General features: G+C 33.0%; 3 protein-coding genes across 3 annotated transcripts; 2 read left to right on the plus strand and 1 right to left on the minus strand.

The window, feature by feature from the left end:
* Window positions 1-1,714: 1,714 nt before the first annotated feature.
* On the minus strand, window positions 1,715-2,960 carry LOC134256982 (serpin B8-like). Its single transcript, XM_062739648.1, has one exon. The coding sequence runs from the start codon at window positions 2,942-2,944 to the stop codon at window positions 1,715-1,717; it is 1,230 nt and encodes a 409-aa protein (XP_062595632.1). The 5' UTR covers window positions 2,945-2,960.
* An 18,146-nt stretch (window positions 2,961-21,106) lies between these two features.
* On the plus strand, window positions 21,107-22,786 carry LOC134256979 (uncharacterized). The gene has a single exon (XM_062739647.1). The coding sequence runs from the start codon at window positions 21,107-21,109 to the stop codon at window positions 22,784-22,786; it is 1,680 nt and encodes a 559-aa protein (XP_062595631.1).
* An 8,337-nt stretch (window positions 22,787-31,123) lies between these two features.
* Window positions 31,124-48,823, plus strand: LOC134256983 (deleted in malignant brain tumors 1 protein-like). Its single transcript, XM_062739649.1, has 4 exons — window positions 31,124-31,704; window positions 35,563-35,701; window positions 36,398-36,564; window positions 48,731-48,823. The coding sequence occupies exons 1-4, from the start codon at window positions 31,218-31,220 to the stop codon at window positions 48,733-48,735; spliced, it is 798 nt and encodes a 265-aa protein (XP_062595633.1). The 5' UTR covers window positions 31,124-31,217; the 3' UTR covers window positions 48,736-48,823.
* Window positions 48,824-72,089: the final 23,266 nt, after the last annotated feature.

Below are 72,089 nucleotides of genomic sequence, written 5' to 3' on the forward strand. Positions count from 1 at the left end.
TATAAATAGCAAATATATATATATATAAATCCTTCATTATCAAATCTTCAGTCTTGAATACCTATATTGCACATTAGTTCAAATGGTGTAGAAACGTTTCAGTTTTCGATATGTACTCCCAAACTTTTTAATGTTTGTTTTGTTTTGATTTTCTAAAAGTCAATATAACAAAGAATCATTCAGTCATGTCTTTATCTGTTCACCTGAATAGTGCAGACGTATTAGAAAATACCTCTCTATGACACCACTTTAGACATTGTGCATAATTTGGATACTGAGAAAGATACCGAACACCCTCTTACCACTGATCATCGCTCTTGGTTTGAATTAAGTCAACTAGCATTTCTAATTGACTATCGCTCCAGTTTGCTCTTCTCAAAATTAATGTAAATAAATTGTCTGCGAAAATATAAAATCTCTGAGCACTGACGAGGTCCAAAATAGTGATCGTAACTCGCTTTTTTACAGTTATGAGATGGTAAAATTTTGTTTTATTTTTTTAATATTATTGACAATTTAGTATTTACATGTATCACCATGATGGGTCAGATACAGAGATAATAAGTATTGAAAATAATTGGTTCCGTACCTTAAAGAAAGATATACACAGATACTGAAAAATCTTTGAAGGAAGTGGCTAATTCTTAACGCTTCCTGTTGCCATGCAGGTAACAATAAATAATAAAGCAGGTTACTCCCCTTCATTACCGGCATTTGTACATGTTGCATGTTAACATACATGTAGATTATTTCAGGCACGTAGGAAGCGATTGATTTTTTATTTCTCTTCTTTTTTTCGGGGGGGGGGGGTTAATAAGAAAGCAAAACAAAACGATTTGTTTTCATTGGTTATAGTATAAACCGGCCAAATTGTACCGAGGACCTCGTTTTCCAGATTCAATTATATACTGATTAATTTTATTTCTGTACCCGCCTCCCCGTTCCTTCAAGCTTGTTTTTGATTTTTGGTACATTATGTTGTTTAGTTTGCAATAAACTTACACATCTTTCTATGATATCCAACGCCTTGGCTTTACACTTTGCTAAGATTTTCTATGCTTTTTATCATAAATATAGAAATATCAATAAAACGTGACAAAAAATTATCTTGATTAAGAGTAGATATATGTTTTTTGTTGCTGCCCTGTTCTCAAGAAAATATGCGATTTCTCCCCCATATTTGTGTAAAATGTAAAGGCGAAGATTGTGGCATTCACTTCTTCAAAGGATTTTCACCTGCAGTTTGCTGCAAATCATTAATTTTTTTGTTCCTTCTAAACAGTGGGCTTTAATACTTACGTCGTAAACTACTCATAATATTATTTAGTTTAGGCATTTACTATATGGAGAAATATTATAATTAATGATGCGTCCTAACAGTGAATGTATTTGCAAAATGTGGCAAACATTCATGACGTCAACTAATTAAGCGCTCGTTTTCTCGATAAGGTCATATCAATATATGGGGGGGGGTCGATTGACGGTCATTATTTTTACAGTCTTATGAATGCAGTCTTCTGTGAAACAATTAGGAAGATCTGCAGGTTTTATAGGAAACAAATCATAACTTTCTTGCATGATGTATTTCTTAGAAATCGTGGGAAAAATAGAATACCATCTGGATCCAATGGTTTCATACACTTTATCAGGAAAAATTAATGCAATAAAGGATTAAATAATTACTAAATAAATTAACTTAATAACAGAAACCATATTAATTGGAGTTACCTTTAACTCTGACTGGACAGTAAAATCTTCCTGTAAATAGTATGACGTCATTCACAGTATCACAAATGAAAAAGAGAAACGGGCGGTCTGCTTGAAACTTTGGAGTGTTTTGGACGGATATCAAAGTAGCGACTACTCCTGTGATTGATGCAGCTTCAGTGCCTTCCTCATCCACATTGACAAAGGCTCTATGCAAACTAACACCCATTTTTACATTTGTATTTTTGAACATGTTTGAAAAATCAGCTTTGTTTTGGAATGCTGATACCATACCCAATGACGATAAAATAGATTTCAACCAAAAGGCAGACTCAATTCTAAATTTTGGAAGGTATACTTCAACTTTTTGTTTACGTAGGTTGTAAATCGCGTTTTTAAGAATATTTTCTGTTAATTCCTTTTCCACTGCCTCTAAATTATGCTTAGCTGTGGGTAGAAGAATTAACATGCTAAAGAATTCGCCCTCAAAGGGAAGTTCAAGAAGATCAAAATTCAAGTTTGAAACATGACAAAATTTGAAATAATCCTTCTGGTACATTATTTCTGTCATGAAATTTGCTGTGCCATTCCAGAAATTCATTTTTCTTGTTTGTCTAGTTTTAAATTTTTTGTTCCAGTTTCCTTTAAAGTAGATTGCATTAATTAGAACCAGTGTCCTGTCATTTATTGGATGTAAATGAAGATTGTCTTCAGTTTGCTGACTGACCCAGGAATCGATACTTTTGGTTGATGTTTCAGGCTTAGAGAAATCCATTGATTCTAGAGTTGCATTGAAATGTTTGATACAGTTTTGTAGGAAGGATTCTTCTGCTGAAGATGTCATACTTAGAAAAATTCTATTTGATGTTTTCAGTGTGTTGTTTTCAATATCCTTCGACAGAAACTCTAAATACATATTGAATGCAGCGTAAACATCTTTATCCATTTCGTTGAAATGAAGAGCTTTCTTCATCTCTGTTAAAGTTTGTGATCCTGAGCCTAAATGAATCATTGCGAGGGCAGTTGAAATACTGAAGGGCGAGTAAAAAATGTTGGATTCCGATGGAAACTTCTTTAAAAGACTCAACATGAACCCCTTGTTAGCTCTGGAAAATGCTTCAGCCATTTCTTTATTTCGAATAGCAGGATCATCTGTCATAACTTTATGTAAGGCACAGTAAAACAGAGATAACTGTAAACAACACAAAGCTTGATGACGATGAATTTTTCCTAACATGGTTTTTGCGTGTTCTTTATTAATTCCCTCCTAAAATCAAATGATCAAATTATTTCAGCAAGAAGTCAAAAGTCTACAAGACATGTACCTTAAAAATGAATAAAAATAATAAACTTTGACAGAAAAATTATTTAGATTTTTTTTTACTTAGAAAGATATTTATATATAAACTCTCAAAATTACACACACACACACACACAAATCAATTACGTATACATATACCTAAGGTCAATGGTGCAGTCTGGCAAGGATCTAAATACAGATAAAGAAATGAATAAAAAATAATAAATTTTGGAAAAAAAATAATTTTAATTTTTTTAATTAAAAAGACATTTATATAAAACCTCAAAATTATACAAAAATCAATTACGTATACATATACCTACGAACAATGGTGCAGTCTAGCAAGGGTGTAATTGTGAGAACTAAAACACCTAAAGCAACGCTATTATGGCTCTCTAATTTAATACTTCAATCTTGATGTCAGTGCTACACCACTGGTCTATGGGTTATTCTGAAGCTATGTCTGTGGATTACTTGCCTTTTGTGACGGCAATCAGATTTTGGAACACAGATGGACGTTCAAAGTTTTAATTTCAATTTCAATTGTATTCTATTCCAAAATTCAATATATCATATATATGCATGTTACAATTTGGAGGTCATATATGAAAGCATTAATAAACACTGGTACTAGTCTCCCGAAGAAATGTTCCTAGCGGGGTACATGTACTTGTAGTTAACAACAACTAATGTGAAGCATGTTGGTACCATTTATGACTTTTAAGATATGTGCCTCATTTCTATTCATCATAACGTTTACAATACGGTAAACAGTCGCCTTGCATAATCAATTTTTATCATTTACACCCCAGCTGGACTTCACACGTGAAGGTACAAAGACAAATAGATGTTTTACGAACTTTCAAGTAGCCATATGATTGCTAGTTGTTCTTTTATTTTAAGGCCCCTTCCATTTTATCAATGTTGGTAAAGAGAAGCATAAATTCTATTGTTTGGTGAAACCCAATTTCAATGAAGAAAAGCTTCTGAACTGTTAGAATGTTACATTTAAAGCTTGATAAATAAAAAATTAAGAAATCGTGTTCAAACAATGTTGATTTAAAGGGACGTCATTTGGAACATGTTGTAAAATGACATATGTTATTCTAAAGAAAAAAGGTAGATGATTGATAAAGAAAATGTGACAAATGTATGCTCTACAAAAAAATAATAACGATTTCATTATGTATTTTAATTTTCATTACTGTAACTTTAGGCATAAAAAATTTGTAAGGGTTTAAAAGTGTAACATATGTTTTGGGACACCCTGTATACTACATAGAACCTACAGAAGAAAGCATTATGTTTTGTCAAATCTGTTCGTAATATTTGTATAACATGTTTCCTATCATTTCTGTACACTGTTGGCACCTAAAGTTAGACTATACATTCCTCAATAGTAAATAATTTCCCCAAGAATTTGAAGTATTGCTACTTTAATAAGAATCGAGGTACTCTACCAGGTATTCGTGCAAGATCCCAGAGGACTGTGCTTCTTATATAATCCTTTTGGTAATCTTTTCAATCTCCAACAGTATAATTGTTGTTGTACTTATTATTTTATACATTATTTAATACATTGTGAAAGCATTAACGAAAACACAAGAGAAAGACGATGATAAATTATTTTTGATATATTATAAAGAGATATAAAACATATATTTGAAGAGTGTGTCGTCAGAATCTTTCATGTCTTTTAGTTGCAATTGCAATTCACAGGATGAAGAAACAACACTTGGAAGAATAAGTTCGATATCTCTGGGTCAGTATGCAAACAGCTCGTGACCGTTATCAAACAGCTAATGTATAGAAAACTGTAAACGAAATAGCTTAACTTGATATCAAAGATAAATATATGTTTCAAACATGTTACAATTTATATTCATGTGCATGCATATATTTCAAAGACTTTTTACGAATCTTACAAATTGAATTTTCACTATTTATGTATTTACTTTGATAGCATACTTAGTGTGATAGCACTGGATAAGTATATTCGAATAGGATACAACGGCATAAATATTGACACAAATGAATATGTAGTGTATATTTGTTCTTTGAAATATTAGATGGGTCATTGTTGGCAAATTTGTTTCTCCCTAGGTCAAATTTGAACACTTTAAAAGTAATTATTTCTGTACACTGTTTCAACATTATGAAAAACGAAATTTGAGTGAACATTTTAATACGATGTTTTAAGATTATAATACCTTTCTCTCTCATCATCACTTTCATCTTCATTTCCTATTGCTAATACTTTTCTACTTGTTCGTAAGTTATATAAGTTTAATAAACTGTCGTTAGTATGCTACTTTATACAAGTAAGTGTGTGTGTCAGCTTGCATTAAATAAACAAGAAAAATAATCTGATTTTAACTGTAATTTTTTTTTTAAATTTAATAACCATGGAATTACAGGTGGAAGTGCTTCAGCTATAGAGATGTTATCATGAAAACCAATTTTCCAGATATTAATATAGAAGTATTTGGAAGGAAATAGGAGACCCCTACAAAATTTTATGGCTCCACTATGAATAATTTTTTTAGAAAGTCGTATCCCGTCCAAGTTACAATTTTTATTTAGTCTGCTTGTTTACAAAATTTTACCAACGGTAATCATTAATTTTGTGTTTGAAAAAGCATAAATTCGAATTTTTACATTAATTCTTGAATTTGAATTCAAGAACAATATCATATTTAAAAAAAAAGGATAATTCATTTCCATTTGATTTATTTTATCAACTGTAATGATTTCACGTCTGAGTGGTCCTTAGTGCTGCACTAGCTGAAATACTATATCCAGTAATTGTAGATAGCGCAATTTAATCGGACATTTCTAAATATAGGTGAGAAAATAACAGTAACAATCAAGGAAAAGCAGATGATTTAGATAATAAAGACGCAATTAAGTATTGAATTTTAATTTTCAAAAAATATGTATTCCTTTTGCTAATAAAACCAAAAACTAAAATTTCTTGCAGGGAGTAGAAGGCGAAGTTTTCTGGTCAGCTATATCTAAAATCACAACAATGAAAATACAACAAACCGAACACTTATTGTGCCATCAAAAACTGATTTCAATGTAACAATTTCACTACTAGAGAGTCAAAGTTATTAACAATAACATTCATAGATTCCAGTCAAATGTACGCATTGCTTCTGTATTGAAAACTGATATTAAATATAATTCCATGGAAACCTCTACGGAGACTTTTCTTTTGAAAATTCGGTTTGCTGAATTCCTTGTTCGCGAACACGAAATAGGTGTTATATTTCCTACAAAACCTGTATCAGTGAACAGCATTGCAGTGTCTTCTACCGAGGCTAAAATATATGGCGATACTTACAAGGTCACAATTCCAGTATTTAATCAGTATCTCAGTTCATACACCAATTTCGTTCCTGAAGGATATAATTTTAGTTTCGCTACTTTTATGATAAAAACTTATTCTCTCAGAAATTTTCAAATCAAGAGAACAAATATCAACGTAGCTAGAAAACTGTCTTTTTAACTCCTCTGTTTCAGCTGGAATGAATCTTTACAGTGTGTGTAAAGTGAGTGTTCCATATGATGTTATTAATGTACAGACCTCCGATGGATCTCTGGTTTTTCTCGTTACTAGTCAACGCAAGCAAAATTTTTAAATAAGAATTTAAAAGTCGAAACAGTACAAATCTTATGTTTTGAAATATCCAGCTTATTGTTGTTCTGTAGCATTCATTTTGTCAGGAATAACACAGGAAAGGCCGACCGGGCCTGTCTGTTAATTGATTGTTGACTGTTGACTGTCTAGCTGATTGTCTTCAAAAGAGAATATAATCGATGAAAATAAATAAACATACTTATTTATTAAATGAACACCATATGAATTTCTCTTAATATTCACGGTATTTGCTTTTAAACTCCATTTTACTTATCTTTGTAAATGCCGTACTTAGCAAAATTTTCTTTACACGACATGATCAATTCCCAAGTTACTTGATGTACACATATGGCGTCATCAGTGGTAGACTTTAATCAAAATGACATATACAGCATAACAAAATAAAAACATTTTATTTTTGTAAATGTTTAGACATTTCTATTCATTTTCTAAATACCAATATTAGGAAAACTTGTGCTGTAAAATTGACGTAATCTCGCCTACTAAGGCGTAATAATGTATCACTGACTTAGTCAAGGTAGTATATTCTATATACTTCCTTATTACCCCTGCGAAGGAAAAAAATCGACATACTTTTGTTAAGTGTTTGGCTTTGAGATATCTGGTATGGACAATAGAATTCCGAAGAAACGTTTTTTTTTTATGCTACCAAAAAGAGGACAACCTCGTACGCGTTAATTTTCCTTTGATACATCGATCAAAGGGAAATTTTTTTTTATAAATTCCATTTCTTGAGTCAGCTTAAGTATACAGTTACCTGACTTCATATTCTATTATGACGTCATATCTAGTTTGTTCAGAGAAGTAACTACAGTTTGAACGGTTTGATATTTTACTGGAGCTTTATCCTAGCTGCGTATGTCTTTGATGATTGACTTTTTAGAATCGATGCTTTTTTTTATAATATACAATTTAAGCACAGTCATGTATATTTTTTTCATAAAGATAATTAGATATTTAGGATTATGTTTTTCTACTTAACATGAATGTTTCCTTCATAAATGTCTCCTTCGTCTTTGTTATGTAATGAATAAATATTTTCTTGAAAATAATGTAAGTAAAAAAGGATTAAATCGTTAATGTATGGATCTAGAGGACGAAGTACTATTTTTCAAATTGGAAAGAATAGTATTTAGAGAACAATTCACCTCAACATAGAGTGAAACTCCAAATAAATGAAAAAAAGTAAGAGTTAGACAACTATAATGTTTTCTTAATGAAAATATCTACAATTTAAAATATTTAATAATTGACTCATTTAAAGTCAGTGTTTTAAAATTCTGTGGTAGTTACATGTATAATGACCTTTTAGCAATAAAAAACCTATCATTGTGTCGTATTTTCGCTCACTTGTTTCATATCGATGTGATTTTATATATACTGCAATAATATGACGTTTTCTTTTCCATAATCGTTAACTTCTTTTTTGCAAAAATCAGGTTACATTTATGTCATAAAACTTAACATAATCGATTTTCAGTGAGACAGCAAAGACCTTATAATTATGTATCAAATATCTCCTCTCAAAGGTACATGTCCAATTTAAAAACATTAATTACAAAGTCGATGTTTTAAATTTTTTTCAATAAATGGTATGATGTAACATAGCATAGATATTTTACATGTACGATTTGAATTAATCGAGCATTCTGTGAAAATAATTAGATGCAGTTTTCAAAATATATATTTTATATTATATATTAATATTGTTAATTGATGATCAGAATGAATCAACAATAATTCATTAACAATGATTTTTTTTCATATATTTGGTTTTCTTGAAACTTTGGTTTTACTCGATTTAATGAGATAATTGTGTTGCTTTTCTCACACATGCCCTATTTTTAGACAAAAAAACCTACAATTGAAAAAATGGAGATAGAATTAATGATACTAATTACTTACACAGTTAATTACCACTTGATTAATTTTTCTTTTTTTTTACAAAATCTTATTGTAGTTATTATATTAAAATTCATATTTTCCCCCTGTAAATCTCAATAACGTCTCATTCGCTTCAAGTTTTTGTGCAAATTGACAACAACCAAAATATTTTGAAATATACAGCTGTCCAAGCGGCAGATTCTACATCATGGTTTATAAATCGAGTGACCTGTACAAAATCGAGAATAAGTACAAAGACCAGGAAGTAAATTTTCTACAAACAGTTGTCAGACAGGCAGCCATGTTGGATTTCGGGTTATTTCATATCTATTTATATCAATTTGCTATTTCGTTCAAACGTGTTTAAGACATTTATTCAAATAAAGAAAATTCTCATCACAAAGGAATTTTTTTCATGAAATATATGGAGATAACTAAAAGCATTCAAGATCAAAAGTGCATTTAAAAAAAAAAACAACAACAAAAAAAAAAAACAGGAAATAGGAAGGGATTTGTTACCATAAAAATATTGTTTTACAAGTAAGAGCCACGCTTCTTTGAGTCCTAACGTGCGTCAAGTTACATGTAAAATAAAGTGTCTGACAGTAAACCTCCAGCAGGCTTGAGAACATGCATCTGTTGCATCTATTGCTATCCTTCATAATTAAGTGTCAAAAATATTGGGCTGTCTATATATTTTGGGTAGTATGCTGGATTATCTATCAGAAATTACGCTTTTGTATTTTAAGATTTCTGAAAATGTACAGTGAAATACTAGCAAACAACAGGACAGGAATTGATTCCGTGAAATATACATGTTAATAATTTTTTATTTTAGGTATTTAAAAAATCTATGTTTAACATTCAAATTAAATTCTTTTAAAATAAAGCTGGTCCGATATTATCCTGAAAAAATAATAAAGGATATACTGCAGTTCACTAAATTTGCGCGACATCTTATTTTCGCGAGATAGTCATTGCTTCTTTATGAGCGGGACAAAATTTTCACGAATTGTGGTGATTGCTTCGAATCATCCATAGGAATACTAATATACGCAAGAATTATGTTTTCGCGAGATCGCAAATAAAAGGTGATTTACAGTAGATTAAACGTCTAGTTTTTAATAATTTACTAAAGGAATATTATTGCACATTTTCTACAGTACATGTGCACCTTTTCAAATGCTAAACTGGAAATTCAAACTTTTTGACACCCTATTTCAAAATGCTACGTCAGACATTCAGTTTATGGAATAGTTAGTGTCTTTGTTTGTACATTTAAATTTCATATAAAATGCAATAGTTTATTACCAATTGATGTCTAGAATACATACAACTGTCCCAAAGAAAGCATTTCTACATCGGGGAATTTAAATCACATGACCCAGTAGTAGATCAAGACCAGGACGTAAATTGTCAGTTTACAACAGTTGTGGAGCAGCCATGTTAGATTACTTTGAAATACTTTTTCATTTCATTTTGCAATTTCATTTGTATAAATTGTTTAAAACAATCTAAACTTTCCAAAACAAAGTATTCGTCTTAAAGTGTATAAGTCGATCAGTACAGAGATATAATGTAGTAATTATAGAAGCTTCAGTTGTCAAATAATATATTTTGGTAAGTAGGTTGATCAGACATGATCCTTTAGTTTTTCGTTACTTCTGGCAATGGACCCTGATATAATATTAAAGAACAGGACAGGAAATGATTCTGTGAAGTACATGTTAATAATGTACTTTTATGCATTAATTTTTTAAAAAAATCTATGTTTAAGATTCAAAATATGATCTTTTAAATTTAAAACTGATTCTATATCATTCTTTAAAAATTTTATAGAAGTAATGAAAAATAGTGCAGTGAATGTTTAGTTTTGATACTTTATTGCAAAAAAATATTCATTCACATTGTCTTCAGTACTTCTTTGCGAATGCTAAACTGGAAATGCATACTTCTTGACACCCTTTTTCATAATGCAACATGTATGTCTTACTTTCAGTAATTTGAAAAGTTAATGTCTTTGGTTGAACATGCAGCCTTGATATAAAATATAATAACTCTTTGAAGCCTAGAAAACATATTGTAAGCATTAAAATACAGCTGCCCCAGAGAAAGCATTTCTACGTCAGGGAATTTAAATCACATGACCTAGTAGAAGATCAAGACTAGGACGTAAATTGTCAGTTTACAACAGTTGTCAGGCAGCCATGTTAGACTACAGGTAAATATTTATCATACCATTTTTTATTTCGTTTATATAACATTTTAAAACCATTTACAAATTTTCAAAACAAAGTATTCAAAATTGCCTTATTTAAAGTATATTAATGGATAACTATTGAAATATAATGTTGTTAACTATAATAGTAGTTTGTGAAAATGTAACCTATCTTTTATTTGAAAAAAGGTCTGGACCTCAGAGAATTACAGTTATGTTTTTACCCATTTATTTAATTATCTTAATTTGTGGTAATATGATAGGACCTATCGCACTTATATAAATCAAATTTAGAAAATATAAAATTCTCAACGCAAACGAATTTTCTTTATGCAATAAATGGAGATGACGAAAAGTATTAAGTTAAAGCACACACGTCAAAGAAAACAAAATAGGAGCGTATAACTTACCATAAAAATGTTATTTTATTTTACAAGAGCTACGCGTCTTTCGCATTTGGCGTCAATCTCGCCCTGAATCTATTGCATGTTAGAGCACATGCACCTATTGCTGACCTTTTCCTTAATTACTGTATCTTAACTTAGCAGTCATGAAATCAGAAGACGTTTTCAAATCAAAGTACATTGAGAGTTTAAGGTAGAGTAGATGAAATATTCAATGTATATTTGCTTATACATGTAATTGTATGTCATATATTTAGATGAAAGCGATTTAAAAGACATATTTTTCTATCCTTATCACAATTGTACATTTTAAAATAGAAATGGTAAATTGTGTTCGAAAACAAGCAGGGACCATATTTTTTGCGGAATGGTGGAGTGTGAAAATATTTTCTTTCCCGCTTTTCAAAATTATTATAAAACTACAAATTTAGTTATCATTTTTACACGATCAAAGACTAAACGGAATTTTTCAAATGTTAGCTAAATTAATAACAAGGAACTTAAGTTTTGAAATATTTCAAATAAATATGAATTTCCAAACAATCTAAAATTTTGTTAGCTTTTAAAAGCTTCAATTCTAAGTACAGATATGAGCCCAAAATCCATAGAAACTGTTTTACTCTCTTACTAAACGGACAAAACATTTTATTTTTGCATCATTTCGTATCCCTATATGACTGCTCTACCACATGTGAAAATAAGAAAAAATTAGATATAGGGTGCACATAAAAATAACTTAAATATCCTAAAAAATAAGAAAATCAGAGAAAATTTTGATTAGCCAAAATCCATTTTTGTTAAGCAATTTGTGTCAATTTGGTATTATAATCTTATAGATCCTATATGGTAATAACTTTTTATGCAAAAAGAAATGCATTTAATCTTTTTAAATAGAAGACTATTTCAAGATTGGATGCATTATTTTTATTTTTAATGACCAGGGAAAAGGTAATGACCTTGACTCTAATATAAAACGGTCAAAACTAATCTTACTAATACCATCTCTTAGTAATATTGTCTTCTTGATTCTGAGAAAATTTCATTAATTTTCAAATACAAAAAATACAGTTTTGTGTGAGAAGAATCCCATCTTAATGTAGCGTTTTAAATACAGTAATTTTGACCTGGAAGCAGAAAGGTAAAAGTAAAATGTGAAGAATGCATGTCATATCAGGTAATGATTGTTGAGCAAAGTATTGGGAATTTCGAGGATTTCCATTGCGACAAAACTTCTTATAGTGCTAAAAGTAGTTATAAGAAATTTTCTAGCAAAATTCGCAATTAATATGCCAACTCAAGATCTGCGAGAAAAAAAGTGTCAAAAATAGATGTCTTTCGCCTGTCTATATGTTCTGGAAAGTAGGCTGGAAAAGTATTAAAATTGACCCTTTAGCATTTCGATATTTTCTGACAATGGTCCCTGTAATAATATAAATCAACAGAACAGGAAATGATTCTATGTAATGTATATGTTATAATGTATTCTTAAGCATTGAAAAATCATGGGCACGAGATTCAAATTGAAATCTTAAAATTAAAACTGGTGTTATATCATTCTTAAAGAATTTTTTTCATTGTAGTAATGAAAAATAGTGCATTAAACGTCTAGTTTAGATAACTTATTTTAAAAATGCTATACTGGAAATACATACTTTTTGACACCCTATATTATAATGCTATGTCAAACGTTTAAGTGTATTGAATGGTTAATGTCTGGTTGTACATGCAGCCTTGACACAAAGTGTAATATATTAAAAGACATTCATTTGATACTTAAAAACTTACTGTAAACATTGAAATACAGTGTCCCAGAGAAAGCATTTCTGTTTAAATCACCTGTCTTGGTAGTGGATCAAGACAAGGAAGTAAATTGTCAGTTTACAACAGTTGTCGGGCAACCATGTTAGACTACGGGGAAATAGTGATTCTTATCATTTTGTAATTTTCCTTTATGTTTTAAACGTTTAAAAATTTGCAATACAAAGTATTCAAAAATGTCTTTAAAGTATATTATGTATTTAAATGGATTAAAAAATGTGATATAGATATAGTGTTGATTGCATTGAAAAAAACACATGCATACCCTATCCTCTATTTAAAAGCGAAGATCTTAGAGATATGCATTCATGTAATTCTTTAATTATCTTTACCTGCGGTAATATGATAGGATCTAACAAACTTAAAAAACAAGCTACGACAATACAAGATTCTTACTGAAAATGAATTTTCTTTATGGATCTGTTATTTTGCAAGTCAAAAGTCAATCTATTTTCCGTTCTTACGTTGTGCAAAGTCAAAATAAAGTATCTCGCCGTGAACCTCTAGCAGGCTACAGCACACATAATTGTTGCTATCCTTTCCATTAAGCTGAGCAGTCATAAGATTAGCCGACGTTTTAAAACAAAAGTTTATAGAGAGGATAAGGTAGTATTTTATACAATGTAAAAGTACTTTTGACCTGGAAGCAGAGGCGAAATAATGAAATGTTATAAAAAAGCATGGCATATAAGATTCTGCTTACAAAGGATTTTCTTTGGGACAACACTTCTGACAGTGCTAAATGAGTTTATAAGATATTTTCTAGCGAAAAAAAATTGAATTTGCCAACCCAAGATATCCGGGGGAAAAGTATCAAAAACTGTCTACGTGTAATTATGTTCCCCAAACGAAGTTGGGGAACATATTGTTTTTACTCTATTTCTTATTATTAAGGTCTTCCGTGTCCAACGGAAGACATTCTACTGATTCTGTTGTTTCTTTTCCACTATTATTATCAATTTTTTTTCTTACCGATTTTGTGCAGACGATTTCTCGAGAACGCCTGGACAGATTTTTATGAAACTTTCAGCAATGATGAGAAACTATTTGAACTTCATGCGTTTTGTTTTTGTTTTTGCCGTCGTCACTTCCGGTCGCGAGATATAGCCATTTTTCTGTTTTTAAAGTGTCATTTTGTCCGAGAGTGTTCTCAAAAACGGTTAGAGATTGAGTTCTGAAACTGTCAAGGATGATAGATTATGGCTCGTAAATCTGAGAAGGGTATAAAGTTTATGTTGCATTCACGTCCGTTGTCCATCGGAAGTAGTTTAAAAATATGCAAAATTTTATTTTTTTCTTTTTGAAATGTTTCTTATGAAGGCAAATAGAGTGTCTCGTGTAGTATTATGTCCACCGGAAGTTTTTTTTCCAGACCGGAAGTAGTCCAAAAAATGAGCATTTTTCCACGAAATTATCAGGAATGATTTCTTCACACTCAGAAAGGAGTTATAGGTCATTTAAGGTACTTCCGGTCACACGGGAGTGATTTATAAAAACCGGAAGTTGTTTGAAAATTATAGATTTCACTCTGAAATGTGTTCTCACGTATTTTGAATAATTGATATGAACATTTTTTTCATTTAAAGTCGTTTTATAACCTTATCAAAAATCGAACGGAAGACCTACTCGTTGCTCGCAACGAGATCTCATCTAGTTAAGGTCTTCCGTCTTCACGGAAGACCTTATAGTTATTGTACTGTTTCTTATTATTATTAAGGTCTTCCGTCTTCACGGAAGACCTTATAGTGATTCTATTGTTTCTTATTATTATTATTATTCTTATTTTTTTGACTTTCTAATTTTGTGCACGCGATTTCTCAAAAACTACTCGATGAAATTACATGAAATTTTCAGGACAGATGTGTTGTAACATAAATTTAGTTTATCTGAGAGAAAAATTTGGAAACTCACTTCCGGTGCCACGTTACGGACAGTTTTCTGACATTAAAATGACATTTTGTCCACGATTAAGCTCGAAAACGATAAAAGATATATTAATATGAAACTTTCAGGGATTATAGATCGTGATATATACCATCCAGGACGCGACGTTTTGTTCGTCGTCGGTACTTCCTGTCGTTAGGTGAAGCGAATTGAAAAAATTGCATTTTCTAACTTTTTTGTTTTTCAATATTTTTTATTTATTTTTGGAATGATATTAGAGACCCTTTGATTGATGCTTACTATATAAGTTGTTTGGATATTGGTTAATCAGAACTCTAGATATTAATATTTGAAAATCTGAAGCGGGACCAAGATGGCGGCTGTCTCTGTCAACTCCGCCATTTCGCGAGTAGGGGTTTATGGAGGCAGCTGAGCGTTTGATTAAATCATTCTGACGTAAGGATACATGAAATGTAAAAAACTACTTGGACTTTCACGTAGTATTACGCTGCAATTCAGTGTCAATCTTAAAACTTAATTTCCGTTTCACTGCTTTAGTGTAACTGGGCTAGATACGTGTGTACTATGTGTTAATTATACTTTCTTAATGTCGAAATAAAATAAAGGCGATAAGAAGTTGTTTTATTTAATATTTAATTTCATTGAAGCTATCACACCTATTTGATAGATCAGTCCAAAGGAAAGGCACGAATATTTACTCGTGGTGTTTGGCGCCAGATTATGAATAGTGGCCCGCCTTTTATGATTCTTAGACAGGTGTACTGTTGCAGGTGTACTGTATACACAACTTTATTTAGAGCAGTATTCAAAATTTATTAGTTTTTCAAGAAACGTAACCACTGTGTTTCCCATGCACACTTGTGTCATATTAAACTAATACAAAAGACAGAAATAAGAAAACTTTTTAAATAAGATCGTCTAATGGAGTTTATATTAACATTCTTTTCTCAATAATCTGATTCAAGTTATTGAATATAAATGGTACCTGATACCTTGACGTAAGGTGAATCATGTTTTTCGTCGAACCATTTCAACCTTTTCATGAAAGTGTAACTAATCGGCATAGTTCACTTTGGGGATAAACGAGAAATAAAAAAAAATTAAAATTATAGTCACTTCACTGCTTTTGTGTAACTTACCTATACATGTGTACAATGTGTTAAATATATTTTTTAAACCTCGAAATTAAGGCTAGAAGAACATTCTTTATTCTTAATTTCATTGAAGCTATCACACCTATTTAATAGATCAGTCCAAAGAAAAGGCGCGAAGATTTAGTCTTTGCGTTTGGTGCATTCTATAATGTTTAGACAGGTGTACTGTTGCAAAAGTATAGACAAGTTCATTTAGAGCAGTACTCCCAATAGCGAAAGAAAAAAGGCCCCACGATTTACTCGTGACGTTATGCGGGAAATTGTGAATGGCCTGCACATGGGCGTCGGAAGCAAATTGAAAAGGGGGGGGGGCTAATCGAAAGTGAGTGGGCTAAACCAATAAAAAAAAAGTAAATCCCAATTTCAATACCTATATAATATCTTTTTTTCCGACGCCAATGGAGATTGACGAGTGCAGAAGTAGATAGAAGTGCAGAAGAAGATTATATCAACATGCCTTAATATGAAATAGCATGGGAAAGAGTTAAATTCATATAAATAAAATGTAAAAGACTACTTGGATTGTCACGTAGTAATAACGTTACAATTCTGTGTAAAACTAAAGATTTATTCCAGGGTCTTCAAACATTTTCTTTTATTGGTTTTGGCTGGTTCTCAAAGTAGAAAAAGAAAAGACTAAATGTACAAATGAGAGATACCTACTATCATTTGTTTTTGCAAGACGGAAAAACAGATCTTAAATCATGGTTGTAAGTAATAGTTTTTTAAGAAACAATATCGATGTATATAGTAAGTATAAAACGTAACCACTGTTTTCCCATACACACTTGTGTCATATTAAACAAACAGAAGAGACAAAAATAAGAAAATCATTTTTTAAAAGATCCTTTAATAGAGTTTATATTAACATTCTTTTCTCAAAGATATTTAAAGTTGAACATTGAACATTGAACATAAATGATATCTGATTCCTTGACCGTCGAAGGGCGAGACATGTCTTTCAGCGAACCATTTCTACCTTTTCATGAAGGTGTAACGAATCGGGTTAGTTCACTTTTGGGATAAACGGGAAATTAAAAAAAAGTTAAAAATGATTACCATTTCACTTCTTTTTTTACTTACCTATATAAGATGTAGAATATGTTCAATCTGTTAAATATACTTTCTAAACCTCGAAATTTAGGCTTAAAGAACGTTCCTTTATCTCAATTTTATTGAAGCTATCACGCCTATTTAATGGAACATTCCAAAGAAAGGGCGCGAAGATTTACTTGTGGCGTTTGGCGCGAAATTATAAATAGTGGCGCGCCTTTCGTAAGTCTTAGACAGGTGTATTGTTGAAGAAGTATATACAAGTACATTTAGAGCAGTGGACTCGATAGCGTAATTTAAGCGCGTTGGAAATAAAGAGGAAAAAAAGCGCGTTGGATTTTCACGCTGGCGACCTGGGTTCAATCCTCTTTGTGACCAAATTTTTTTTATCACTTTTTCAGCTCGATTTCGCGGGTTTTCTTTTTTCCAGAATCGGACGGAAGACCTCTCGTTGCTCGCAACGAGATCGTTTCTAGTTATTATTATTATTTTTCTGACACGATTTCTCGACAACTACTGGATAGAATTACATGAAATTTTCAGGAAAGATGTGTTGTAAGATACTCTTGAAAGTTCCAAAAAATTCTTTGGAAATTCCTTTCTGGTGCGCCAAGTTTCGGACCATTTTCCTGATTTTAAAACGACATTTTGTCCATGGTTAATCTCAAGAACGGTACAAGATATCAATGTGAAACTTTCAGAGAATATAGATGGTGATCAATACTATCCAGGACGCCACGTTTCATTCGTCGTCAGTACTTCCGGTCGCTACCGGAAGCCAATTTAAAAACTCCAATTTTTCAACTTTTTTGTTTTTCAATATTTTTTCTTGATATTGGTGTGGTTATTATAGACTCTTTCAATAATACTTAATATTAATTTGTTCTTGAATCGATATAGCCAGTCTCGAGATATTTGTATTTAAAAATTTGAAGCAGCGGTTCCCAATGGCATAATGGTTAGCGCGTCGGATTTTCACGCGGGCGACCCGGGTTCGATCCCCCGTGTGTGCGAATTTTTTTATAACTTTTTTTGCTGGATTTTTCGTGTTTTATTTCAGAATCGGACGGAAGACCTCTCGTTGCTCGCAACGAGATCGTTTCTAGTTATTATTATTTTTTCTTCTTCCTAGGAAAATCTTTTCCGCGAGTGATCTTGTAAACTATACATCCTACTAAGGTGAAACCTTTTTAGGGTCAGTAGGTATGTTATGTAGATTTACGGAACGAAGGTCATTTTGCGCGCCCGTGCTTGCAAGAGCGCGCACGTGCAACACGTGAATGACCAATAAAATGGATATTACCATAACTTTTCTATTTTTTGACGAAATGTTTTGAAACTCATAATGTAAGGATATATAAGTAGTATAGACAAGATGGCATGGTCAAAATAGCAATATCTCACGCGTATGCACGTATCGCTCTGATTGGCTGAAACTCAATATCTTTCTTGCTTTAGGTCATAATTCTTTGAAATTTTTAACTTAATCAAACATTATGAAGATCTACAGCACGATTTATAAGAATTTTAATGAAAGCACGTACATGCATGTGTGCTGGCAAGAGTGCGCACGTGCAACATGTGAAATTACCAATATAATGGATATTGCCGTAACTTTTCTATTTCTTGATGAAATTTTTTGAAACCCATAATGTATGGATATATAAGTAGTATAGATAAGATGACATGGTCAAAATAGCAAGATCTCACGCGTATGCATGTGTGCTTCGCTTTGATTGGCTGAAACTAAAGTCTCAATATCTCTCTTGTTTTACGTCATAATCTTTTGACATTTTGAACTTAGTCACCCATTATTATGATCTACAGCATGATTTAACAGAATTATCTTGAAAGCACGTGAATCTAAGTGTGCTGTAAGACAGATTGGCTGATTTTTAAATGCCTATAACTTCCTTGTTTCTCAACAAAACAGGATGAAATTTGGAATACAAATAGGCATAATAGACTTCTACATGATACTACTATCAGTATTGAATGCAAGGACGTGCTTGCATGCACTTGCGCACGCAAAATGTGCAAAATAAACAATATATTTGAAAAACGGTAACATTTATATTTTCATGATTTTTTATTGATTCTTGGAATATAAAGATATGTAAATCGTTCAGAAAACGTGCTTTCGCGTGCAATGCATTAAATCACAAAAAGCTGATATCATTGTAGGTTTTAAAATATTCTTTTATGAAATCCTGCGATACTGAGCATATTAAATCATTTTTTTTAGGAAATTGGCACAAAAAGGGAGTTGGGGAGAGTTTGGGGAACATCTGTAACGGTCCCAGTTAAAACGTTTGTTTTGGAAAATGCTGAATTATCTATTAGAGATGACTCTTGAGTATTTCGAGATTTTCTGACAATGGACCCTAAAATTATGTTAAGCAACAGGTCAGAAAATGATGTAGTGTATATTTCACATTCCAAATGTTTTAAGCTCTATGTTTTAAATTCAAAATGAAATCTTTAAAACTGATCCAATATAATTGAAAAAATAAACGAATGTTTGCATTAGTACGAGGGTTGTCCAAAAAATTCGTGGACAATGACGTTTCTTTGTGAAAATAATTGGTTTTATATGCATCTATTGTATATCAAAATATTTCTTATGAGAAATCAGAATGATATAATTTTTATTGATGGAGCGCAATATTTTTTTAAAAATCGGGGTCTTTAAAGGTCGCGAATAGTGCGCATGGACCAAGGTTAAAATGACATAAGCTCTGGAACAAAGGGCTCGGAATAAAATCATTATTTTCTATATAAGAAAAGTAAAAAATTAATACAAATTTTATGTAACACAAATAAAGAGACTATAATCATTTCATGATATCTTAAGTTTCGCTTAGTCTATAGACAGTACAAATACTAAACAAAAATCCTGACAAATATTAGTCAAAACTCGACGAAAGAAGGCGACGTCGGCCGTCCGCAAGGGGTAGCGTCCGATCAAAAAAAGTTTTTATGCGGTTGAAACAACTTAAGAGACAAAATATCTGTTGAAATAACTCAAAATTATTGAAATATATTTAGTGTTTCAATTTTAGATTGGTGTACTCAATTTTTTAACGGTGTGTACAAATTCGAAGACACTACAAGAATCTAAAACACATGTAATTTACTGAAAATGGAGATTTCTATACATGACATTGTTATAAATCTAGCTCAGCGTCGGACTGCATGGCCTGTGCAGTTTGTGTAAACAAACTGTTTATTTAGATGACGCTCGCAAATTCATGTGCATTGCTTTGAATTTTAAAAATTAAATAAATTAAATCTATACTTACAGATTATTGCCAGAACTTGGAAGTGCGTTGCACCTTAAAAAGAAATGAAGTGTGTGTCCATGTACATGTGTTAAGAAAAATCCGAATGTTTGACGTTAAAATGAAATAAGCTTAACGTCATACTGGTCCGTGCGAACAATCAGCGATCTTTAAAGACCTCGATTTTTACAAAAATATTAAGTTTCCTCAATACAAATTAAACCATTCTGACTTAGATTTTCATAAGAAATATTTTGATATACAATACATATACTATTTAATTTGACAAAAACGTAATCGTCCACGAACTTTTTGGACAACCCTCATACACGTTATTCTAAAAAGTGCACCAAACGTCCAGATTTAATAATCTATTGAAAAAAAAATTCATGCACATTGTCTACAGAACACCTTTTCAAAAATTGAATTGCAAGTTGCCGTGATAACTCTTCATGCCTTGTGTGTATTAAAATTTCCATTACGATGTTGAAAATAATTGCGGTTTTCTAGAACATCCTCCTTATTCAGGCCATAAAAATGATGCATATTTGTTTTAACCCAAACATCAAACTTTAACCAAAAAAATAAATAAAATAATTTGCATTCTTTACATATTTAAATTTAAAATCTAAAATGTTTTTTCTAATTATTATACTACTTAAATTCCTTTCTAACTGTTATTATTGTTTGATTTTTAAACAGTGTCATTTGATGTGAAATGGATCCCCTGGACAGAGCTCAAGTACTCCTCCTCTGTGACCTGTGTGAAAAAGCTGCATTACAGAGTCATTGTGAACTTTGTCAGATTAACCTGTGTAAGACTTGTGTAGGGGAACATCTCTCTGATTCATTAAAACGACATAATGTTGTACCATACAAACATAGAACTCCTAACTATCCAAAATGCCCAGAACACACCCAGAAATATTGCGAACTTTACTGTGAGAAATGTGACATTCCTGTCTGTTCTACCTGCATCTCCTCTGGGAAACACGATGGGCATAAACTAAAAGATATCCTGGAAAGACCAGGCTTGATAAAAGAAATTTTGAAAAGGGATTTGGAAGACCTAGAGGAAATAATATATCCTACTTATGCAGAAATTGCCTCAGATTTAAACTCTGAAAAACTAAGCATGGAAAAACATTACGATAAACTGACAACAGCTGTCACAAAACAAGGAGAAGACTGGCACAATGAAATTAACGACATTGTCAAGAAACAGAAATCTGAAATTGAGGAGATGAGATCTAAATCGTTGGCTGTTCTGAATAAAAAGGGAAGAGAAATTGAACAGATTTTATCTGATGTAAAAGAAAGTTTGTTTAATCTGAAGAAAATATTAAATTCAAATGATGACTCTCTAGCATCTGCCTACAAATCCAGGAATGCTGAATTCAGAAATTTGCCTCATAAAGTCCATATATCATTTCCAAGTTTCTCTCCTTATCAAATCAACACAGAACAACTCAATCAAATGATTGGTTCTCTATCAGCATTATCCATTACAACAGATGATCATGGCTACACATTAAAGACCAAGGAACCAGCTGTATTCTGTCCTCCGATCAAACGACTGCTTAATAGAGCAGAACTCGTCACCACAATAATCACTAGGTATTATATATACAGTGTTATTTGTCTCAGTAATGATGAAATCTGGACATGTGGTGACAGAATCATGAAACTCTACAACATCCATGGCAAATCTCTGAAGTCAATCCAAACCAACTCAGAGAACAAACCACGTGACATAGCAGTAACAAGGAGTGGGGATCTAGTTTATACTGATCCTGATGCAAGAACTGTAAACATAGTGAAGAATGACCAGATAAAGGAAGTGATTAGACTACAGGGGTGGACACCTTACTATATCTGTATTACCTCCTCTGGTGACCTCTTAGTGACCATGGACAGTGAAGATGATGAACAATCAAAAGTTGTCCGTTACTCTGTTTCCAGACAGAATCAAACCATTCAGTATGGTAGTGAAGGTAAACCTCTGTATTCATCTAGTACCTACACTAAATACATCAGTGAAAACAGGAATATGGATATCTGTGTGGCTGACTATACAGCCCAAGCAATAGTGGTTGTTAATCAGACAGGAAAACTCCGATTTAGATACACTGGTCATCCCTCTGCTACCAAGAGATCATTTAATCCTTTCGGCATTTCAACAGACAGCCTTAGTCAGATTCTGACAGCAGACTATAATACACAATGTATTCACATCCTAGATCAGGATGGAAAGTTCCTCCGTTACATTGATCATAATGATTACTGTGATTTACGGCATCCATGGGGTTTATGTGTAGACACCAAGGACAACTTATTTGTGTCTGACGCAAACGGTGGAAAAGTGAGGAAAATTAAATACATGCAAGCAGTGGTTTAAGTTAACTTTGTTCTTTTGTCTCCCTCCCGTCGAGTACATGAGATAATGCTTTTTAACCTCGTCCTTGTCATATTTCAACGTCAAAAAGGAAGTATTTAAAGGCATAGGTTTTGCTGGGCATAAGGCACATACCAGAGCAGAGGAAAGTGTTAATTTCCGCGCCGCATTAGTTTTATCCAGTAGGAGTCAGGCTGTATAATGATTTATTTTTTCATGATCCGAAACTAAGAGATTGACATACTTAGAGAGCTAGATTTTGTGCAAGCTGATTTTTTACCTGCATTTTAAAAGAAACGAAAAGTTTTCAGAAGAAAAGAATATTACTTATTCAAAATACTGCAGCGTTTACTTCCTTCACCCTTTTTGCATGGAACAGATTATCCAATGTGATTCACCATTTCATCATATCCGTGTATCATTTTTTTCTGCATTTCTATACTACTGAATCAGTCCTTTTATATTCAACGAAAGGAATGAATCGCTCATTTTGCGCCAAATTCCACTAGTAAGCTAACTTTGCGCCTTGAATTGTTCTATTGTATGAATAGGAGAGCTAACTTCCATAGAATTAAATAAAGTTTGTCCTATTAACCTTCTTCTTATGAAGATTTTAGCTCACCTGAGCCGAAGGTTGAAGTGATCTTTTCTGATCAAAAATTGTCCGTTGTCTGCCGTCGTTGTTATTGTTGAAAACTTCTCAAATTTTCACCATTTTCTCACGAAACACAGGACCAATTTTAACCAAACTTGCTACAAAGTATCATTAGGTAAACAGGTTTCAAGTTTGTTTAATTAAAGGATCTCGCCCTCTTCCACGGGAAGATATTACTTAGTGAAAAATTAATGGCATTTAAAAAAAATAATTTTCTTCTCCAGAACCACTAAACCAGGAAAGATGAAACTCATGTGGAATCATCCTCGGGTAGTGTCAATTCAATTTTTTTTTTCAAAACATGACCCCCGGGGGTAGTGTGGAGCCGAAAAGGGCGATCAATGTTTTAAATAAGAATATATAGGAAAAATCTTTAAAAATTTTCTTCTCAAGAATAATTGGGACAGGAAAGATGGAAGTCATGTTGAATCATCCTAGGGTAGTCAACATTCATGTTTCTATAAATCATGACCCCAGGGGTAGGGTGGGACCACAATGGGTTATTAAAGTTTTATATAGGAATATATACAGGATAAATCTTTTTACATTTTCCTTTTCAAGATCCATAGGGACAGAAAATATGAAACTCATTTTCAGGTAGTTTACTATTAAGTCTCTTTAAACCACGACCCCCGGGGTAGGATCTAGTATCACATCAATCAAAATGTTGGCAGATATGCATTAAATTTGGAGAGGACTAATCTAAAATATAATCAACACTGAAACCAAATAATATTTTTCTGCAGTTAGAGTTGAAGTGTTTTGTAGCAATCAGTCGATTTTATGCGCTATTCATTTCATTTCCGAAACATTTTAACAAAAGGCTACTCCATCAATAATTTTCATCGCAGTCACATCTTTCAAAACAAAAAGAAGTTAATTGCATAATGGAATATAAAATGATTTATTGAAAGAAAAATACTCAAATGCTTGATGCATGCATTTATTTTCCTTTCATAAAAAAATCACCATGCCTTAAACATGAATGAAACTGGCTATAAACTAAAATGAAAGTTTACATATAGTTTTTCATCACATTAAAAATCAGCTTCAGTCTCGAACAAAAATTCATAAATCAAGAGGGGAGATTCGGGAATTAATTTGCGTCATTATGTTTTGGCATGACCTTAACAGAAATATCGTTATTGTTCTGCCACGTTAGGACACCCTCTCGAGTCTTCGTACAGATAGTTTACCCAACATAAATTACATCAACTCTGGTGACTGTTGCATCAATGTGTTTTATGCGTGTGAGTGTTAAAGGACTGAAATATAAATCAACAAAAAAGTAAACCCTAATTTTCAATGCATAGAAATTGTCTATATTTTCAAAAAAAGTGAAGTTCCTACTTGTATGTATTGAATGCATATATATACATGTATATATGTAGAAAAAAACCTACAACATTCATACAAAATATTTTACACACAGTTTACTAAAATTATATAATTTCCGTTTTACAAATTTTATATCAACTTTACATTACTTAAATATATATGTACTGTGAAATCACTTATTTTCGTTGGGGGTTGTATTTTCGCTGTTTTCGTGGTATGAGAAACCAACGAATTCATGTCCACCACAAAACGTAAATTTTCATAAGCACAACTACTAAAAAGTTCTTCATACACGAAATCAAATCCCCAAGAACCAACATTTTTTTCCTTCAACCACGAAAATTTGACCCCACGAAAATATGTGATTTTACAGTAACTGATATCATGAATATAAAAAAAAATCTAGATAAATATTACTAATCGAAATCACCCTTTACTATCAATCATGTGTTTCAACCTTGATGGTGTGCATTGGTACGGACGGGCAGATACTAGTTACATGTACTGAAGTTATCAAAGATGAAATAACCCTAAAGCAGGAATTAGTAGTTGAATTATTGTGTCAAACAACATAATAACAATAGTACTGAGTGATTAGTATTTTATTTGGCTGAATGGGCCACGGCCGCTTCAACGCAGGAGCCGAGGCATCAATTTACTGCCTTTTGTAATGGCATTCTGAGAAAATGTGAACCCTGGGCACAGATGTCCACTGACTAGTCCATACTTAAAACATTTGTTAAAATGTTGAAAAAGAGTTCAATGAGCCTACTGGTAAGCCCAATATACGCATGCTTGGCGTGAACTGCTGGTATGTAAGGTTGCTACAATCAGGCAGCCGTGACGAGGGGTTCCTTGTAATGATGCAGCTGGGCTAGAAAATACAATCTGAAACGATAAAAATACTCGGCAGAAAAAAGGAAAAGGAAAGATAAAAACTGTGAAGAAATCTTCAGAGAAACCACACAAATGTGAACTATGTACGGCCAATTTATAAATATTAAACTTAAGGTGTTTCCACCCTCACAATTTTAATGGTTCAAAGTACAAAAACTGGATTTATTCCATTTAATATACTTCAAATTATTGCAAAAAATGTATAGGTCACCATATTATTTAAGATGCGAAACATAATAAACAGATGTGTATGTCAGCATAAAAAAAATCGCGCATTTTTTGTAAACAGTATTATGAAAAGTATGTAAAAAGTGGTTTAATGCGTAATTCTGATGCTGAATTTTCCTAAATACTAGTACTTCCTACTTATAAGATACTTTTGAATTGTGAATATCAGGGAAAATATTTTACATTAGAAGTACAATAAAGCAAATGCCTCAAAGAAAAGACCTCAGAATAGAACGAGTTATTGCCCTTTTCAACATTTTTAAAGATTGAATAATTGATGATTAAATAACAAAAATATGCATTTTAAAATTCTTTTACTTGACAATATTTATCATTGCACCTATTGTAAAGCATTCTTCCAAAAGATATTCTTATATTAGGTATGAATTTAAATTCATTACAGTTTTTGCAAAAACCTATGACACCAAAGGATGGTGGAATTACCTTAACACACAATTCTAGAAATCCTAGTCGACCTTTGTTTGATGAGGGTGGGAGGGTGGGTAAAAGTTTCAGCACAGATTGATGACGAATAAGTGCCTTGACGTCAGAGTTCCCTTGCTAGGTGGTACTAATATCCCCAAACTATAAATGGATCTGATAAATACCATACAAATTGCCCATTGAACCCGATGCATTTTCGACGAAGACAGACCACAAATATTTATTTCACTTCGATAAATAGATTTAACCTTTAATGGTTAAATCTCATTAAAAACGGGTATCATAAGTAATGAGCACAATTCTCTCTCATAGATTTGACATTTGGGAAAATGCCAAACTTTTTCAATCGTCAATGGCTTCCGTATTATATATAGCTTTAAATCAAAATGAGTGCTCATTTCAGAATTTTAAATTTATAAATGCAAATTTTCACAATTTTCACAATTTCTGTATTATTATTTTTACATTAAACAAGGGACCAGAATTGCTCGTTACCAAACTTTGTTCTTTCGAAAATGCAGTTTGTGAACTAATCTGACTTTTAGAATTTGTCCGCAAACTTCGTGCATTTGAGTTCAAGATCTAGCTTTAGTGGAAAATGGTGTGACTGATAATAAACCACACATTTGTTAATTTCCCACAAAGTACTAGTCAGCTAAATCCCAAATCTAGTGTTCTTATCAAAATATGATTGAGTAAGGACATGTGTAAAAATACTGTATCACTTATATTGTACGGATTGACTCGAACATTGCTACTTTAGATTGCGAAGTTCTATTTCTTTCATTCAAAATGTTTTGAATTATCCCGGTTTTGAATAAAAAGTACCCTTTGTACTGTTAAATAAAGGACTATCATGCTAATTTTATATTCTTCATAAGATTTTTTTATTGATTTAAAATTACATGCAGTAACAGCAAAAATGGATAATTTTTTACTGGACGATATAGGTTGTAGATGGATTTGCATAATTGCTTATGTGTATATTGGTATTGCAACTCTTTTTTAAGGGGATGCCTCCCATTGCAAAATTAAAAGATTAGGAAAAAGATAAAAAAAAAAACATCAACAACAAGAGCTCAGCAAAATGGGGCATCCTTCAGCGAAGCTTGCATTGCATTGTGAGAATTTATTTACGGTCCACTGCAAAATGAGAGCTTAGAACTTTCCCCTTTATTGGAGTCGAAAGCAAATTGAAAGATAAGGGGGGTGTTAGTGAAAAAAAATCCCTCTAAAGAAACTGGACAAGCTAAAAAATATGTGTTTGTGAAACACTGATGCCCCCTTATGGCAACAAAAAAAGGGAGAAGATTAAACTTTTCATGCATACAAATCTAATATATAGGTACCAAAAGTTGGATATCCATACTGAAAATACAATTTTGAAATTTAAAGGGTCAGGGTTAAAGTTTTTTCATAAGTATGAAAATCTCCAAGGTCAAAAGGTCAAGGTAATCAGTATCCAATGAAAGGACTTGAAACAAACAATACATATGTGAAGTATAGGAGCCGTAGCCCTAAGGATTCAAAGGTTATGGCCAAGATTCTACATTTCAAAAAGTAGGTCAAACTCCAAAATCAAGGTCAAAATTATTGATATAGAATGAAAGATCTTGTCAAAGATCAAATATGAAAAGTATGAAGCCTTAGACCTAACTCTTCAAACGTTACTGTCAGGGTTTGATATATAAAAGTAAGTTAAGTTCAAGGGTCAAAGTTCTTGGTATTCAATGAAGGATCTTCTCACAAGGATCACATAATTATGCACTAAGTCTAGGTTTTTGGGGTTCAAAAGTTTTGGTCCGGTTAAAGTTTTTTCAAAGGTAAGGAAATCTGCAAGGTCAAGGTCAAAAGGTCCAAGTTCTTGATATCCAATGAGAGTTATTGCAAAAAAAAATGGCTAAAGTAAAAGTTTGAAACTTTTTGTAAAAGTGGGTCAATATTTCCAAGGTCAAATGGTCAAAGTTTGTGGTAGCCAAAGGAAGGTTTTGTCACAAGGAATACACATGTGAAACTTGAGAGTCATAGCTCTACTAAATCAAAAGTTATGGGCATGATTAAAGTTTCTGCGGACAAAGAGACAAACTTTAACCTTTGCCATAACTTTTGAACGCTAACGGATAGGGCTTTCATACTTCATAAAAATATGAAATCCTTGTGAAAAGACCCTTCATGGTAACGGATACCATGAAATTTGACCCTTTGACCTTGACCTTGGAGTATGTCGTACTTTAAAATGCAAACCTCGACCATCATTTTTAAAGGGTTAGAGCTAGTTCTTGTTACATAACATTTCATTTGATAGCAGGGATTTTTGACCCTTTGACTTTGACCTTAGAGTTTGACCTGCTTTTTAAGAATTTTTAAAATTTTTAAACCTTAGCTACATGTATAACTTCTGAACAGTTAAAGATAGGACATTCATACTTAACATATTCGTTTGTGGCAAGACCTTTCACTAAGATACCAATTGCCTTAAAAACCTTTCACTAAGATACCAATTACCTTAAAAACTTTAGCCTAGCCCATAACTTTTCATGAAAGGAAGACTTTTATATTTCACATGTGTATTTCTGTGACAAGACTTTTCTTTGGCTACCACAATATTTGACCTTTTAATCTTGGACTTTAACTAACTTTTACAAAAAATCCAAACTTTTACTTTGGCTATATCTTTAGAACAGTAAATACCAGGACCTTTATTCTTCATACAATCATGTATTTTTTTTTTACAAAGACCTTTAATTTCGAAGCCAACATTCACCTTGACCTTGGAGATTTCCGCACATATGAAAAAAAATTAAACTTGGCCATTATAACTTTTGAACACTAAGGGCTAGTGCTCTTACTATTCACATATGCGATTCTTGTGAGAAGACCTTTCATTGGATACCAAGTATCTTTGACTCTAGGAACTTGACCTACCTTTCAAAAAGCAAACTTGGTCCATTACTTTTAAAGGGTTAAGGCTAGTTCTTTCATTATTGATAGTTCATACTTTACATATTTAATCATTGTGACAAGGCGTTCCATTTATCATCAAGACCTTTGATCTCTTGAGCTTGAAGTTTTGACATGCTTTTTAAAAATTTTTAACATTGGTCATAGTTTTTGAAAGGTTGGGGCTAGGGCTTCCATACTTAACATATGTTTATTTTGTGGCAAGACCTTTCATTGGATACCAATTATCCTGATTTTGTTACCTTTACCATGTAGATATCCGTTCTTAGGACTAATAATTAAACATTGACCTTCTTCCATATTTCACAGTTGCATTTTTTGTTAGAATATCCTATATATACATTTATTAAAATTGCATTTAAGAAATGCTTAATTTTTAATATGTTGCCATACGGGGACATTTGCGTTCCAAAAAACACATCTTGTTTTAAATAGAGCTTATGCAATATAGGAGTTTCCTCTAAGTCTGTCCGTTATTATGTCTAGTTTTCTCTATGTCAGGCTCTCCAGTTTGCTTTTTCGACAGTTGCAGATATTGAGCTGATTTTAGTTAAAGTTGATGAGTCATAGAACAAGCTTGAATATCCTTCTGTTTCATTGATTTTTGAGAAAAAAAACGACCTTTTTAATTTTAAGGATTTTCCGCTTATTTCCCAACCGTGCATAGACACTGACCTGATGTTAGGTTTGTGAGTGAAGCTTGATGATTTACATATCACGTTCATTCTGCTTTATTGATTTTTGAGGAAATTCCATTTTTTTTTATTATTTCAAGGGTTATGCAATCTTTAATCTGAATACTTTCAGATAGATATTCAGCTGATTTTTAGTACAGTATGTGTGTCTACCTTGATAAGTTATACATCAAATAGCATTATAATCCGCTTCAATGATTTGTTTTCGGATCGAATTACACATTAAAAAAAAATAATGGGAACCAGATTACACTTGCCTTAAGGGGATGTGTAGTGCTAAATATTATACAATCATTGCTGTTTTGAGGTCTATACGATGATCTAGCTACATGTACCTAGGGAATACAATATTTACCAATGCCGGAGGGAGGTCCCTTACACTCCCACTTACTACCCCACTCCAAATAATATATTTAGCTTATGTAAAGTTTACATAAGTTTAGTAGGTAGCATGTGTAATAACTTAAAAAAATATATTTGTATCAATTTGGAATATCCCGATTTATTTTAGATCAATTTGGAGAAAATTAATTCTTATATTCACCTGGAACATGAGGCGTAGGAAAATATAATAGAATAAAACAGTATTTTTTATACATAGTTGCATCTCAACCAATCAGAATGATAAGAATTATTTAAGCATGTAATAAAATGCGATAAACTGAGAATGTTAATTTCTATGGCAATTACTGGCTCCGCCAACGGAGTTACTGATTCTTTGAAGAAAAACAAATTATCGGAGAGGTAAAGGAAATTCCTCCGACCAACATTCTGAATATACTATTTTGGTATATTAAAAATTGTTTTCGAAACAGGTTGGCCACCCAAATTTAGATTTTTGCTTGTCAGACAATTTCTGGGGGAATACCCCCCTCCCCCCCACACCTTTGAAACCGTTGCTATGGTCAGATTACGCTGAAAAATGTATTTTCTAAATAAATGAATTTCTTATATACAATAAATATAATCGAGATAATTTTTTTTTTACATATAGAGGTAACTTTTCGTAAAGATAAAACATCATTGAATTATTCTTATCTCAATGTCCTGCCTGCTTTAATGTGCAATAACTTCTGATCATGCGAAAAAGGTCTATCTACACTCCTACAGTCAAGGCCAAAACATAAAAGGTATTTAAAGACCCCAAATCCAATTCAAATCATATTGATAGCGGATTTTCCTCTTTATAAACAGGGTTAGAATTTTGTTGAGAAAAATGAATCAAGTCATATTAATGGTAATTATGATTTTTGGATGTTTTAAGACTTGCAAATTATTTATGTTCAACAATGACAATACCACTCCGTCAGCTTCAGTGACGAAAGATGTTACATTTGCTGTTCTTGCACAAGAGATGTTGCAGATGAAAGCAAGTATAAAAACTTGTGAATCAAGGATTCAAAAACTTGAAGATGGAACTGGAAATTTAACAAGCATGACTGAGTTTCAGAACGCTTTAAAGAAGTTAAATGATTTAGAACAATTAATGAAATCCCAGGCAAATGAAACAATGGTGATTAAAGAAAAGTTACAGCAAATTAGTGCCCAGTCTCAAGCCTTTAACCCAACAACAATTTTAGCGTCTGTGAGCAGACTGCAAGGAAATATTTCATTTGTCGAATCCTCTCTCCTGAGCATTCAAAGTGCAATGGCGGCTATGGCGGAAAAATCAACATTCGTTGATACAATATTCGTACCCAATCGTAAGTTTTCAACCGTATATTTCGAGAACATATAACAAACACAAATTGTAATGTTTTACTATATTATATTTTTTTAAATGTCAGATCACCTTTATAAAAAATGTTTGTTGCCCTCTTCCAAGGGACTATCTAACCGACTCAAAAATTCAATTTTCTCAACCTTCAAGAAACGATTTTTTTTCTTTTCATTCATGCATTTTTATGCCTCTAATATGTTTATAATAAATTCAAATTTTCAGAGAAAAAAAGTCCTACCTAACCGACCTAATTTCCCCCTGAATCGGTAAAGGGCAAATAAACATTAATTTAAAGGTGACCTGATCAACTTTATTGTACCCCGATTTCGCATAAGCGAGGGGCATGAAATCTTATTTGTTTGTTAATTTTTGTCTGTATGTCACAAAAACTTTAACCATTGTGATAACTTTTGAACGAAATATTTCACATTGCACTATCTGTGACTATCTGAGTGTATTTTTTTAAAATATACTACGATTTTGAATCTGTGTTGTGGCCTTGAAGGTTGACCGTTTTCTCAAAATAAAATAATAACACAGTGACCTTGACCTTAAAGTTTGAACTACTTTTCAAAAGTGTTATCTTTCCTTATAAATTTTGATTAAGAACAACTTTTTGGGGCAAAATGCGTTTCATCTAACGGCATTAGTCAAAACAGTTTGATTATTGAGTTCGTCGAAACGCATGTTGCCCTCGAACTCATTACATACATATATCCCTAACAAAAAATACCATAGTTAACTATAGTTACTTTGATACTTTGCAAAAAACTTTATCGAAAAGTTTGACACTTTTGAAAACTTAATCGACAAACTTTGACGCTTTGAAAAAACTTTATCCAAAACTTTGACAATTTGAAAAACTTTGTCGAATACTTTGACACTTTGAAAAACTTTGGTGAAAATTTTGACACTTTGAAAAACTTTGGCGAAAAGTTGGATACTTTGTAAAACTTTATCGAAAAGTTGGATACTTTGAAAAACTTTATCAAAAACTTGGATACTTTGAAAAACTTTGACTCTTTGAAAAATTTTATTGAAACTTTTGACACTTTGAAAACCTTAATCAAAAGACTTTGATAATTTGAAAAACTTTATCGAAAACTTTGACACTTAGAAAAACTTTATCGAAAACTTTGACACTTTGTAAAACTTTATCAAAAACTTTGACACTTTCAAAAACTTTGTTGAAAACTTTGATACTTTATAAAACTTTGGCGAAAACTTTGACAATTTGAAAAACTTCGGCGAAAACTTTAACACATTGAAAACTTTGGCGAAAACTTTGACACTTTAAAAAAAACTTTGGCGAAAACTTTGAACACTTTGAAAAACTTTGTCAAAAACTTTGACACTTTAAAAAAACTTTGGCGAAAACTTTGACACTTTGAAAAACTTTGTCAAAAACTTTGACACTTTGAAAAACTTTGTCGAAAACTTTGATACTTTATAAAACTTTGGCAAATACTTTGACACATTGAAAAACTTTGGCGAAAACTTTGACACTTTAAAAAAAATTTGGCGAAAAGTTGGATACTTTGAAAAACTTTATCGAAAAGTTGGATACTTTGAAAAACTTTATCAAAAACTTGGATTTTTTGAAAAACTTTGACTCTTTGAAAAACTTTATCGAAAACTTTGACACTTTGAAAAAGTTTATCGAAAACTTTGACACTTTGAAAAACTTTGACGAAAACTTTTACACTTTGAAAAACTTTGGCAAAAACTTTGACATTTTGAAAAAAACTTAGCAAAAACTTTGACACTTTGATTTACTATTGTTAACTATAGTAAACTATAGTTAACTATAGTATACAGTTAGGAATGGGTACGAGGGAAATAGCAAATTTATGGTTCCCCGACGGAGGAAACTATTTTTCTGCCAAGGGGAATCATAAATTTGCTATTTCTCGAGTTCACATTCCATTACTCTTTTATTATACCGAAACAATCACAGGCGATTTAACTTTTTTTACCAGAGATTCCGACATTTAAAAAAAAAACACTCTAGAGGCATAATTACAAATGCATGCGGTTAAACAGATTGTATGATAAGTAATGCATCGTGTCCAAAAACAATTGAGTTATTTTTAAAAAGTATTTTCACTGACATTTCGAAGAATGAAGAATTAACGTTATCTTCATTTTGCTACAATTCAAGTTAGATTTTGACATCGCATATCGAAATGTTTTGACGTCATAGTTAGATTGCTAATAACATGACGTAAGAGACTCGAGATTTCTTGAACGTTCCGCCCTATGAACACTTTGATTGGTCAAAATTACTAATAAATATTCATGAGGGAGTAGTCCTAGGGAGTAGCTCTGATTTTCCAGGGAGTAGTCTTCAGATGAGGGAAATTGTCTCTTCTCGGGAAATAGACAGTTTTATGGAATTAATTTTATAGAGTAATTACAGTAGAGGTATAATAATAAACTATAGTTAACTATAGCGTTTTTGTAAGGGATAATACGATGAAATTTAGGAATATCCTTTTTCTATAGTTTGTAGAAAAAATACAATGGCATGCCATTTTAGAATTGTGTTATACTGATTTCAGTTTACATGTCATGAACAAATGCTTTTAACGCATATAATATTGCAAATAGATTTATGCACTGGTAGAGACCTTCGCTTGATTATGCCAACAAATTATGATTTTTCTAGTTCAATATTAACCACAAATGATCAACGCCATTTTTGACGTATAGGTGACTTTTCACACCTTGACAACAAATCTACAATAAATGTAGAAAACCTTTTTTCTTTGAGTCTATTTTGGCATTAAAAACAAGTACTCTGGATGAACTTTATTTCTCTGTAAACATTTAAACATTTTCTGTGACTATACCAGTTTTTAAGGGGCATAACTTTATAGAGTATTATACAGTTATGGAATGGGTACGAGGGAAAAAGCAAATTTATGGTTCCCGGAGGGAGGAAACTATTTCCCGAGGCGGCGAAACCATATCTCTTTAAAATAGTCCTTAACTGAAATAAAATTTAAATACTTAAATTCAGTATTGTTTCATTTCTTCAAAAGCTAAAAGTTAATGTATTACATTGCTTTGTTTAAAAGATATCATTTTCTATAGACAGATAGTCTTGATTAAAAAAGTAAAAAATCATGACGTCGAAGGACGTCACGGAGCAGCGAATAGCAATATAAATTTCTTTTGCATTTTGAAACTTTTAAAACAAACTCTGAAAATGCTGGAGAAACCAGGAAAAATACATAAAAGGAGCCGTGTATTTGTTTATAATGGAACAGACAATTTTTGAGGGGTAAAGACTTTAAATTGGGCGATGGGCGTTCTGCAAAGAAACAGATTGTAGTTCAAAATCATGTCAAAAGAGTTAGTAATGTCATGAAACTATTGTGCGCTTCACTTTTGCGGAACCTGTAAGAGCAGAGTTACATGGTAAAGGATTTGAAAACTTTGACAATCTTATTTAAGGTATGCTCAAATTATTGTTAGCATACTAGGTGTCAAGTGTTATGGATACGTTTTAATGAATGAGGAATACGATACAAACCGTGTATAAAATGAAAAGGCACTGTGAGTTTGAGAAATTTTCTTTAACGTTGTTTTTTGACGTTAAAATGTTTTTGACCGTGCTCCGTAGTGACAAAACTTGCTGCTTTTTAAACTGGCTAACATGAGTTCTGTTTAATCAAATGGAATGAAACTTCAGAAATCTACAGAATATATCTTTTTACATATAAAAATGTACTGATATTAAACTTTGTAAAAATAATGTGATAATGAGGAATATTGTCTACGTATTTCTTGAATGACCCTTGTATATTCATACAGATTTTCTTATTTCATTCTGTAGGACTCCGGTTAGTGGGAGGAGATCAAAATTCTGGTCGAGTTGAGTATTTGATTAATGGTACCTGGAATGCAATTTGCACCTACGGCGGATTTGATAACAATGCAGCAAAAGTGATATGCCGAATGCTAGGCAGGCCATGGTAATTTAAAATTTGATAGATACTCTACTATAGATCTTTACATGTAGATGTCTCCAGATCCTGCTTTAGTCTTTTCGAAGATATGTATATACTCTATGAAATATGATTTAAATCAGATGTTAGACATTTTAACATTCTAGTGATATATTTTTTTTTTCAACAAATCTATATCTTTATGGTTGTGACACTATTGCTTGACTTTTCAAGAAATGCTATCAAAGGAAGTATTAATGCAATTGTTATAAAAAAGAAAATCACTGACAAAGGATCAAACCATATTTTTGTGTAAACAAAACAATTTTTGCGATTGAAGGAAACCTATGGCATTAATGTATGCCTTAAAGACATTGACCGAATATCAACCCATTAAATCAATGTTACTCATATTTTATTATTCGTTGGCATTCATATACTATTAAGTAAGTTATGGGGATGTATTTCAATTTTTTGTCAATCCTGGAAGTACTTGGAATCTCGTACAAGAGGTACGAGCTCATTTGTCACATAAAACATTCATGCAGACCAAGAGACAAATACCTTTTTTTTTTCTTAACAAAAATATAAGAATTATAATTACTTATAATTAGATAGTTCAGGATATTCATAAAAGTAAAATCTTCATTTCTGTGTAATGGTAAAATGAATCATTAAAGAGTACCACAGGTAGGTAATCTTTAAGTAATGGTATGTTTTCAGGCAAAACGCTCTGGCATATTTAAACTCTGAATTTGGAGATGGTTCTGTGCCTATGCATTTATATGATGTGCAGTGTTCCGGACATGAAGTTCTTCTTGAAGAATGTCACCACGCTGTTGGTTCAACCTGGCATTGCTATGGACATAAGCAGGCTGGAGTTCGTTGTCGTAAGTAGAATTTAAATAGTTTGTATGATTCTGTATCGTTTTCAGGTTCTTTTATGGAATTCGGCTGTTCTGAACAATTAAAGAATTAATCGCATTTCTCAATCAGATATTAAAATCAATAATATATACATTAACTCCTTTGTTTCTCGGGAGAGCACGCGCCTTCAAAAGACTGAGGTGCATCCGCTTCTTACTTTCAATCAAACAATAAATCAAGGTACTATATATATATATATAAAATATCTCTACAACCAATCAAAGTCTCGAAAGTCTATTTCAGACATCTAAAACTTGATTCAAGATATCCCTTGTAGTACCTACATCATGTACATGTATCACGTTTGACTCAGAACTCTGTATAACACCGTCTTTCTTATACAGCCGAGAGAAACTCCACCAAATCAACCTAACTGTCTCCCTATTTATACATGCTCCACGTGGAGAACCGAAGGGAACAAAAAGACAGGAACAATAACTCTACCACAAGAAAGAAAACTTTGTATTATATTTTCCGTGATTGAGAACTCTTCGCAGCAAAAGCGGAAATTGGATACACGCGGAAAAAACTTTATATATATACGGTATGAATTACAAAATTTTCACACAAAGACATTTTTTTTTAGATATTACCTTTTATACCTATTATGCATGACGGAATTGTTAAAAATACCACAAGCAAAATGGGGTGATACTTGCATTGTATACGTGCTCCTTTATATTTTTTCATGCAAGATGAATTACAATAAATTTGTTTTCATGTTAAAGATACAAGTCAAATAGTTTAAAAACATATTGATTTTAAATATAATTTTTCATTTTTCGCTCTTTTAAGATTATTGTTTAATAATAAATAATGTCTGAAAATAATCTATTTTTAGATTTTTACACTGTCTTTGCATGTGCTACTGTTTTTTAAAATAGCATATAAAAAACTGTTTGTAATACCTAAATATTAAAAGCAAGTGGCAAGAAAAGAAATATCAACCTTTTGAAAATTCCACACAGACTTTTCGGACATAGGTCCCCCCTTAACTCTAGTAAATGAGTAGAAACCTGTAAACATTGACAAAAAAAGTGTTTTGCTTCTGTCATTTTGATTAAAATCTACCACCGATGATGTCTACATGTAGATATTTGGGAATTGATCATGTCGTGTAAAGAAAATTTGGCTGAGACGCATGAACAAAGATCCGTAAAAACTGATTTAAAAGCAAATATCATGAATATTTTGTAAAATTCAAATGGAGTTCAGTTTATCAAACAGGTATGTTAATTTGTTTTCATTGATTATATAATTATTCTTTTTCGAGGACAGTCAGCTATATACGTATCCCGGCCGGTGTAAAGACGAATAATGACCCCCATCGAAAAATGACCGGGGGTCATTTTTCAACGACAAAAAATGACCCCCCACCCGTAGAAAAAAAAAATCATTTTTTGTAGAAAAAGAGTCCTAGGGGTCATTATTTTATATGTTAGTCCTATAAAAAATTTGACACCCATTGAAAAATGACCCCCTTTAAAGTGATACAAAATTTAGAACAGGTGAAAGGGAAAATATGCTGTATATTATAATGTTCTTCCTTCGAGTAATTCATGCATTTGTTCGAATAGATTTGATTTTTGTTCTTCTAAGCACGTAGGGGCAATAAAGTTCCTCATTTCTCTTTGCCGAAATATTGACAAATCAGTTTTAAGCAATTAATTAACAATCAATCAATTAATCTTCATTTCTCTGATAAAGGAGTAAACCTAGAAAATCAAAGATGGTACATGTAAATGGATCAAACGCACGCTGGAAAGAGAGAGAGAGAGAGAGAGAGAGAGAGGCATACCTTTTCCATAATTTTAACGTATGAATAAACTTTATTAAGAGATTAATTTTTAATATTTTTTTCACAATATACACTGTTTGATATCTTTTTTACAGCGAAACTAATTTTTAAATTTTCTGTAACCAGAAAAATACAAAAAGTCGTATGAAATAATTAAAAGACTCGCGTAGTCTTTCAATGCTAAAATTGTGTTCAAAAGAGATTCTTTAATTGTCAAGTAAATAAAATTTCTTTTTAATATTCCTCCTTATAATATTTGCTTAAAGAATGATATTCACTTGTTTTTAGAAATCAAACCATGCAACAATCAGGTTTAAATACTCTTTAATAGGAAAATTAATTTTTCCTTCATTTCAACTTTTAGCTTGTATAAGTTTGGCAAATCCTATTTGACAGTGAAAGAGGAGGAAATTTTTATACCCCCCCTCCCCCCCAAAAAAGAACATTACCTTAAATCAAAACAAAAAAAAAATAATAAATGAAAATCAAAAATATAAATAAAACTCTATACCTTTGAATAATACTGAAAGAGGCTCAAGATAAAATATTGAAATGAAGTTAAGCCTTCAAACAAGTACTATCATATCATAATTTACTTCGCCATGATTAACGCATACTTTAAATGTTGGTGGGGGTATATACTTGAAAGTATTGTGGCAAAGTAACAGTTGAAAATTAGTAGAATAATATAATATTTTAAGCATCTTTTTAGTCCCACCTTATAGAAAAATAAAGGTAGGATAGATTTTTAGATTTTGTTGCTTTTGTTGATAATCGACTTCCTCCTAAATAAGTAAGGGGCTGGGGAGAGTATAACACCTAAAAATATGCTCTGTAAAGCTGTGGGCTAGTGTAATATACACATTCTAATGCAAAAACTATACATGTAGACATAACATTTTGATTTAGCACACAGTATTCATAAAATTTCTTAATTCTTGTTTTACTCCACCCTTTTACTCAGTTCTGAGTATATTTTTCAGAGAATTTGATATGAAAATCGGAACAAACATTTTCATTTTTGTAACGCCTTCTTTATACTGTATCATAATATGAAAAGTTAATTGAAGACCATTTCTTTTTTTTTGCCCCCGTAATCGAAGATTCGGGGGTACATGTGTATATAGTTTTATCGTGTCCGTCTGTATGTCTAGCTGTCTATCTGGCGGTCTGTTTGTCCGCAAAAACTTTAACCTTGACCATAACTTTTTATTTATTGGAGCTATGACTTTCATATTTAATATATGTATTCCTTGTGACAAAACCTTACTTCGGGTACTACCAGATTTGACCTTTTGACCCTTACCTTGGAGTTTGTCCCATTTTACACAAAAATGCCGAATTTTTACTTTGGTCATAACTTTTAAACGGTAGATACTAGTACTCTCATACTTCACATATGTATTTTTTTTGGCATGAACTTTCATTGGATACTAAAAACTTTGACCTTTTGACCTTGACCTTGGAGATTTCCTTACTTATGAAAAAAAAACTTTAACCTTGGCCATAACGTTTGAACGGTAAGGGATAGGGTTTTCATACTTCACATATGCAATCCTTGTTACATTAAACCTTTCTTAAGAAACCATCAACTTTGACCCTTTGACCTTTGAGTTTGACCTACCTTTCAAAAACTTATCCTTAGCCATTACTTTTGAACAAGTGGTGCTAGAGCTTTCCTATTTTGCAATTGTATTTCTTGTTAGAAGACCCTACATTGGGTACCAATATATTTAAATTGCATTTAAGAAAAGTTTAATCTTCGCTATGTTGTCATACAGGGACATAGCTGTTTCAAAAACACATCATTTTATATATAAGAGGAGCTGCGGATAAGAGATGGATACCCCAAAGCGTAACAGACGGACGGACGGATATCCCGATCATTATATATACCCTCCCGCTTTTCAAGCGGAGGATATAATAATATATAATACTGCTAATTTTTTCTGTCAGTACGATGATTTCCACCATCGAAAAACATGTTTACCTAACCCTTTAGGCTCGATAAATCTTTTACTCCTTTAGCTTCTGAATCATCGCATTGACCTTAAAATATAGCTATAATTGTATAATGTTATGAGATCAACATATCATCAATTTATTCCCAATTAACTCAGGTGAGCATTTTGGCCAATATGCTTCTTTATCTAATTTTTTTTGCCCCCTAAAAATTTCAGCTTTAATGCAGGGACGTAACAGCCGGGGGGGGGGGGGGGGGGGGGGGGCCTACTTTTTCCCCCAACATAACCTTTACTATATGTTCATTGAAAAGATGGTTGCCCCCCCCCACTTTATAACCATCGTATAGTGATATCAAGGATTGTAGGGAAAAAATTGGAAGTGATAGTAAGTTGAAAAAATTGGCCACTAACCCCCCCCCCCCCCCCCCCCCCCCCCCCCAGGAAATTGGATTTTCGAGTTTGAGCAACTTTTTATTTTCTTTTCTTTTTTTTTTTTTTTTGTTTTTTTTTTGCTTGTCAACTTTTTCAGGTAAGTAAAAAAAAATTTCCCCCTCCCTCCCCCCCCCCCCCCCCCCACTTTCAAAAACGATGCTACGTGCCTGTAATCAACAGGGAGTCATTTTTCTTCGCGTGGGTTCTGCAAATATTTAGGGTGGTGACACTTTTTCTACGGGCAAAAGGGTCATTTTTCGACGTCAGATAATGACTGGGGGTCATTTTTTACGCTGTCGAAAAATGACCCCCGGTCATTATTCGTCTTTACACCGGCCTTTTCTCTGCCATTCGTGACAAAAATACTGCAACAGAACAAGCTGAATATTTCAAAACATATGATTTGTACAGATGGAAAATTTGTCTTCTAAAATGTTTGCTTTCTAAAATGCTTGAAAAATGCTGCTAGAATCTTGAATGAAGCACAGTTTTTTTTCTTTTTTTTTCTTTTTTTTTTTTAAAGAAAAATCTTGGTTCATATGTATAAAATTCGAGACATCGGGTAAGGTTTCGTACAAATGCGTGGAATAATTATTTTACTAAAAGGACAGTGGGATTCTGATGATACATGATGCCGAAGTTATGGTGCATGTCTTTGCGCTAGACACTCTTTTATATTTAATGCTTTCATTGCTGTAATGAAAATAAATTGTATTATGTTTATGCATCATATTCTAATAACTGCAACTGTGTGTGCGGAAATAATGAGTAACGCGTGGGATGTAAAACGGTTGGTCACGTGATCAAATCCCATATGGAAGAATTGATCGTGGACAACCCTTTTTACTTCCAATAAAACTAAATAAAAAGATACCTTACTGCTTATATTTACAATTGTGACTAAATTTCTACAAATAGTAAGGAACTTCGGTAAATCTTTTGTCACAGGGTGACAATTACTTGTTTTTATTTTATTTAGTATAATTATTTAGTACAGCTAGTATATTGAGTTAGTGTAGTAGATAGCTGTAGTAAATTCCATTCATTCATTCATTCATTCATTCATTCATACCTGGTCATTCATTGTCATCGTGTTTGTGTTGTATTATTGTTTGTCCGGTGTTCCATGTCACGTGAGTATTTGGTTGTCACGTGATTTTCTTGTGGGATATTATTATCCTGTGAGTGGTAGAACCAGTATGTATGGGATGTGGTCGTTATATACGCATGTGTGAGTCCTGGTATATATACTTTTGCACGGACTATTCCATTTTAATCTTGACGATAATTTGGATGTTCTCCTGCGAGAAATCTATGTTAGCAGTTTCTATAAGAAATTCCTTACGGAATCGAGCAAGCAGTGTGACGTCACAACCATTCATGGATACCTCATGTAGCCGAGACGAGAGATGTTTTGGTGATTATCCATTTAATTAACATTCGTGCAAAGAACTGTGTGTGCTGAAAGATTCCTTTAAACGGATAGACGCGGCCTATTCTTGGACTATCTGAAAATCCTGGTGGACTTTTCGATTTTGACTGCAGTTGACTATGTGTGTCAGATGTTCTACTTCTAGACATTTCTACTTTCACTTTGTAGATTATTGTTGTTTTGTAATATTTGTTTCATTTGTCATTTGATTGTTTAATTCATTCATGTGAGTCAGTTTAGCAATTGAGAGTGTGTTAAACAGCCTCAAAAGTTTAAAACTCCTAAATAATTGAAAAAAAAGTCAAGGGAAGCAGGTGAATCAGTGGGATTTATAGTAAGACATAGCTACATAGATTTATCTTCTCTACTAACATTTTAATTGCACTTGATATTAAATTTGTGTGAAAAAGCATGCAGAGAGAAATATTTGTGAGATAGAACCTTAAACTATTTTTGTTTCAGAATAATCAATTTGGTTTAATTTACAAGTTTCAGGGTTGATAAGTTTTGTTTAGAAAGTTGTGTTGAGTGTCATCTTTGTGTTGATCATCTTTGTGTTTCAGGCTTCATCAAACTCATTATTTCATCCCTCATCATTATTTTAGATGTAGATTTAAGATTTACTAGTGCACTTATTTAGCATGTTTAGAGCAAGATTTAGAGAATTAGCTAGGCTCTTTATCTAGAGAATTACAATATTTGTGGAAGGTTTATATAGCGATACTTACAGTGAAAGTAACACAGCTATTAAAATATGTGAACCTTTATTGAGGAACTATTGTGTTGCGTTATAATTTCCTGAGAAGGAAGATACCGTGACAATGGCGCCCAACGTGGGACACCATTGTCACGGGTCTCCCATCTCAGGAAATTATAACGCAACACAATAGTTCCTCAATAAAGGTTCACATATCTTATTATAATTGACAATATGCAGGAACGATGAAATAAATGAAGTATAAACGAACGAAGGTGACCTGCAATGAAAATGACACACTTGTAGAAATTCACACACACTAATATTTATTTAATTACATAGTTTAAATTCGGTTTTAATATTAAATTATTCTTACCAGTCACGATAACAATTAGGGCACTAAGATTCAATAAGGAATTTCTTAAAAGGTCCTAAGTATAGGGAACCCCGATCCTTCAACTGGCGTCGGAATTTCATAAATATTATAGATTCTGTTGAAAATTACGCCAGAAGATGGGTCAGATATGAAAAAGAAGACGTTAACACCCTGTCAGAATGGATTAAATGTATCAGATCCATGTTAAAGTCACGTATTAAAAGATTGAGGAGCAAAATGAAAACCATCTATTCTTCTGTGATCAATAAACCAGAAGTGAAAAAAGAATTAGATAGATTACACGATCACTACGTACTGGTTCCTGCCGACAAAGCAGGTAACAACATTGTCTTTGTTTGTAAGGCTCATTATATAAATTGCGTTCTACAAGAACTTGGATTTAATTCTACAAGTTGTAATCCTACTTATACTCATACTTCCCTTTCTAAGGAAGAAATTCTTCAAAATCACCTGTCAGTTTTGAATACCCTAACAAAAAATACTATAGTTAACTATAGTTTACTATGGTTAAACTATAGTAAATCAAAGTGTCAAAGTTTTCGCCAAAGTTTTTCAAAGTGTCAAAGTTTTCGCCAAAGTTTTTCGCCAAAGTTTTTCAAAGTGTCAAAGTTTTCGCCAAAGTTTTTCAAAGTGTCAAAGTTTTCGCCAAAGTTTTTCAAAGTGTCAAAGTTTTGGTCAAAGTTTTTCAAAGTGTCAAAGTTTTCGCCAAAGTTTTTCAAAGTGTCAAAGTTTTGGTCAAAGTTCTTCAAAGTGTCAAAGTTTTGGTCAAAGTTTTTCAAAGTGTCAAAGTTTTGGTCAAAGTTTTTCAAAGTGTCAAAGTTTTCGCCAAAGTTTTTCAAAGTGTCAAAGTTTTGGTCAAAGTTCTTCAAAGTGTCAAATTTTTTGCTAAAGTTTTTTTAAGTTTCAAAGTTTTTGATAAAGTTTTTTGAAGTGTCATAGTTTACGATAAAGTTTTTCAAATTATCAAAGTTTTCGATAAAGTTTTTCGAAGTGTCATATTTTACGATAAAGTTTTCCTAAGTATCAAATTTTTTGATAAAGTTTTTTAAAGTGTCAAAGTTTTCATCAAAGTTTTTCAAAGTGTCAAAGTTTTCGCCAAAGGTTTTCAAAGTTTCAAAGTTTTTGATAAAGTTTTCAAGTGTCAAAGTTTTCGAAAAAATTTTCAAGTTTCAAAGTTTTCGATAAAGTTTTTTAAAGTATCAAAGTTTTTGATAAACTTTTTCAAAGTGTCAAAGTTAGCTATAAAGTTTTTCAAAGTATCAAAGTTTTCGATAAAGTTTTTCAAAGTGTCATATTTTTCGATAAAGTTTTTCAAAGTGTCAAATTTTTTTATAAAGTTTTTGAAGTGTCATAGTTTTCGATAAAGTTTTTCTAAGTATCAAACTTTTCGATTAAGTTTTTCAAGTTTTCAAAGTTTTCAATAAAGTTTTTTAAAGAATCAAAGTTTTCGGTAAACTTTTTCAAAGTGTCAAAGTTTACGATAAACTTTTTCTAAGTATCAATGTTTTCAACTAAGTTTTTCAAAGTGTCAAAGTTTTAGATAATGTTTTTCAAAGTGTCAAATTTTTTCGCCATAGTTTTTCAAAGTGTCAAAGTTTTTGTAAAAGTTTTTCAAAGTGTCAAAGTTTTCGCCAAAGTTTTTCAAAGTGTCAAAGTTTTCGTCAAAGTTTTTCAAAGTGTCAAAGTTTTCGCCAAAGTTTTTCAAAGTGTCAAAGTTATCAATATAGTAAATCAAAGTTTTCAAAGTGTCAAAATTATCACTATAGTTAACTAAAGTTAACTATAGTTAACTATAGTTTACTATAGTATTTTTTCGTTAGGGATACTTTTAATATTCCACAGAGCCAAAATGAATTTGAAATACGCTATATGTATTGGATTCCGAAACTTCATAAGAATCCTTACAAACAAACATATATTGCAGGTTCCAGTAAATGTTCAACCAAGCCTCTTTCGTTACTCCTCACTAAGATACTGACAGTGGTGAAGGAAAAACTTCAAGAGTACTGTGCAACTATATATTCAAGAAGTGGTGTGCATCAGATGTGGATACTTAAAAATTCTAAAGAACTTTTGGACAATTTGAAATCATAAGACCTTACAAAAATCAACAGCTTAAAAACTTACGACTTTCCAACTTTATACACAACAATTCCTCACGACAAATTAAAATCCAGCTTTTTGATATCATTGACAGTTGCTTCTTCAATAAAAATGGAACTCGTAAATTTACTTACCTCGTCATTGGTCATTTGCAAAATTGTTTTGTTAAAACAGATTCTGATTGCACACATAAGTACTCTGAAGTTGACATCAAGAAGATGCTTGAGTTTCTGATTGACACTATCTTTGTGGTTTTTGGAAACCAGGTGTTCCAACAATCTATTGGAATTCCCATGGGTACAAATTGCGCTCGGTTATTAGCAGACTTATTTTTATATTCATATGAAGCAGAATTTATGCAAAATCTTATGCATGAAAAGAAGAAAACACTTGCTGTGGCCTTCAACTCGACATTTAGATATACCGACGACGTATTGTCAATTAATAATGATAATTTCCATTCCTACGTCGATACGCTATATCCTGGTGAGCTTGACATAAAAGATACCACATAATCCGACTCTTCTGCTTCATATTTGGATATTTTACTTGAATAAGACACGTCAACTTCCCTTACTTATGCAGCAATATACCTTCATCACCTGCGTACGGAGTGTATATATCTCAATTGATTCGATACGCAAGAGCATGCTCTACGTATGAACAATTTTTAAGACAAGGTAAATTATTGACAAGCAAGTTGATGAAACAAGAATATCAGCAGTCTTGTTTAAAGTCATCATTTCGTAAGTTCTATGGTCGATACAATGACCTTGTCAGCAAATGCAATTTATCATTGCGTCAAATGCTGACTGACGTTTTACATACCAATTGTTAGTCCATTATTTATACACTGAATTGACGACGGATTTTTTCCGTTATTTCCCGATCATGACAACGGGTGTGACCGGTCGTCAGGGGATGCTCACTCGTCCATGGCACCTGATCGCACCTCTGATGTTTCGGAGGTCGGTGTTTGCTCTGCTCTGATTTTGTATATTGTAAAATGGACTTTGAGATTGAATACTGTTTCTTATCTCCATATCCTTCTGAGAGAAGGTGCTAAGTTAAACATAGATTTCTCGCAGGAGAACATCCAAATTATTGTAAAGATTAAATAGTCCGTGCAAAAGTATATATACCAGGACTCACACATGCGTACATAACTACATGTACCACACCCCATACATACTGGTTCTACCACTCACACACAGGATAATAATATCCCACAAGACAATCACATGACGACCAAATACTCACTTTACAAGGAACACCGTACAAACAAGAATACAAACACGATGACAATGAATGAATGAATGAATGAATGAATGGAATTTACTACAGCTGTCTACTACACTAACTTAATATACTAGCTGTACTAAGTACATGTAATTATACTAAATAATAAAAACAAGTAATTGTCACCCTAGCCTTTGACACTTTAATCCATAAAGTTAAAAAAAAAACTAAACGATATAGGCCTAAATTGATTGTGTTGATAACGTTGATCGTTTGTTACGTCACTATGACGTAGATCGCTTATGACCAAACAATCAATTTATGGTCACATGACGAACATGTTTACGGAGATGTAAATACGCCTTGTTCAAATTCAATTATATTACGGAAAACATTTGCAAATACAAATATGTACATTTGTTTGCACACATCGTTGCAATTATGTACGGCAGCGTATTAGTGCCACTTAGACACTTTACTTTTCTTTTTATTTCTACACTTAAAGTGTAAATAATACAGATTAAAGTGTAAATTTTACAGATTAAAATGTTAATTTTACAGATAAAAGTGTAAAATGTACAGATTTAACTGTAAATTCTACACTTTAAAGTGTAAATTTCAAACTTTCAAGCGTATATTTTACACTAAAACGTTTAAATTTTGCTGATTAAAGTGTAAATTTTACAGATTAGGGTGTAAGATTTGCAGATTTAAGTGTAAATTTTATTTTACACTTTAAAGTGTAAATTTTACACTGTAAAGTGTAAATTCCACAGTTTAAAGTGTAAATTTTACAAGTTAAATATAAAATTTACAGATCAAAGTGCAAAACATACATATTAATCAAGTGTAAATTTTACAGATTAAAGTGTAGAAATAAAAAAAATGTCAACGTGGCACTCATATGCTTCCAAAGTTATGAGACTATTCCTAAAAAATAATGATTCATTCTTTATTGTTATAAACAACTGGATTTAAATGAAACATCCCTCAATCACTTTCGAAATGTTAGCATCTTACTCCACTCTAATTGATATCGCCTTTAAGAAGCTCTATTAACATGCAAACAGGTGAAGACGGTAAATGACAACTTTAGAAAGAATAAGAATATCTTTAAAAATAATTTAATGCCTGTCTAAGATGAAAAGATGAAATCTAAGTCCAAGTTAGCAAATGTTTTGTGGATAAATCCGAACACACAATGACAATGATTACATTTTACATGTACAATCAATGTTTTTTGGGGAGTTTTTGAGTCGAAGTCTAACTGCATGTCCGGCTTTTTCCCTGATAACCCATAAAGACTCTCTGTGTAGCTTGTTTACCTCAAATACGTTACAAATTTCAAAATTGAAGGACCTTAAGGTGATTCTATGATGCCTGGCAATGCTATATACCTCTTATTAATCAAACTTTTAGGACACACTAGTTAAATATTATATATTTGTTAATATTTCTTTGGAAAACACAAAAATGTTCATTGTTTGAAATCTATTAAAACTACTGATAATGAATATGTTTTTTTGACCGAGAACTTATGATGGATCAATGAATTAAAATGAAAAAAAGTTATTGAACAATCTTATTCAGAGAACTTGTGTCCTCCGCTAACGGGAAAAAAGAGCATGCGCGGATTAAGAGGGGAAAGAGAGAGAGGGGCGGGGGCTTAAAGGGGACGTGCAGAGCCATAGGGAGCTGTGGTATAAACATCATTACAAATGCTCAAAAGCTTTGTGAGAGATCGTTCGCAAATGAGATTTTCACTGTCAAACAGAATGTATAAATTCATAACCTTGATTTTTGGACTTTATGTGTTACATATGTAAAGCTGAAAGGATTCTGGAGATATTGCGTGTAAAGAAATTGTTACAAACGGAAATACAGCTAGATGAATTCAAACTGATATTTCAACTTTCAGTGAAAAATTGGAACAAAAATTAAAAGATCTTTTGGAAAAGTTTTTTTTTTCATGAAGCTGTATTTTGTAATATTTGGTGTCAATAAATCATTGCAATATTTCGTTAAATGCAAGCAATTACCTAAAGCACAACTGTATTTTTTTTTCAGAGTGAAATAGAACAACTGCATGGTACTGAATGTGATTGCCAGTATTTTCAATTTCCTATTGTGACTCTTTTTTGTTTGAATTTTGTATCCGTAATTAAAGCATTTGAGATCATGTGTTTTTGTATTTTAGTATAATTGCACTAATAAGCGGAGGGAGCGAAGATTAGTCTGCACAAATTACGAAAAGGGGCAAAGTAAATGTCGCACATTGTTTAAAGATATAGCATATTCATTTCTCACAACGATTTCATATTGAATATGTACATTTTAATACAAAGAAAAATCTTTTATAAACCATTCCTTCTTTATTGTTGATGAACATTGAACTCATTAACATTTCAGCATCTTGAGATCTCCAGGTAAAGCCTATGTCGAAAAAGTCGTTGTCACAATGTTTTCAAGCTTATCAAACTGATTTATTAGCACTCGCTTTTCTTAAGGGGGCGACTGGGGATTTCATTGAGCAATATTTCGTGCATCATAGTAAAATGAAATGTGTTTACATTTTAAAAGAAACTTTTCTACTTAATTAATAAAATTAAACAAAATTTAGATAGGTAGATTTACGTCGTTATAGTGTGTTTTGACGTTATGATAACCCGAGTCTTTTGAAGAAGGGGTAATAAAAATGTTATTGACGGAAAAGTAAAAAGTATAAAGAAAAAGAAAAGAAATAAACATACGTCTTTTGAATTTTAAATATAGAAATTTGAATATCTCTAAAGTATACAGGTACTTTAAATTTATGTTTTCATATAAATTCTTTGTGCCAATCATATTTTGTAGTACCCTATAAAACAGGAAAAATCGATGTTTTGACATCTCGCCCCTACTGGTACATGTAACAAGACTGTGGAATTTTTTGTTTCTTACATATAATGAACAGTGTAGTATTACTCATTATATATTACACTGTATAGTTTGAACAAAAGTTAATCATTGTAGCATTAGAATAGTTTGCCTTCAAGTGCTAAAATTTGCACTTTTCTTTATAACCCTATGAAAAATGTATGTGTATTTTAAGACTGTCCCCTAAGAATACATGGATATTCAGACAAAGTCATTTTTCAGCTTGACTATGCATGAGTCTACATGTCATTGTAAATGATTCTTGAATTAAAGAAATTTAACTATTTTTTTTTAAACCGTAAGTATCTTAGAATTTACTTTTTTTTCAAAGAATTTCCTTTTAAAAATATACTAAAAAGAAACGCAGGGTAATCTTTTGAGGTGAATCAAATTTGTTTATATTGTTTTTTTTTTCAGTATTCCTAACTTACTTTTTTAAGAAAATATTTAAAGAAAATGTAACCAAAATCCAATTTGATTTTGTCTAATAATTTAGGAGTTATTGAAACTCATATGCCGATACCCCCAAAGTGAATTTCATTATCTTCAATGTCTTTACCGCGCATCTGCCAAAACCTTGATTCTCCTTTGCACGGATTTCATCAAAATGTTTTATCTATCAAACCCCGGGCACATTGGGTATGGATAACCAAACCAAAAAATAGTCAAACGATACGCTTACTCGCCAGTGAAAGAAACACAAATGTAAAATCCCAAACTGCACAATTGGTTTCAATGGTGGCATATTTATGCCATCTATATAACTTTTTGTTAACCTAGCACATAATGTCAAATCAAGATAACTATCTCGTCAGGTCATGATAAATTTCTGGGATGTCGACAACATCGATTTTGTATCTTGTCCATTCTAGATTAGCTATCACATTTGTTGCGATAGCTATCTTGACATGACAAGATAACTTATCTTGCATCATGAATAAAATATCTATCTAAAAATACCAGTGCTTATTTTGACTGGACAAGATACAATGTTGACGTTTGTCGACAAACCAGAAGGTTATCATGACTTGAAGAGATAGTTATCTTGATTTGAAATTACAGTGGGTGCAAAGTTAATGTTGACAAACCAATCGTGTAGAATCGTTCGTGTATCGTGCGTGATCGTTTGTGTAACGTGCGAGATCGTTGGAGGTTTTAATCGTGCGAGATCTTGCGTTTAGAAACGTGTAAATTTCGTTTTGTAAGTTTTTATCGGAATGTTATTTGTAAAACAAACATTTCACGTTTTTTTAAAATACAAATAAAATGAATGAAACGCAGTTTACATAATTGAACGCAGAACGAACTAATTATCGTTTCTAAACAAGCAATATTAGTAAGTCGTACATTATTATGTTCTCGTCAAATAGCGTGACTTATTTTGATAAATCGTATTTAGATGTTTAACGTCTTTTCTCTGATGTTCACTGCTAATTGTGGACAAGATATTTTTAAACTCAATACACCAGTAATAAATACATTTTTCCAAATAAATAAACATTTCTCAATTCTTACATAAATATTTAGTCGCCGAATGTACATGTACATGATTTTCTGGCTTTTGTTTATCGGTATTTGTCTCTGAAGCTGACGTTTAATAAATTTTCAAAATTTCTGCAGCTAAAAACAATTCTGAAATAAATGGCAAGCTCATTTTTAAAAATTCACAAACATTGAACCAATGGAATCATATGAGTATAAATTGTAATTTAAGTCAGTCCATGTTGCCATTTCTTTTTCAATCGTATCCCCCTTTCTGCATATTATGAAATTCAATTCAATAAAATCTTACGGTCCACTGACATGTACATAATCTGATAGAACAGGAAAAGCAGTCCTTTGAAGTAGGAGAATTACCTAAATAATTATTTATAATCTAAATTAATAAATAAATAAATAAGTCTTGCGTGTATTTAGTAGCAAAATATTATTTTTCTCTTTTATTTCTTTAATTTTCAAAGTCGATGATATAATATTCATAATTCTTTAAAATCTAAAATCAGCATTAAGCCGTATTTCGTTTTGAAATATCGATTCCTAAATATTTTGAACTATTTTGAGTGAAAAATCGTGCGTAAGCGTTAACAATCGTGTAAGATCGTGTAACGTGTAGAATCTTGTACGTGAAAGATCGTTCGTGTAACAGGTTTAATCGTGCGTTAATCGTGCGGAATCGTTCGTGTAACGTGATTGTTCGTGTAACTTGTCAACAATAATGTTCCAGCTACTGTATGTGCTATGTTAACAAAACGTTATATGGATGGCATGAATATGCCACCATAGGTTTCTTTCAGTTTTGGGGTGAACGTAATGATTATGATAGTCTACTTATTAACAGCGGTTTTGTGGTATCAAGGTTGTGATTAAACAGGTGACGGGATAAAAAAAAACAATCTTAATGTGACTCTGTTTTGTGTCAACGTCATCGCCACGGTTGGTTGAAAACCATGCATTCCAGGCCTTCTCTGACAACGAGGAACACGTTCTATGGGGTAAAAATTACAAGGCATTCCTCAGTAACCCGTTGGTGCATTTGTCCTTACTTAGGTAATTCGAAAACCACCCCCATGGTTCTTCCGTAAAGCGTACCAAGATTGCATGAAATTTATATTGTCTGTAAATATAAAAAAAAACAATGTATACGTCTGGTGCATCAAATGGTACAACTAAATTTGTTTACAAATCCGTCCTCATCAATTTGCCTGTGTTTAGGCTATTTAGCCTTTTTCCTAAGTGACGTCATACATTTTACGACTAAGTCATTCTGAACACTGATTTTGGTGAAAAGTAACTAACATTCTCATCTGACCAATTTTCGTAATTTTTGGTCAAGCGGTCAAAAAAAACTTCATGTATTATGTTACCCTGCGATTCTTTTTTCCTTTCAGTATACATAACTTAAAATTTATTTCATTAAGGACAGATGATACAAACAAATTTTTCCTTTGAAAAATGTTTAATAACATGTCATAAGTTTAGAAAAGTGGATGGTTCTTAGAATTTTTTTTTCCCTTAGCACTTGAAAATGATATAGACTTGGAAAATTTTAGTAATATTTCAATAAGAAAACAAATATGGACGAATCAAATTCAGTAAAGGTTTACAGGTGAAAACAAGTTCGAGAATATGTTATCATGGTGCTAAAAGTGTAATATAAACTTATTATAAGAATAATATACCAAGCCAGGTCAATTTAATTGCGAAAATCTAAATGGTAAAAATCAGCCTATGTGATATTGCTATTTTTTTGTTGTTGTCATTTTGTGTTTCCTCACAAAATTCACCTGGCTTGGTATATTTCTTAAAAGTTTATATTAAACTTTCAGCAACAAGGTTACATATTCTGAAATTTGTTTTCACCTGTAAACCTTTACTGAATGTGATATGTCTATATTTTTTTTTATTATTGAAATATTACTAATATTTTCCAAGTCTTTATCAAATTCCAGTTCTTTGGAGAACAAATTTTAAGAACCATCCACTTTTCTAAACTTATGACATGAAATCAAATATTTTTCAAAGAAAAAAAATTGTTTGTATCATATGTCCTTAATATTGATAATTTCTAACTTCTGAAATTAATATTTATTTAATAACGTGTCAATATGCATGTTTATTATCAGTTATACATGTACTTCATAGTATTTTATAAAAATTCTGATTCAAGGGGAATAACTTGTGAATTCCTCAAATAATATGTATTGATGTTTTATGATTTGTTATAATGTGAAATTACATTTGTTGTATCATGATTAAATAATTATGTATTGTATATTCAGGACTATTTTCTTGCATGGTGACTTCTTGAATAATCCAATATGTAAAACGAACCCGCAGGTGTTTTTGTGTATCAACAACCCCTGTAACAAAATGGCACCCACATTGAGACTGGTGATACATGGTCTGGTGATGCAGGCTAAAGTGGTGAAACAAATCCCCTAAGGAAAAAAGATGGACAAATCATGTGAAAAAAAGATTCATAAACTCTATCCAGACTTCGTTTAGAATCTATTCATCATCAAGTGTTTAACTTAAGAACATCTTCTTCAAGAATCTGCAGACTACCAATATAACTTGTTGAATAGGCAAGTATATTTTACATAATTTGTTATTATACATGTGTATGTGCACATTTTATTATCTGGTCAAGGTCAATGTAGTAAGCTGAAGATTAACGGCAGGTAAGGTGAAAAATCATGTCAGGTCTATAGTTTTCTAATGTTGGATATTTATGGTTTAGTCTAAGATTACTTTCCCCAGAGGATGTGATTTTTTTTAACCAATGTCATTTTCTCAAGTTTAAAGTCGTGTTTCATAAGTTTTAAAATAAAAATCAGAGGAGGGTAAAACATTTATGACCTCATTCAAAGTACCTGTGGCTTGGAGGTGCCCATGAACTTAATAAATGACACATCAAATTTAAGGTTACAAAAAGAGAAGGGGCGGTGCCTAATTAGTACAGGAAAACTTAGCTATGACATCCTAAAAAATACGTGAAGCATCAATTCTTAAAAATACCAAATATATGAGGTGGTTTGCTAATTTAACCTGTAGAAAACCATCAAACTTCATCAAAACTTACGACACAATGCCGTTTTATCGTTAATTAAATCCCACATACTAAAATTAACTAAATTTTAAGATAATTTAATTCCACATTGTATTCAGATTAAAAGAAAATCCCCATACGGCATTGTTGTTACGTTCCACATGTTGCAGTTAACAGTGCGTTTCCAGCATATCCGTAACCATCAAATTTGACCGGAAACGATAAAACCAAATCGCAATCCATCAGGTGTTTTAACATCAATGACTCAACTTGGAACAATTACAGTACAAACGCTGTAAAAAGCTGTTCCAACGAGAACTGAAGAATGAAAGAGACAGCTATCTACATCAATTTCTGTACTGTTAATTTGAAGATTTCTTAAAGATTCGTTTCTTATTATGAAAGTAGCGAAGCTAAAATTATATCCGTCCGGGACGAAGTATATGTAATTTTTCAGATACTGATTTATTCCAGGAATTGTTATCATGAACGGATCGCCATATACACTAGCCTTACTTGAACCTCCTGCAAAACTGTTAACTAACACAGGTTCATTAGAATGTATCAAAGCTATTTCGTGTTCGCCGATTGGAAATTCAACAAACCGATTTGTTCTTGTATTGGTTTCTTTAGTAATATATTTATTACGATATACGGTCAGGTATGCATAATACCCTCACAAATGCATGTTAGAGTACTTTACAGTACCGACCAGACCCAACCTGACACAAAGCAATCCCAGAGCAGTCCCTGGGACTGCTTTATGGTACTGCTTTAGCAGTCCCATAGCGGACCCAGAGCAGCCCCAAAGAAAAAAATATGAAATAATATCTATTAAAGGGAGAAGGCTTTCAAACCTACATGCATGAATTACAATGAACATGAATATAAAATCACAATTATCTGACATATCAATAATTCAATTTCTTTATTAATTTTTCTGTGATTGATACTGGTTACCATGATTATTTTTAAATACAGAAAATTCAACTTGAATTGATTATTTTCCACGAGAATTAGCTTAATTTAATAGATCTTATCATTCCATATTATATGGATATACTTTTAAAGTATCATTTTTTTCAGTCATGATTATTTTAACTGACATGTCAATTTAATTATTGTTAGTTTCACTAGCTCTTTAATACTCAGTTTTAGGTTTTTATTTGGATACGTTTGAGTGTACATCTCAAAATCACCAGAATGGAACCCATAGATTATTTTCAAAATTAATTAATACTGAAATAAAAATTATACACATTTCATTTATATTTTTTTATTTATATAGATTGAAATTAAGGTCATTGTTGATCAGCATGTTCAATGAAGTGTAACATTTATACATATACCGAAATAACATGCATGATTGATTTTCTGCCCAAAAGCGATTGAAACAACGGGTGTTAATACCATCTTTTATACACATTAATCGGCAAGGTAAAATAAGCAAATAAACAAAAAATAAATAAATCACAATTCCCGGTATTTTCAACTCTTTTAATAACTTGTTCATAAATTAAAAACTAATTCGTTAATAAAGTTCCCTATTGTGTACATTGTTTATGTTACAGAAAGGATGGTAGCATATTTTATTTCATGGTCATTTATAAAATAAATAGTTAGGTCTTAATTGAGGGTTGGATGGAATACTCTTTTTTTTAATGTGGTACTTGTAAAATGAGTAGCTTTTTAATTAAAAAATCTTAAATATAACTGTAATGATTTTTTAAAACAGTACCTACGCATATTCAGAATACATAATTTTACATTAAAAAATATAATAAGCCTAGGTGTAGATATTTTTTCTCATGAATCTGTAGTTAATTTTTAGGAATAAAATATCTCCCGACTTCCTTATTTAGCAGCTTTTTTTTAAAATTATTCTGTGTAAAAGTACAGTCTCTGAAAATATAAATTAACTGAAATATTTTCTACCTATTGTTTGATTGTAAGATTGTAGGAAACCCTTGTTTTGAAATAGATTAAACTCCTCTCTGTTGCAAGTAAACAAAACAAATGGGAGCCTGCAAATTCAGAATACACAAGGAGGTTGAGCTATCATGTCATTCAGAATCTTTTTTCACACATGAGTGAACAAAGCAGTCCCAGGGACAGCTGGGACTGCTGGGTGTGCTTTCTAGAGCAGTTCCATAGCAGTCCCAGAGCGGTCCAAGAGCAGTCCCGCAAATGTCCCAGAGCAGTCCCACAGCAGTTCAAGAGCTGTCCCGAAGCAGTTTCGCTGACTGCTTTCTGGGATTGCTTGGGTGTCATCTTGGGTCCGGTCGGTACTGTACTTGTTTAAGATGAAAACATGCTTCAATGACAATTATCTTGGAAAAGATTACATACTATTTATAATATTTCGTCTAAAATTAACAAAAATAGTAAGATTAAGGTGGATTACCTTCCGGTTTACTTTTCTCGAGAGCATATAACGTACTTGTAGTGGCAAGCCCGCATACGAGAAGGATAAATAGAGGAATAGCCAAAACATGATTCCAAGATCTCCTTGAAGTGGTGGGACGCTTAATGCTAATTTGATCTGCCTTCACATTCCTTATTTCATTTGGCTGACTCCTAAGCTTTATTATCAATTATAGCTTGTGAATATTAATTATGTCAAAAACAAAAAAAAATAACGTGAAAGACAGAAAAATACCAGTAGATTTATCGAAGAAAAGACAACAACACAAAATTCTAAACTTATTTGAATTTATTATCTCCTAACTGTGGCGTATAAGTGGGCACGGCTTTGTATTTCAAATTTAAATTTGGCTGCCATTTCAACTTGGGCAAGCCACAACATATCAACATCACAACATCAACAACATATCAACATCACAACATCAACTCAATGTTCAAATTCAACTGTTCAATACAAATACCAAACTTCAACTCGTTTGTATTTCAACTGTTCAACACATATCTGAACTTCAACTGTTCAGTCAACATCCATAATCAGCAAAACCCCGGGAAACGGCGGACGCTGATTAACAATTTAACGTTATTTACTTTAAGTAACCTTGACCCCGGGAAATGGCGGTCAAAGTTTGATAGATGTCATATAATTTTATGCAAATGTTCATTTTATTTTCTTGATAATAAAAAAGGTGCCACGCAATCCGAAATCCGCCAATCCGTCTAACCCGTGCGAAAAATGATCCATCCTCAGAGATAGAAATCCGCTGGTATTCCACTACCAAGTAATGAACCATCCACAAGGAAACCGTCTCGTCTTTCCTATTTCCGTGCCGATTTCTTCATAGTGAAGGCAGACGTCCGAGAACTTCCACTGAAACAAACAACCAAAGAAGCGACAGCAAGCGAAAAACAAATACATTTCATGTTATGCATTCTACTACTTAACATCTATTTTTTATAAAGGGTGGGTGTGGAGGGAATTTTTTGACGAGAATAATTCTTTTTGTAAATTCTTTGTCTTAACTTTCCACTGTATCTGGAGGGCTGGGTGTTAACAGAGAGAAAGAAGTTTAGTCTGAGAACCCGTTATATATGATGCTACTTTTCCCCGCCCACTAGAGGCTCGCTATACAGTTACTCTGCAGTTATGCAAGTTGTCGCCCTTCCCCCGTATAACAATCACTGCTGTCTTTCTTCAATAAACTCATCTATTTTTTAAATTAATAGATGTTGTCATTATCGAAGAAAAGACAACAACACAAAATTCTAAACTTATTTGAATTTATTATCTCCTAACTGTGGCGTATAAGTGGGCACGGCTTTGTATTTCAAATTTAAATTTGGCTGCCATTTCAACTTGGGCAAGCCACAACATATCAACATCACAACATCAACAACATATCAACATCACAACATCAACTCAATGTTCAAATTCAACTGTTCAATACAAATACCAAACTTCAACTCGTTTGTATTTCAACTGTTCAACACATATCTGAACTTCAACTGTTCAGTCAACATCCATAATCAGCAAAACCCCGGGAAACGGCGGACGCTGATTAACAATTTAACGTTATTTACTTTAAGTAACCTTGACCCCGGGAAACGGCGGTCAAAGTTTGATAGATGTCATATAATTTTATGCAAATGTTCATTTTATTTTCTTGATAATAAAAAAGGTGCCAGGCAATCCGCCACATGGACATCAAACCTCAACTATTTGATGTCCACCGCCACCAAAGTGGGGAAGTGGCACCTAACTATCTGGGTAAACAGGCCCCCCTCCCTGACTAAACTTTTCCAGAGCTCCCTGTAAAGTGTTTAGAAACAGACTGTTGCCTAACTCTGACAGGTGTCCTTGTGATTTTTCTTAATATCATTATATTTGATATACAACCCACCATTTTTTAAAACTAAATTAGCTGCAAAACTGTTAAGTCTAATACGAGCTCTTTCCATAGCATTGATGTCTTTAGAAAATCTCCAGTTATTTCTTGGTAAAATTTGTGACCAGATAATCTTTATTCCCTTGAACTTTTGCAAAATAAAGTCAACAATGGAGGAAACTAAATTTCTGATCTCTTAAAGCGGTTTGCTTCCAAGGTCATTACCCCCACAATGAAGAATAAGATAATCTGGTTTACCTTCAAAACGTGAAATATGATTTAGTTTTTCTTTAACTGTCGCTAAACGAAGGCCTGAGTATCCCTGCCACCATATCTGAATACCTAACCTTTCTAATCCAAGATTTTGTCCACCCGATCTTAATACTGATGACAGAAAAGCCCATCTGATGATTGAGGACCCCACACACCATACACTAGAAGCTATTGTTGTATGAAATATAAAAACATGATAAAATAAATTAAGTTGTAGTCTATACTACTGAAGGAATTTTTGTACATGGTATTCTTATATATGACTTATAAGCTGCAGACTTCCACCTGCCTGATGTTTTTATTACATCGTCTGAATAACCTGCAATTGCCAGTGCTGTTGCTCCCCCTATCCTAAACGAGCGTGTTTTATAATGCTTTGACTCTATGTTACAAAGCTTCAGTGTTTTCTTAAGTACAGCTGTAAATTGATATCTTGTAAGCGGAGAAGCATCAAAATGACAAAACAATTGCCCTCCTGCAGAGGAAGGTCGTATCGATAAATATCGATGTAAATTTTTAACTGGGCATAAGGGCCCGCCTGTTGCGGAAAGTACCACTTCTGTCCCTTTCCCACACTGGTCTGTTTTACAATATCTTAATATTACTTTTAATGAGTTATCTTTTTGGATCTTAATATCGTTAATATCTAAAATGCCCTTGGCCTGTTTATTTGATGAAACAATTTCGCCGACACGAAAACAACCAAAAAATGCCAAAGTGTAAACTGAAGTGAATAATAACGTTTCATATGAATCTCTACAGGACAAATGAAGTCCATTGATAATTGTTGAAAGAATTCCTGGGGTTATCGGTAAACGTGAATCAGGCTTCGCGCTTGTTCTCTTTTTTCCCTCTAACATTTTAGCTATAATGAAATTGTGGGTGGGGTCATCAAAATTTTTTAACTTGCATTGAAAACTTATTGCTGAGACATATGTGCGTATTGTGGAATACGCCAATCCCTCTAGAGATGACGCTGCTATAAATTCTACTACAGTGCAGGGAACTAATTTTGTTACATAAACCAGCATCAGGATCAGCATAAGTAGGATCAGGATAGAACTAGCATCAGCATCAGCATTAAAAAAAACAGCATTACTTGGATCAGCATCAGCAAGCAAAGGATAGAACTAGCATTGACCAAAGTGAAAACAGATAAAGGAAAGTCATTTAATACAAATTACAAATAAAAATTACCCCAAAAATTATTTTTAATGGCTTAAAATAGCGATGCTGTTTTTGAATTATCCACTTCCGGCAGGATAATCCTACTTCCGGTAGCATTACTAGCATTGACCTAGTTTCAAACCAGCATCAGGATAAGGATCAAACCAGGATCAGGATAAGGATAACTAGCATCAAAATCAGCAAGCAAAGGAAGCATCAAAATCAGCAAGCATAGGAAGCACCAAAATCAGCATTGATGCTGTAACAAAATTATTTCCCTGCACTGTATGTCTGACAACTTTGGCGGCCAGGCAGGCTCCATGTTTTGTTTTAATCTAAAACTGTCAAACTTAATTAGTGCCGTGCTATACGTTTCCTGCGTGTTCTTTGATATGGATGCGGTCAGCAGATTGCTAACTTCCTGTCGTATATCAGCTGCAGAAATTCCTTTGAAATTCGATCCGGGAATCGCCTTGCCTTTGGTGCTAGCCCACGGAAACGGCCCCACTGTTTACGAGAAATAGAATCAGCAATTTGATTTTCCGTGCCTTGAATAAACTTTGCTCGAAATGTGAAATTAAATGCCATGCATTTCATGATTAGTGGTCTTAATAAATACATTATGCGCTTGGATTTAGAAGTTTGAGAATTAATAATTTGAACTAATGCTTTATTGTCAGTGCGAAAGAGCACTTTCTTGTTGCTTAAATCAGGTCCCCATAATGTAATTGCCAGCAGAATTGGTACTAATTCGAGACATGTTATATCCCTCATAATATTTTTAAAATACCAATGTCGTGGCCAGGCAAAGTATACCCAATTTCCAGCAAAATACGCCCCGCATCCCAACTTACAGGACCCCGCACTATCTGTATATAATTCTAGAGAATGGTTACTTGACCAATGACTTTCTTGGAAATAAAGTGTCCCATTAAAACTGATCAAAAATCTTAACCACGTTCTTAAGTCGTCTGACAATTCCGCTGTTATACGGATGTGATGATGTTGTGCCCGAATTCCTGACATAGCATCATAAAACCTTCTTAGATAAACTCTACCTGGGCGTACGGCTCTACACACAAAACTTAAACCTCCTACAAGAGATTGCATTTCCCTGAGTGTGACTTTTTTCTCCCTAGTAAACCTTCTAAAGCGTCGCGCAGCGAATCGAGTTTTTCTTGGGGCACCTTTACCTGCATCTGCAAAGTATTTATTTCTAACCCAAGAAAGGTTAATACTTGGACTGGACCTATAGTTTTTTCATGCGCAATAGGAACACCCAATTCTGAACACATCGTTTGAAATTTGTTCATTAAAGTATTACAATCATTTGTGTTGTTCCTACCAGCAAAAATGAAATCGTCAAGATAATGATCTAAAGATTTTAAACCTGTTATATCGGCAATTTTCCAGTGCAAAAATGTAGAAAATTTTTCAAATAAACTACAACTTTCCGAACAACCCATAGGTAGGCATTTATCAACAAAGTATCGATCTTCAAAATAAAACCCAAACAAATCAAAATCCCCCGGATTCAACGGTAAAAGGCGAAATGCTGATTTAATGTCCATTTTTCCAATAAGAGCCCCATTTCCCAAATCTGCAATCATATCTATTACTTTATCAAACGAAGAATATCTTACACAAGCAAACTCGTTGCTGATAAAATCATTAACGCTTGTTTTCTGAGGGTGTGATAAATGTGTTATCAATCTAATTGAGCCATCCGATTTTGGTACTCCCCCAATTGGTGAAATGCGCAAATTTGAAATTGGCAAATATTTAAAAGGACCCATGATTCTCCCCAATTTAATTTCTTTAAATATTTTTTCCCTGATTTCTACTTTGAAATCATTGGCCGAAATGAGATTTTTGGAAAACACATGAAATCGCGGACCTGAATAATGAATTTTGAAACCCTTAGTAAAACCTTCATACAATTCTACTGCTACTTTCTTTTTTGGATACCCAATCAGTAATTTTTCCAAAATATGAGATTTAATTGGCGTTGTACCTAGGGCCCATAAATCGTTGACTGTTTGATCTAGTATTGTTTGCTCTAATATTTGGTCTGCTGAATCGTGCAGAGGGAAACCTGGGAAATAAGCCTGTTTGGTTTTGTTGAGGCTGGCTTTGCATTTGGGTACGAAATCCCCCAGAATTATTTACAGGACAGCTATAAAACGGGTGTGTTCCGTTACACTTAATGCAAGTATGATTGTAGGTACACGGGAATTTGAAACAGCTACCCTTAAAATTGTAGTCATAACATTTCGAAGATGACGTGCTTTGTCTGCCAGCTGGCCTTGATGCATGAATGTCCGTTTCTTTACCAAGCATGCAAAGCAACCAAAGTTCTGAATCAACTACCCCCCAGCTACTTGTGGGATTTTTGCTTTTTTTGAGACGATACTGTTCGTCATAGCTTTTCCAGCCTAGCCCCCCGTGCCTCATAGCCCCAGTCCTTACTGTTTGCATATACTTTAATAAATCCACAGTCTTTGCTGGATGAGCAGTAACGTAAATCCCCATGTATATTATGAACGCGTCCGTCCACTTACCTATATCATCTATCTTCTTTTCATTTTTTGTTTTAGTTACCAATTCCCCATTTTTGAAAACAATTGTTTTTTTTCCTGAGAGTCTGTTAGATTTGTATTTGTTAATAATTGCGCCAAGTCCACATAATTTCCCGCAATTATTTTTTGCTTTAGATTTTCCGAAACATTGTAACCCAAACAATCATTAACGCTATTTATTGTATTTGGTAATTCTGAACAAGCTTCCTCTAAATTAAGTAAAACTTCCTCACCCGTGTTGTTTTCCTCTGCTTTGTCTTCTGGTGGGTCAACCTTCTGCTTTTTAGCGGCCGGTGTCGCCGGGACTTCCATCTTTTCCCTCAACCCGCGCTTTCCTCTACCAGTTGACGCTTTCGTCCTCTCCACTACGGATTGCTTTCTTGCCCTCAACATATTGGTCTGTTAATGTTTTGTCGAATTTTTTGACGAGAATAATTCTTTTTGTAAATTCTTTGTCTTAACTTTCCACTGTATCTGGAGGGCTGGGTGTTAACAGAGAGAAAGAAGTTTAGTCTGAGAACCCGTTATATATGATGCTACTTTTCCCCGCCCACTAGAGGCTCGCTATACAGTTACTCTGCAGTTATGCAAGTTGTCGCCCTTCCCCCGTATAACAATCACTGCTGTCTTTCTTCAATAAACTCATCTATTTTTTAAATTAATAGATGTTGTCATTAAATACTGAAAACCATAAGATTGTTTAGTACTTACTTACCTCTTCATATCTGTGATCATCTTCCTTTAAAAAAGAAATTAGTAAAATTCATGAGTTGTTTATATACAGTGTCTGCTTTCTGCAATTGTCTTTATATTTCTATATACATTGGAAGTTATCTTAAAACATTTGTCGAAAGAAATATGTATGTGTGATCGCCAGGAACACTATACAGTATATGCACAAAATACACTTGCCATTATGCATATGATATGTAGATAAAATGAATGATAAACAACTTTTTTTCTATTTATACTGTAGACATATTTAATATAATTCCTTTGAATTGTGTTTCGTTGCGTGACATTATGAATTTCAATCCTGATATTGATCTGCTGCACTTAAATAAAATCAACTCAATCTAATTACATGATGTTTTGTTTATTGTTTTTGGAATGTAAGATTCCATTTTCGCAGTACTCTTAAGGCTCCGCGGAGCTTAAAATTCATTTAAAATGTAACACTGCATTGCAAAGATGATTTTGAGTTTTATTTTTAAGTTATGTACTTCAGTATGCCAAATTCATACAGAGAATCCTCTAGGCTATATATAAACATATGTGTTACAATGTCACATGACCTTATTCATCATGTGATGGTTATTTCTTCTTTTTTTTGAAATGTTTCACATAAAGTGCTTCGGCGCAGGTTATTAACACAATTATTATTAAGTTTTTGTCACATAAATAAACTCGTTGCATCCTTGTGAAATCTGAAGGTATTTTCCGCTGAATATTGTATTTTTGTTTTAAAACAAAGCCATCAAACATTTTTTCCCAAGCAGGATTAGGATAGAGGGGACACTCCTCTTACATTTTTCCACAAAAGATATTAAATAAATCCTCATTAACAACCTGCGCCAGGCTCTTTTATACACATACTATGAATTCTGCCTCTGTCCACGGGTATAAAAAAGGGTAAATGTCAAACGTATATTTTTGTACGTAGTTTGAACACGCTAACCCTTTAACAAGACTAATAAAGCAAAGTTATTTAAATTATTCGGATTTGTTAGACTTTTGATGAAATGATAAAAGCACGTCAATTTAAAAATAGCATTCTGCAACTTTATATGCAGATTGAAATAAGGTGTAAAATTTATTACACTCTCCCCGTTATTACTTTTCAAGTATGCAGTGACTTGACGTAATACATTTGTAGTTCAGAGAAGTGCATGCAGAGAGTACACTACAATATTCTCTGGGAAGCTTTATCGTACCTGCGTTGTCCTATATTTTAAGGCAATAAATGTAAATATTTTTAAAGATGAACCTTTTTAAAATGTAATTGGTTAAAACATAAAAAAATATTCTAAAAATATTCTAGATCACGTTATCCACGAAATAGTCTTCTTTGGTCCCTTTAAGCCAATGTGCACTATGCATATTCAGTTCCATTTGTCCTTTTTTTCTGCAAAGGATAAAGATTAAATTTTAGAATAAAACAACATTTCTGTAGTGAAACTATACTGTTCACCATTATAGAAAAATCTGTACACTAAATTTTGTTAACCTAAATATGAGACGATTGTACATGTATGTTGCATTAATAAAACATTTGTTACCATTTAAAGTAAAGATGCAGATGAAGTTATTTCATTACATAACAGTTTATCGTAATAAAAAATATATCATCAATAATGCGTTTTAATACATACAATGTACAGTTTACAGCGACAAATTGCTTGGTGATGAAATTTTGTTTGTATATGTACATTGAATCGATTTCTGTTTTCTTATAAAATTCCTTTATAAAAATGCAATACCCAATTCATGTTTATAAGGCATGACTTTTGTAATTTATTCAATTATCAAATACTGATGACGTTTATCACACCAATTGTTAGTCCATTATTTATACACTGAATTGACGATGGATTTTTCTGGTTTTTCCAAATCATATGGCAAGGAGCACACGGCGGGTGTGATCGGTCAGCAGAGGATGCTCACTCCTCCATGACACCTGATCCCACCTCTGATGTTTCGGAGGTCCATGTTTGCTCTGCTCCTATTTTGTAATGTTTTATGGACTTTGAGATTGAATATTGTTTGATATCTCCACATCCTCCGCAAAATGTTTGTAATCCAATGCATTTGATTTCTGCCATGCATCTTATTGTTACTGTATTTATTAGCCTTATCAAATTTGTTATCATTCGTTAATATCTTATCTTTGTACTGCTTTGATGATATACCCGCATCACAATCAATAAAGTTTTTTCAACATATATCAAAATGTCCTTTATGTAGCAGTTTGGTATTAGTAAATTGCCTTTCATTAAAGGTTAAAGGCAGTTTTAAATGACTAAACTATTCTTAAACTATAAATCGATCTCTTGGACAACATGAAAGAAAATGAAAGACAATAGATATTTCCCATGATATGAAAATAATTTTAAGTACTAGTAATAAACAAGATGGCATACCTTCTATGTTACTACCAATTTCTTCACAAGTCTTTTATTATTCCCAAGTACGATGGAACAACGCTTCTTTTTCAATTTATTTTACATTTAGAATAAGCTACTAGGGAGAAAAGGGAAGACAAATCCTTTTGAAAATCACGTGATTCATAAATAAGATATCGTTTGGATATCTTCTCAAAGCCATAAAACGAAAAGTCGCTTTGAAAGGTATAAAGTGTTGTTAAGTACCAAATTTCCTAAATGGAAAACAGCATAATTTAAAAACTAAATTAAAAAAATGTAGCATAAATTTTGAAAAATTGATCTCAAGGAAACACTGCACATGCAACATTTAAAAAGATATATTTATTAAAACAACCAGATATATTGAATAAGCAACATTAAATTTCTTCAAGCACCAGATATCTTACTTTGTTTGGTTCTATAATGATTGAATGTTATAGTCTATCAAGTAGAAGTTTATAACCGTGTGCCGAATTTTTCAATCGATGAAATTATTCAATGAAAAACTGCAAAAATTGTATTCAATCCATCACATTCTTCTTTCTGAGTCGTTTGAACACTTCATAAATAGGCATTCAGATTTTAGAACGCAGTTCGCAGTTCGCTATTCGCAATTCAAAAGTGAATTGCGTTCTAGAACGCAGTTCGAAATTCAAAATTTAAACATAAGCTGTGTGGTCTGAAATTTTGTGGATGGGGTACTAGGGGTCAGTAACCACTTCTGTGAAAAAATGGTGACGGTACCATCTCTAGTTTCCGAGATATGGCCCTCCGGTTTTAAGCCCTACTATTTAATACTATACGAATAAACATCGGGTTCGGGAACATCGAAGTCCCCTACCCCGGGGTCTGAAATTTTGTGGGTTGGGTAATAGGGGTCAGTTACCACTTCTGTGAAAAAATGGTGATGGTACCATCTCTAGTTTCCGAGATATGGCCCTCCAGTTTTTAGCCCTACTATATAATACTATACGAATAAACATCGGGCTGTGGGACATCGAAGTCCCCTATCCCCGGGTCTGAAATTTTGTGGATTGGGTATTAGGGATCAGTAACCACTTCTGTGAAAAAATGTTGATGGTACCATCTCTAGTTTCCGAGATATGGTTATCCGGTTTTTAGCCCTACTATTTAATACTATACGAATAAACATCGGGTTGGGGAACATCAAAGTCCCCTATACCGGGGTCTGAAATTTTATGGATGGGTACATACTATACGAATAAACATCGGGTTGGGGAACATCAAAGTCCCCTATACCGGGGTCTGAAATTTTATGGATGGGGTACTAGGAATCAGTTACCACTTCTGTGAAAAAATGGTGATGGTACCATCTCTAGTTTCCGAGATATGGCCCTCCAGTTTTTAGCCCTACTATATATAATCTATACGAATAAACATCGGGCTGGGGGACATCGAAGTCCACTACCCCGGGTCTGAAATTTTGTGGATGGGGTATTAGGGGATAGTTACCACTTCCTTGAAAAAATGGTGATGGTACCATCCCTAGTTTCTGAGATATGGCCCTCTAGTTTTTAGCCCTACTATATAATACTATACGAATAAAGATCGGGCTGAAATTTTGTGGGTGGGGTACTAGGGATCAGTTACCACTTCTATGAAAAAATGGTGATGGTACCATCTCTAGTTTCTGAGATATGGCCCTCCAGTTTTTAACCCTACTATATAATACTATACGAATAAACATCGGGTTGGGGGACATCAAAATCCTCTACCCCGGGGTCTGAAATTTTGTGGATGGGGTACTAGGGGTCGGTTACCACTTCTGTGAAAAAATGGTAATGGTACCATCTTTAGTTTCCGAGATATGGCCCTTTAGTTTTTAGCCCTACTATATAATACTATACGAATAAACATCGGGCTGGGGGACGTCAAAGTCCCCTACCCCGGGTCTGAAATTTTGTAGATGGGGTACTAGGGGATAGTTACCACTTCCTTGAAAAAATGGTGATGGTACCATCTCTAGTTTCTGAGATATGGCCCTCCAGTTTTTAGCCCTACTATATAATACTATACGAATAAAGATCGGGCTGGGGGACGTCGAAGTCCCCTATCCCAGGGTCTGAAATTTTGTGGGTGGGGTACTAGGGATCAGTTACCACTTCTATGAAAAAATGGTGATGGTACCATCTCTAGTTTCTGAGATATGGCCCTCCAGTTTTTAACCCGAGTATATAATACTACACGAATAAACATCGGGTTGGGGGACATCGAAATCCTCTACCCCGGGGTCTGAAATTTTGTGGATGGGGTACTAGGCATCAGTTACCACTTCTGTGAAAAAATGGTAATGGTACCATCTTTAGTTTCCGAGATATGGCCCTCCAGTTTTTAGCCCTACTATATAATACTATACGAATAAACATCGGGTTGGGGGACATCGAAGTCCCCTACCCCGGGTCTGAAATTTTGTGGATGGGGTACTAGGGGATAGTTACCACTTCCTTGAAAAAATGGTGATGGTACTATCTCTAGTTTCTGAGATATGGCCCTCCAGTTTTTAGCCCTACTATATAATACTGTACGAATAAAGATCGGGTTTGGGAAAATCGAAGTTCTCTACCCCGGGGTCTGAAATTTTATGGATGGGGTACTAGGAATCAGTTACCACTTCTGTGAAAAAATGGTGATGGTACCATCTCTAGCTTCCGAGATATGGCCCTCCAGTTTTTAGCCCTACTATATAATACTATACGAATAAACATCGGGTTGGGGGACATCGAAGTCCCCTACCCCGGGTCTGAAATTTTGTGGATGGGGTATTAGGGGATAGTTACCACTTCCTTGAAAAAATGGTGATGGTACCATCCCTAGTTTCTGAGATATGGCCCTCTAGTTTTTAGCCCTACTATATAATACTATACGAATAAAGATCGGGCTGGGGGACGTCGAAGTCCCCTATCCCAGGGTCTAAAATTTTGTGGGTGGGGTACTAGGGATCAGTTACCACTTCTATGAAAAAATGGTGATGGTACCATCTCTACTTTCTGAGATATGGCCCTCCAGTTTTTAGCCCTACTATATAATACATACGAATAAACATCGGGTTGGGGATCATCGAAATCCCCTACCCCAGGGTCTGAAATTTTGTGGATGGGGTACTAGGGTTCATTTACCACTATTTTGAAAAAATGGTGATGGTACAATCCCTAGATTCTGAGATATGGCCCTCTAGTTTTTAGCCCTACTATATAATACTATACGAATAAAGATCGGGCTGGGGGACGTCGAAATCCCTTACCCCGGGTCTGAAATATTGTGGATGGGGTACTAGGGGATAGTTACCACATTTTTTAAAAAATGGTGATGGTACAATCCCTAATTTCTGAGATATGGCCCTCTAGTTTTTAGCCCTACTATATAATACTATACGAATAAAGATCGGGCTGGGGGACGTCGAAGTCCCCTACCCCAGGGTCTGAAATTTTGTGGGTAGGGTACTTGGGGTCAGTTACCACTTCTGTGAAAAAATGGTGATGGTAGCATCTCTAGTTTCCGAGATATGGCCCTCCAGTTTTTAGCCCTACTATATAATACTATACGAATAAACATCGGGCTGTGGGACATCGAAGTCCCCTATCCCGGGGTCTGATAATTTGTGGATGGGGTACTAGGGGTCAGTTACCTCTTCTGTGAAAAAATGTTGATGGTACTATCTCTAGTTTCCGAGATATGGCCCTCCAGTTTTTAGCCCTACTATATAATACTATACAAATAAACATCGAGCTGGGGGACGTCGAAGTCCCCTACCCCGGGGTCTGAAATTTTGTGGATGGTGTACTAGGGATAAGTTACCACTTCTATGAAAAAATGGTGACGGTACTATCTCTAGTTTCTGAGATATGGCCCTCCAGTTTTTAGCCCTACTATATAATACTATACGAATAAACATCGGGCTGGGGGACGACAAAGTCCCCTACCCCGGGGTCTGAAATTTTGTTGGTGGGGTACCGGGGATCAGTTACTACTTCTTTGAAAAAATGTTGATGGTACCATCTCTAGTTTCCGAGATATGGCCCTCCAGTTTTTAGCCCTACTATATAATACTATACGAATAAACATCGGGCTCGGGGACATCGAAGTCCCCTACACCGGGGTCTGAAATTTTGTGGATGGGGTACTAGGAATCAGTTACCACTTCTGTGAAAAAATGGTGATGGTACCATCTCTAGTTTCCGTGTTATGACCCTCTAATTTTTAGCCCTACTATATAATACTATACGAATAAACATCGGGCTGGGGGACGTCAAAGTCCCCTACCCCAGGGTCTGAAATTTTGTTGGTTGTGTACCGGGGACTCAGTTACCACTTCTGTGAAAAAATGGTGATGGTACCATCTCTAGTTTCCGAGATATGGCTCTCCAGTTTTTAGCCCAACTATATAATACTATACGAATAAACATCGGGCTGGGGATCATCAAAGTCCCCTACCCCGGGGTCTGAAATTTTGTTGGTGGGATACTATTGGGGTCAGTTACCACTTCTGTGAAAAAATGGTGATGGTACCATCTCTAGTTTCCGAGATATGACCCTCCAGTTTGTAACCCTACTATATAGTTCTACATGTATATGAATTAACATTGGGATGTGGGACATCGAAGTTATCTACCCCTGCTTCTGATATTTTAGGGTTTGGTACAAGTTGTATATGACACACCTGAGTTATTTTAACCATGCTGTTCCTTACCCCTTCTTAAGCTTGGTATTACCAAACCCCTACCACCAAGGGTAATATTTAGATAACCTACCATAAGATGCTTGCATTTAAGTTTTAGTTTATCTGACCCTGACGTTCGTGAAAAGAATTTAAAGGATTTTCACATATATTTGAATGCAAATTTTGATCCCCTAATCTGACCTTCGGTTAGAGTCTCCAGAACCCTATTCTTGCCTTTTCGTGATGATCCCTACTTGCAAGGGAACCTGGCCCTTTAATTTAATAATTTAAAGTCCCTTTAAACAAGGATGCTGTCTACCAAGTTTGACTAAAATTGGCCCAATTGTTCTAATGATATTTAATGAAACTTTCACAGAATTTTTGTTATATATTGCCATTGTGGCCTCCTATTTGACTTTTTGATTGGACACATATTTTTGGTTTTCCAAGGCAAACCATTGACAGTGCCATTTTTCTATAGAGTACCCATCTCTTATCCGCAACTCCTCCTATACCACGGAATAAAAGAACTACGCACGCTAACTTTTGATTTCTGCTTACATTTTAAAACCATTTAATTCAATATTGATGACATTTGGCCATAAAATATTTGTTTAATACAAAGAAAAGTTCAATGATAATTGATCGTTTATTTAACACCTGTGCAAAAAAGTAAATCATACTAGTTCCACTTCTTGAAATTAAGGGGGTATGCGATATTTTTCACTGAAATCGGGTTAAAGAGCATCACCTATTCTGAAATAGTCTTGGATATAAATAAATGTATCTGAAATCTTTTCATATGTTTTATGTATACAAAAGGAAGCATATATATTAGTAAGAATACAACGTTTCAGTTGTAAAGCACTTTGAAATTGCTGAAAAAATAAGCATTGTTGTCGTTTTTGTCTATAAACATATGCCCCCTCCCCCTTGAAACAAAAAAAAAAAGGCTTTGGTGTGATTAATTCAAATATCCAAACTTTTGAAAACTGACTTGGAGGTAGGCAGGAGAACAATACTAACGTTCGCAGTTCTTTAATTATACTTACACAGATTACATAATGCTACTGTGCACCTCATATTTTACTTTTTGATCTGACTCTTATTTCGGGTTTAGCTCAGTTCAAAGCTCAGTTTTAAAGTAACTATCAAAGATTTTCATCAAACTTCGTATGTGATAGATATTGATGAAAGCTGTGCAACTGCATCAACATTTATTTTAACCTTTCCTTTGACATTGACCTCACTTTTCTTATATGAGTGTTTAGCTCAGTTTTAAAGAAACCTCTCAAGATGGTGTTATAAAACTTTACATGTTGATACATACTGATGAGAGCTATGAAACTGTATCAACTTATTTGACCTTAACCTCTTCTTTGACCTTGACCACACTTTTCTTAAATTATCGTTTAACTCAGTTTAAAAAAAAAACAATCCAAGATATTTTTTTTCAAACTTCATGTACTGATACATAATAATGGGAGCTTTTCAATTGCATCAACATTTTAGACCTTGACTTTTCCTTTGACCTTGACCTCACTTTTCTTAAATTAGTGTTTTGTAAGTTTTAAATATACTATTCAAGGTGGTTTAATCAAACTTCATATATCACTTACATATACCGATGAGAGCTATGCAACTGCATCAACTTTTTGACTTTGACCCTTCATTGACCTTTACCACACTTTTCTTAAATTGGTGTTTAGCTAAGTTTGAAAGAAACCATCCAAGATTTTTTATCAAACTTCATATACTGATACATACCAATGAAAGCCATTCAACTGCATCAACATTTTTTACCTTGACCTTTC

Source organism: Saccostrea cucullata, unplaced genomic scaffold (assembly GCF_032062105.1).
Source record: "Saccostrea cucullata isolate Sc308-1 unplaced genomic scaffold, CSIRO_AGI_Scuc_v1 ctg873, whole genome shotgun sequence".
Lineage (NCBI taxonomy): Eukaryota > Metazoa > Mollusca > Bivalvia > Ostreida > Ostreidae > Saccostrea > Saccostrea cuccullata.

What these genes read in the sequence shown, in the direction of transcription:
- LOC134256982 (XM_062739648.1), bottom strand. Translation starts at nt 2,944, where the DNA reads ATGTTAGGAAAAATTCATCGTCATCAAGCTTTGTGTTGTTTACAGTTA.
- LOC134256979 (XM_062739647.1), top strand. Translation starts at nt 21,107, where the DNA reads ATGGATCCCCTGGACAGAGCTCAAGTACTCCTCCTCTGTGACCTGTGT.
- LOC134256983 (XM_062739649.1), top strand. Translation starts at nt 31,218, where the DNA reads ATGAATCAAGTCATATTAATGGTAATTATGATTTTTGGATGTTTTAAG. An exon ending in TACAATATTCGTACCCAATC is followed by an intron (nt 31,705 to 35,562) that starts GTAAGTTTTCAA and finishes TTCATTCTGTAG; the next exon opens with GACTCCGGTTAGTGGGAGGA. An exon ending in CGAATGCTAGGCAGGCCATG is followed by an intron (nt 35,702 to 36,397) that starts GTAATTTAAAAT and finishes GTATGTTTTCAG; the next exon opens with GCAAAACGCTCTGGCATATT.